Source organism: Triturus cristatus, chromosome 8 (assembly GCF_964204655.1).
Source record: "Triturus cristatus chromosome 8, aTriCri1.1, whole genome shotgun sequence".
Classification (NCBI taxonomy): Eukaryota; Metazoa; Chordata; class Amphibia; order Caudata; family Salamandridae; genus Triturus; species Triturus cristatus.
This window is the reverse complement of record NC_140591.1, coordinates 1,280,864,045-1,280,936,133: the sequence shown is the minus strand read 5'-3', so window position 1 is coordinate 1,280,936,133 and position 72,089 is coordinate 1,280,864,045.

Sequence of the window (72,089 nt, the reverse complement as noted above, 5' to 3'; positions counted from 1 at the left end):
GTACGGCATGTTGGAGTTGCGCTGCCATATAATAAAAGTCTAGACGTGGAACCTCCAGTCCTCCTGTTTCCCAAGTTCTCTGTAATGTCCGCAGCCCCACCCTCTTTCGTTTACTTCTCCGTAAGAGATCAATCAAGAGACGGTCCAGCTGGAGAAAATACTCCCGCGGTATCTGATAAAGCGAGTTCAGCATAATGTATAAACACCTTGGGAGGACCACCATTTTTATCAGAGCGATACGTCCCATCAGTGATAGGGGTAAAGTACGCCAGAACTCCACCGATTTGCGGATACCCTCTACACATCATCCTATATTATGCTCTAAGTAAGCCGCCTGTGTGTGTCAACCAGACTCCCAAGTATCATACAGAGTCGGTGGTCCAGCTCATCCCCACACTGGGCAACTCATCTGCTGCTATGTCCCATAAGTTTCCCATAGGGAAAAGCTTAGACTTCCCCGGGTTGAGGCAGAGGCCTGAAATTTCATCAAAAATAGTACACCCGCGAAGGAGTTCTGGGACCGCCACCTCAGGACGGTGGAGATATACCAGTGTATCGTTGGCATACATTGACACAACGTGCACCACGGGCCCCAGCTGAACACCCCACTGTGTCATCCTGTACTGTAACGCAGTCTCTAACGGCTCCATCGCCAGGGCGAAGAGGAGTAGCAACAGAGGGCAACCCTGTTGAGTACATCTCTGAAGTGTTAAACTGTCAGGCACTTGGTTGCACAAACGGATCCGAGTGGTCGGTCCAGTATGAAGAAGCTTCAACCAGTTCAAATATTTGTCCCCCAATTGCATTTTAGTAAGCTCTGCCCAGATATACCCCCATTCAACCGTGTCAAGGGCCTGCTTAATATTTAAAAAAACACAAGGCCCAATCCCTATCTTGCAGGTGCGGTGTGTGCCAGATATGTGCACCACGTCTCAAATTATATGTGGTGTTTCGACCAGGAATAAAGCCGGCGTGATCATGGTGGACCAGTCTGGTCATATATGGTTGGAGTCGTGCTGCCAGCGCACCACTAAGTATTTCCTCATCAACATTTAAAAGAGATATGGGCCTGTAAGATGCTGGGGACAAGGGATCTCTTGCCAGTTCTAGGAACCAGAGACACCAGAGCCATCATGGTTGGGGGAAGCGCCTTCCTCTCGAGAACCTCGTTGTGTACCTCCAGGAGATGATCCACCAACTGAGGAGCAAACTTTTTATAAAACTCAGTTGGGAGGCCATCACTACCAGGGCATGTCGCTGACTGCAGGCTGTTAATCTCAGTTAACACCTCCTCTCTAGTAAGTGGTGCTCCTAAGGTCGCAGCTTCTGTCTCCTCAAGGGTAGGAAGAGTCACTGCATCTAGATAGTATGACAGGGCGTGCGATTCGACCAGGGGGGCTGCCGTGCATATCTGCTGCAAGTGAGTCGCAAAGATTGCAAGAATCGCAGTTTGCGTTTGCTCCACTTCCCCTATATCAGTGCGAAGTCATAGTACTGGTGTCTGTTCAGTTTCGGTACGTCAAAACTTTGTTGCGAAACTTTGTACGAAAAAGTTTCGGTCGCGCTAAAAGTGCCCCTGACCTGTCAGCTTCCATATAAAGCCGCTGCCTATAAGTGGTGTATTTATGTTTTTCCAAATGGGACCTTGCTTCAAGTAATTCCCCTTTAACTCGTATTCACTCAGCCATATCTGTTGGGGTCTTATAGTGTGTGCTCTATGGTTTTTAATCGCGTTTCCAGGGAGTCAAAATCGGCATTGAGTTGATGTTGGACCCCATAAGTTGTCCTCATTCAGACTCCCCTGATCACAACCTTAAGTGCCTCTCATTCAATGGCCCTACTGGAGGTAGAACCCCAATTGTCAGAGAAATAGTGTTGAATGGCCTCCGATACTGAATGCACATGTGGGGGGTCTGTAAGAGCCTCCACCCGAAATCTCCAGAGTGGAATTAATGGGCGACCCGGTCTGCTGGAGATTGATAACAACAGCGGAGCGTGATCCGACATATAACGCGGCAAATAGGAAATGGCTTCTGTTGCAGCAGAAAGACCCACCAAAAGACAACAATGGTCAATACGGGAAACATATTAGCCGCTGGAGTAAAACAAGGCTCAGGACTGTCTTGGGTGCAGGTTGTGAACTGCCTTGCTTGAACAACACCAGTCAAAGGGCTGTGTCTTGGTGCGGTTTAATACCAACTTGGGTTGTACTTGGAAGGTTTGTGGACCCTTGGAAAAGACACACAGGCACGTGCATCAACCTTAAAAAAAATCACAAAAATAGCAAATCGCAAAAATAGCCCAATTGCGATTGCAAACTAACCTGCAGCAATGCATGAACGCAAATCTTGCAAAAACCAATGTTTTTGCAAAATTAGAGAATCGCAAAATATTCTGAGAATAAATTTGCAATTCTTTAATTGCGGCTACCAAATCGCGAATCACAATTAAAGAATCGCAAAGTAATGCATGAAAAATCGCAATTTCCGATTTTACTGAAAATCGCAATATTGCAAGTGCAAAATAAGAAGGATCACAACCAGGTGGTAATAATCAGTGCAAATCAGATACAGCTGAAAGTCAACAGAAACTTACTTAAACACACAAATATTGAGCCTGAACATCTCACAATGGCAGGGCTTTACCTGATGGCGAGGAGGATGAGGCTCCAGCAGCACACAGAAGGAGGAGAATCCTGGAGCGCATCTTCAGAGTCCGCATTATTTTGCTAGGAGAGACAGTAGATGAGATATAAGACAAGTATAGGCTCAGTGCAGCAATGATCCATGATTTAATCAATGAATTGGATTCCATTCTGCAGCGACAGACACGTAGGACCAATGCCATACCCACACATGTGCAGGTCCTATGATGCCTGCACATACTGGCATCAGGCAGTTTCCAGGGGGTCATAGCAGTAGCTGGAGGTGTGTCTCAAAGCGCACTTTCAAGAATCTTCAAAGCATTCCTTGATGCCATGATGTCCCGGATCAACTCACACATTAGCTTACCCACAACCGCACATGACCTCACCAAGACTAAACAGGAATTTTACCAGATAGCCTGCTTCCCACAAGTCTTAGGTTGCATTGATTGCACCCATGTGACAATATGCCCCCCTGCAGGAAATGAATACATATATAGGAATAGAAAACGTTATCATTCCCTTAACATACAGGTACTATGCAATGCCAAATACATAATTAACTTACATTGTGGCGCAATACCCAGGGCGTGCACATGATTCCTATATATTTCGCCAGAGTGGCATACACACTTGTCTTGTCAGGAGTGAATTTGGAGAGGCACATCTGCTAGGTAAACATGTGTTATTAATGCTCACTGTCATTGTACGTATGCAAATGTAATACTGCCACTGACCCTTTGCTCACTTCCAGACCTAGGGACCTGTTGCTCCTGAGGCGAAAAGCCGGGAGCCAGTTAGTTTAACTATTTTAATCTTGTATTTTTTTCTCTGTGTTTAAAATAAAATTGGACATTTTACTTACGGAGCACTTGGCACATCGTTCTGGGTGCGTGAAGGCTACCGCCTTACACCGCTGCTCCCTGCAGGCTTCCTGGTGACGCTGGGCACTCGGGACCAGAGGGGCCGACACACGATAGCGGCCATCTTGGGAGGAGGAGGAGATCACGGGCTAGTTGTTGGGAGGTAGGGCTACACGCGCTGCCACGAAAACGCATAAATTTAGCAGGACACAACACTCGTGTCAGACCTAGGGACCTGTTGCTCCTGAGGCAAAAAGCCGGGAGCCAGTTAGTTTAACTATTTTAATCTCGTATTTTTTTCTCTGTGTTTAAAATAAAATTGGACATTTTACTTACGGAGCACTTGGCACATCGTTCTGGGCGCGTGAAGGCTACTGCCTTACACCGCGGCTCCCTGCAGGCTTCCTGGTGACGCTGGGCACTCGGGACCAGAGGGGCCGACACACGATAGCGGCCATCTTGGGAGGAGGAGGAGATCACGGGCTAGTTGTTGGGAGGTAGGGCTACACGCGCTGCCACGAAAACGCATACATTTAGCAGGACACAACACTCGTGTCAGACCTAGGGACCTGTTGCTCCTGAGGCGAAAAGCCGGGAGCCAGTTAGTTTAACTATTTTAATCTCGTATTTTTTTCTCTGTGTTTAAAATAAAATTGGACATTTTACTTACGGAGCACTTGGCACATCGTTCTGGGCGCGTGAAGGCTACCGCCTTACACCACTGCTCCCTGCAGGCTTCCTGGTGACGCTGGGCACTCGGGACCAGAGGGGCCGACACACGATAGCGGCCATCTTGGGAGGAGGAGGAGATCACGGGTTAGTTGTTGGGAGGTAGGGCTACACGCGCTGCCACGAAAACGCATAAATTTAAACGTTCCCCTACGCGTTAGCGTACGCGTTGGCGGGAGCGCCTTGAGCGCCGAAGGAGCGCCTAAGGAAAGCCCGTCTGTGCCTGTCCGTGCCAGGACGGAGCAGGACGGAGCCTAGGACTGCAGTCATGGCAGCTCAACTCCCAATTAGACTTGTGTATAATGGTGAGTTTTTATTGACACTGAGAGATCACGCTAGATCACTCTGCCCCCCGGTGGCCATTTCAGAGAGCATATCCACCCATTGCCATCGCTGCACTACACTGCACTGCAATCCCCTTAATTCAGTGAAAACTACCAACACCCCTATTATTTTTGCCTTGTTAAATTGCAGATCCCTTCCGCAGCATTCAATAGAAATCAACCTGATTCTAGAGGAAAGAGCCCCAGACATACTCTTCCTAACCGAGACGTGGCTCACTGAATCATCTGACCCGGATATTGTTCAGGCCCTCCCCCCCCAATTACTCTATTATTAGACTAGATCGCCAGACAGGACGTGGAGGAGGTGTGGCAATTATCCATAAGAATATATTTAGCTGCAGAACTCAAGACAGCCCTCTCACAGACTGCGAGAGCCTCGGTTTTTCCATCTCCATTTCGCCCACGAGTACCTTCTCAGGGATCTTGGTCTATAGACCCCCGGGTGACCATCACAGCTTCTGTCATAATCTTCTTGATAAAATCTCCCTTTCTATTAGCAGCTCCTCTAATTTTTCCATTCTGGGCGATCTTAATATTCATCTGGATGAAACAGATACAGCTGCGACTCAATGCCTGCTGGATACCTTGGGATTAGTTCACCTTGATCAAATAGTGACCTCCCCTACTCATACAGCAGGTCATTTGTTGGACCACTGTTTCACTAACCTCAAGAATATAGTGTGTGAGCCACCCCACTTCATCCCCTGGTCAGATCACGCCCTACTTTCTTTTGCTTGGTCTCCTGACACGCAGAACCATAAAGTTAGACTCTCAAAGAAAGTAGGCCGAGTCTGGTCCAGACTATCGGTCAGCGACTGGGAAGTTGCCCTGAGGAGATGTCCACCATCCCTTTTTGAGGATCCTGTGGCTGCTAATGAAGCCTTTTGATCATTGGCTGAACCACACTCTAAATACCATCCTTCCAAAAAAAGAAATGCGACATCGTGAAGGCCATAGTAAACATCCATGGTATACTGATAATCTCAAACAACATAAACAGTCTTGCAAACGGGCAGAGAGGAAATGGAGGAAAGTCTTTTCTCCCGTTGCTAAAACGGAATATAAAACAGCCCTTAGGTCTTATAAAAAATTACTCAAACTCACTCAAGCAGATTACTATCAAATAAAAATTTCAGAGGCAGAGAATTCCACCAGAGAGATTTTCAAGGTCTTTCAATCACTGGTTGCTACTCCTAGGACCATCAACACGCCACCTGACTTGCAAAAACATTGCGAGGCATTAGCCAACTTTTTTGCGACAAAAGTGTCTAACATCTACACTAGTTTTCCAACAATCCCTCTTACGCCTGATAAATTGGATAATGTTACTCAAAGCTCGGAGTTAGTTGCTCCTAACTCAGGCGATGATCTCATGGCCTTCCCGCTATTAGATCTTGTTACGGTGGAACGTCTTCTTACCAACTTAAAATCGGGCTCGCCTCAGGACATCGCTCCACCGGCTGTACTCAAACTTGTCTCTAAAACGGTCTGCCCTATTATAATGCAGGTCATTAATTCATCTTTGACCTCAGGAGAGGTTCCCCCGAATTGGAAGAGAGCATAGGTACGCGCTTTATTAAAAAAACCTAAGCTGGACCCAGAAGACCTGACCAACTACAGACCTATTTCACTATTACCCAGTCTCAGCAAAATAGCTGAAAAGCACGTCAACCATGTCCTCTCTTCTTTTGTTGAATCCTCGGGTGCCCTTCACTCTTCTCAGAATGGTTTCAGACCTAAGCAAGGTACCGAAACAGCGCTGGTGGCGGTAGTCGAGGCTACCAGGAGGATTGTGGATGCTGGAGGCTGCGCTGCGGTGGTCCTATTGGACCTCAGCGCAGCTTTCGATACGGTAAATCACTCTCTCCTGCTACACCGGCTGCGTCATGCTGGGATATCAGGATTGGCTCTCAAATGGCTGCACTCCTTTTTATCCGACAGGTATTTCTCTGTCTTCGAGGACGAGGTGTCATCAAACCAGTTGCATCTGAGCCACGGCGTTCCCCAGGGATCATCACTCAGCCCTACACTCTTTAACATTTATATGAGACCGTTGGCTGATGTGGTGCTTCCTTGGGGAATTCAGCTTGTCACATACGCCGATGACACGCAGCTGGTGGTTTCTTTGGCAAGGGACAATAATTTACATCATGGGCTTAACAACCTCACCCCGTGTCTCACCAATGTCCTGGAATGGATGACTTCCTCCTGCCTAAAATTAAATGGAGCCAAAACTGACATCATGTTGTTGGGCTTTAAAGCTCCGATAAACCTTGATCTCTGGTGGCCCAGCTGTCTCGGAACCCCCCCTAAACCTAAGACCAAAATAAAAAGTTTAGGGGTTTGGATGGATGACACTCTAAACTTCCAACATCAGGCAAACAAGGTAGCGGCAACCTGTTATGGTCTCATGAGATCGCTAAAAAAAGTCCTTGACCTTCTTCCCTTTGAAGCAAGACGCATTTTGGTCCAGTCGTTAATTCTCTCAAGACTGGATTATGCTAATGCCATATACTTGGGGACATCAGCAGCCACTTTAAAAACTTTGCAAACTGTTCAGAACTGCGCAGCACGTCTGCTCATGAAGATCCCCAAACGCTGCTCAGCAAAAACCTCAATTCGTACTCTTCATTGGCTCCCAATTCAGGAGAGGATCACATTTAAGGCTCTGTGTTTGGCACATAAGTCCATTCATAATATGGGCCCCTCTATTCTGAACCCTTGGTTTAAGCGCCATAAATCAATAAGATCCCTCAGATCCAATCATCGTAATCTTCTCGTGGTGCCCAGGGTGAGGCTCGCCCGGATGGGCGGCCGGCTTCTCTCTGTACAAGCAGCTAACCTCTGGAATAAGCTCCCCGATAACATCAGGCATGAATCAAACCTTACCATCTTCAGGAAGCAACTAAAGACTTTCTTGTTTAAGTAGGTCTATTATCATCCTCTACGTCTTACAGCGCTGGGATGCCCATGGGTAGCCATGCGCTATATAAGAAAGTATATAAGAAAGTATTCATTCATTCATGTAGGTGACAGCACATACGCCTTGCGTATTTACATAATGACGCCGTAAATCAATCCTACAACTGCCAGTGAACAGAGGTATAATGCTGCGCATATATCGACTAGGAACATCATAGAGCGCACGTTTGGGCTGTTGAAGAGCCGCTTCAGATGCATCCATAAAACCGGTGGTGCCGTACAATACAACCCTGAACAATGCTGCAAGATAGTAGCAGCATGTGCCATGCTACACAATATTGCCACAAAGGGAGGCATAGCAATTGAGGTGTCTGAAAGCGACTCAGAGGACGACAACCAGCAAGGGCCACACCGCCATGCAGCACATGGGACAAGCGCAGCAGAAGGCCGCAGGAGACGCATGGAAATAACCCAGAATTATTTCTAAGGTGAGTAATGATGAGACAAAACATGGATAGTGGTGTCAAAGTATGTTTATCTTAAAAATAAATTACTTGAGTGTTGAAGCACACAGCTAATGTGCCCAGTAGCACAGGATTAGCAGTTATGTACATAAATGTCTTTAAATCAAATCATGACTTGGAAGTCAGTCAAAAGTGTTGTGTCTGTCAATGGTTACCTCACCATATCTGGATGTTAGTGTACATGGCAGTCCCAGACGCCTTTCAGATGCTGCCTCTTCATCCCCCATGTTGGCAGCGGAGAGGGTACTGCTGCGTGTCTTGCACCTTCCTGCAGTGGTAACAGGCATAGACAGACTGATCATGCTTGAGGCCTCCTCACTATCCTCTTCCAGCGTGACAGTATTTGACTCCATTGTGGCAGCTTGCATCATTTCCTCTACATTAGTCTCCTGGCCCAGTGCCTTTGCCACATCCCCACTCCAATGGGACATCTCAGTTTGCATGGTCACAGACCTGCGTGCCAGCAGTGCAGTGGATGTGGCCACCCTATTATTGGATTTTGCATACTGGTTCATGAGCTGCATCAGTTGGCGATGATGTCTTGCCTGTGACATTTGTCCCTCCTGCATCACCCTGGTCAGTTATTTCACGCAATCCGTCGGTACTGCTATATTGTCTGCCATCTTTCCTATTTGTGCCTGCACTAAACGTGTGTTTTTTGCCTGCAGGCGCTGCACCTGGAGCATCTGTCCCTCAAGACCACCCGAGGCATCATTAGGTCGGTCCTCCAGCTGGGTGATTAGGGACCTTGCTCTACGCCGCTGGCCTCGGGAGTGCTGCTGCGGAGCTGTGTTTGAGGAGTTGGCGTGGCCGTGGGTGTCTCTTGCGGCTGGCTGGGCACTGGTGTTACATGTGCCTCGTCCTCAGATTCCATCGTCACCGGTGGTGGGACAGTTGCCCTGCGCCTGGTAGGGGAACGTGACTGATTTTGTGGCACCACCGTAGTGTCCGTCGCTTCTAATCCTCTATTTTCCGGGGTGTCAATGAAATCACTGCCCTCTGCATCTTCACGTTCTGCATCTGTGAGTTAAACAGTGCAAAATAGCATTAATTTCTCTTTGTGATGTCATGTCACAGAACTCATGTTTTCACTATGAATAAATATTTTGCGATTACACTAATTTTGTGTCAGTTTATTCTTATTTGTGTGTTTGACATGGTACCTGCCTCACCTGCCTACATCTCCCATAATGCACTTTGAATTCTAAGTAAAATGTGTACTGGATTTTCATTATGGGCATGTGTGCTATACTGAGCTGATGTAATACCTATCAATTTAATGACATTTGGCCACATGCATGCATCTTACCTTCGGATGTGTTTGCCGCTCCAGAGGTGTCTAGCTGTGTCACCCCAACAACAGCTTCAGGCTGGAGTGTCGACTCCACCATGTCCTCCATGGGTGTGTTGGCAGTCTGTGTCGGGTTCCCCCTCCTGTCTCCCTGGATTCCTTGAGCCGGTCGGCAATGAGTTCCTTTGCACAACTGCGCAAGTTGTACCACCTTTTTTTAAATTTGTCGATGGTACGGTGTATGACCCCAACAGCGTTCACTTTATTTTGGATACGGATCCATATTTTGTGTTTCTCCTGCTCTGCAACTTTTAAGGACAATTTTCTAAACAGCTTGTCATGGCTGTTTACCACGCACTCGATTAGCGTGTCTATTTCCTTGTCAGAAAACGTATTTTTCCTCTTCCTGGCACCTTGGCTGTTCTCTCCTGCTGCTTTATCCATTTTGTGAAATGGCCAGGTGTTGTTCCAAAAGTTACTTTCACTCCTGTTCAGCTCCTGCAGTCAGCTCCCTCCGCTCACTGTGACTGTGCACTGAATGGGGCTTGGTCTGCTCACTTCCTGGTAGTGATGTCATCAAGATGCATCAAATATGTGACTCCGCTATTTGCGATTTTGCAATTAGCGAAATCGCTAATAGCGAGTTCGCAAATTGGGGGCACGCTATTTGCGATAGCGATTTCTTGCGATTCGCTAATTATTCACTATATTTTTGATGCATCGATTTTTGCGATTCCTTATTTGCGATTCCTTATTTCTTGCAAATAAGAAATAGCAAAAATTCACCTTGATGCATGTTCCCACACAGAGTGTTCATGAACAGCCTGCCAGGCCAACTGGAAATGTTGCCTTCACTCGAAAAGGTTTGGGACTGTTTGCAATCAATCTGCCAGGCCAACAGGAAATTTGGTCTATGCTTGCAAAAGGACTGAGGCTAGAGCCTGTCTTCTTGAACTTGGCACAGTCTTCGGTGCTGTCTACTTGTCTTGGTGCAGTCTTTGGACTGTTTTGTTCTCCGGGCTGACTTGTGGTTTGGTTGTGGTGTTTGGGTGCTATGAGGTGTGTGGACCGGCGTCGGTGGTGGTGCTTGTGAAATGCTTGTTTAAGTGAGAGGCGACTGTTCTCTTCATGTGGAGTTAAGGATGCCTTGCCTCAGCAAGCTGTGTTGTGTGGTTTTTTGTCTGACACGGTCTGAGGACCGACCTTCTTTGGGAAAAGTACTTGCAAATTCCTTTGCCAGGCAAAATGATGAATGTAGCTCCTTCTTGACAATGTCTGGAATGAGCTTAATTTGGTGTCTTGTTGTCATTGTGTTCTGCAGAAGCCCATTGGAGGATGACACTTTACATTTTGAAGAATAAAAAATAATAATACATAAATAGAAATATGGTTTGATCAGAAATACTAGCAAGAATGTACATTCGTTTTGACATAGGAAGAGAGCAACATGAGAAAAATGTAAGGAAGGGATGCACATTTAAATTTAAAAGAGCTTGGTGATCATTCAAGGTAATGTATCTTTGTGCTCAACAGACACGTATTCTAATGGTGCAGTAAGGAGAGGTGAAATACACGCTCGTAATTCAGCAGCGCTGAATGAGCTTTCTCTCTCTCTCTGAAAAAAAGGGGGGATGCAGGAGTTCTGGAAAGGGAGCACTGTGTTTGTATTTAGAGCTTTCCAGCTTCAGACAGGAACTGCTAAGTGGGTGTGTTTCATTTGGATTTGCCCACAATGGAACGTGTATTTAATTTGGGAAAAGTGTTTCAAGCACCGGGCTGTGAGTGTTTAGCTGAATAAAAAGTATTTTCAAAGTTGCGACATAGCATGTGAATTCAGTTTGTGACTGGCTTGCCATGACCTTTGGTGTGATAAGGGTGACATTCCCAAGGAGCAGGCTCATCCAGCAGGGAGACTCAGAGCAAAGCAGCAGACAAGAGAAGGTGGGGGCTATGGAGATCCTCGCACAGACAGGCAGAGATGCACAGAGTGGAGCTACTCGCTGTAAGGGCAGAGTGCCAGCAAAAGAATATTAATTGGGTACTGCTTGAAAGAACAACGCAAAAGTTGAAAGATTTGGTTCATGAGTTTTGTGAATTAGAGTGTCCACAACACAGTGAGATAGAATGTCCTGGAGCCAGTGGTATGAGATTCTTTGTGGATTGGATTAATGTTTTCTGATCAGATTAGTGTGCACGTACAGTAAATATTGGTTTGTTTTCAAGGAAATCTGATAGATGGTATTCTGAAGGATGAAAGGTACTATAGTGCTGGACAAGGACTGAAGCAGAAAAGAGTTTAAAGGAAACAAATATGATGGTATAGAGATGGTTTGCATAGAAAAGATTTCAGAATCAGTTGTTTGCAGAGAAAGAAAGTGAGTTACAAGGTGTTCTTTCACAGGATGGAAGTAAAGGTGTTTTGGTTTGTGCAAATTCAAGTATGGATGATGCACTGCTGGATAAAGTATCCCTTTGCCATTTTTATAACAAATTTAAGCATTGGAAGAAGAAATGTTAATTTAAACTTGATGCAGCAAATGGAAATGCGCAAACACAGAGAGAAATGCAGGTGCACAGTGTGCCAGTTCAGCAATATCAATTCAGAAACAGGTACCACTGACAGGAGTTTTTCAAGCCCTAATGCTCCCACAAAACATGGAAAATGCTAAAATTAATTTAAATCAGATCTCCAGAGCAAATCTGAATTATTCCCCCCACCCAAAAACATGAGAACTCATTTCAACAGGTTAATGTATTTGAAAATGGGAGTTTTAATGCTAACAATTCTGTATTTACCAAGTCCATTGTGAAAAAGTGGAAGGTCCAGACTTTGTTGTAGGAGTTTTAAAAAGAGAAATTACAAACCCAGTTTCAGAGAAGGTGGCAGCAGAAATAGGGCCCGTCAGGCCCATTTGAGAAAAGTTGCCAATTTGTTTTTTGCGATACAGGACTAGCAGGAAATTGATTGTTGTGCAAATTAAACAGTACAGATTACTGTACACCGGATGATGTTAATCATCTGATTCCTGATTAAGATGCCCATTTTAAAATGGGCCCACCGGAGACAGCTGTAGCATTGTTTTCAGAAAAGTCAATTTGCAAATGCTGTCCTTTTCTTTCTGCTGTTTTTATTCCTGCATTGACGTTCAGGCTGTTCTGGTTGTTGCTGTCAGTGGAAAAATGAGGAAGTGAAGGTGTCATTTAGATTTTAGTGGACAAGTTAAGAGGAATTTGATTGTTTATTTGCAGATCCATTTTTATTGTATTTTTGCACTAGTCACTTGGTTGTAGATATTGGGAAGTGATTGGTCTGTATTGTTTCCTTTTGTTATGTTTTAAAAATAGTACAGTGCTATGCGTGTATTGGTGGGTGTTTCAGACACATTAGTTTCGCACATGTTTTGTGCTCTCTTGCTCCGATCATTGGTCCTTTTTATTGTGAATTTTTCATTTCAGTTGAGGCCTAGTTGTGGTGAGCATGTGATAAGTTTAGTAATGTTTTTTAGTAGTGTTTGTTTCCCCCCGAGTTTTTGTGGATGTGCCCCCAACTTTGTGGGCAACAGGCGATGTAGAGCTGGTTTCCCTACAGATTCCATGTGCCCTGTTGTGTATGGTTCGGAATTTGATTGAGGTAGGTGCTGGTGAGGAGAAGGCTGGTACAGTGTAATAGTACCACTATTTCGATTGTGTTTACTATTTGTGACTGACCTGTGTGCAGTTCAAAGGGAAAATATACATGTGGCCCGTCAGTTGTCTGCTGCTCCGACTATTGCTACGTTTCTTCTGCTGCTCAATATTTTTCTGTCGATGATCTAAGGCGCATTCTTTGGCGGAATTGCTTCTAAGGTATATATAATAGATCTTTGCCTGGAGTAACATGACTTTGGCTGGTTAGAGTTTTAAGCTCTGCTGCACCTTTAGGGCAATGCAAGATGACAGGGCATCTATGAAAGCTTTTTAAAATACGAGGTAGTTGCTTTCTCATCGTTTCAGGCACATAGCAAAGTTATAGGGACAGCACAGTTAGAAAGTAGTAGACATTTTGTGCTTGGGGTGGTTTTACCTGACTTTTTGCCCTCTACCTCTTATGTTTTGATGCTGTGCTGGATTTCATTTTTGCTGGTTCAGATGCTGTGGGCTTCTCGCCACTGCTGCTCAGTGTCACAGTGCTAGTGTTTTCTGTGCAAATGGATATTGTGCTTAGCTCTCCCTGATTGGCATATTTGTTTTACTAGTAGACCCCTAGTGAAGTGCACACATGGTGCCAGGGCTGGTAAATAAATAGTTGTTAATCAAGGCCCCCGGGGTTGGGCGCGGTGTGTGTGAAGAGTGGGATATGTACTGATGTGTGCTAGTGTGTGTGTTGTGTCCTGGTGGTGAAAAGATATCATTTTCCTTTTTCAGTCTTGAAAGGCGGTCCTGCTTATAGGACAGAATGGAGAGTACGAGTATATCCTTCATAGGAATAAAATAGACAATAGGACTGAGCTCAGAATATGATAATATATCTCTTGGTAAGTATGGGTTTCAAAGTCTGTTTCTGCAACAAGCACTTTTAGAAAGTGGCTATTTTCTTGTCCAGTTTACTTGTGTGTTTCTGCCTGAATGTGGATAGGCTGTTTGGTCTCAATATGGTTGAGACTGAGAATGTGCATTTGGTATGGTGTATGTGTGTGGTGTTTTATTGTGTTATTGTGAGTGTTGCTGCGAATACTTGCTTCATTGCCTTTGGGATGAGTCTATCTGCTTGTACGAAATTCCAGAGGGGATGAGCAGGGGTTTTCTGAAGTGCGTAGTCCCCTTGCGTTGATTGTAGGGAAGGGTACCTCTTGCCTTTCCCAACTAAAGACACTAGTTTTTCTTTTAACAAATGGTTCTTATATCTACTTTTGACTGACCGGGGAGGTTCTTTTTCTGCAAAGAGGGGTAAGTCTTTTCGACATGAGGCCACCTGCTGAGGTCACCTACTGTTGAAGGGGAGAAGGAGACTAGCTCCTGGGCAAATTAAGTGCATTAACAATGCACAAGATGGACGACGTGCATGAAAAAGGCTTTTTGAGCGACTAACACAGTACGTTTTTCTTTGGCTTCTGTGCTTGGTACATGTATTGTTGTGTCCTGTTTTGTGTGGTGCGTACACAAGTCGGCTGTGCGTTTTACGGCTGTACGTTTTCCTTGACTTATGTGCTTATTATGTGTATTGTTGTGTGCTGTTTTGCGTAGTAAGTACGCAAGACAGCTTGTTGTTGTTAGCTTTCTCTGTCTTTTGAGCCTACACGAGCTGTCTAGGAATGGTCATGCTGGTGGCCATTTCCATAGGACAATCGGTTGGATTCGCTTTAGTCACTCATTTCACAGGATGCTGTGAACATGTCCTTGAAAAAACAGAGACACAGCACCTCACCAGTGCATGTCTAATTTGCTATAAACATTTTTTTTTAAAAACAATGTTTGCAAAATTGTCATGTCATTAGAAAAATGTGTCACCTTGAAATCGGCCATGTTACTGCCCCGCTCTTCTGTAAACTGATGAAATAGGTATTGAAGTGAAGATGAAAGGGCGGATAGACTAGACTGATGTTCCCTTATCTGACCCTTAAGGGGAACTATATGTTGGTGGCTTTCGTTTGAATACCCAGGTGGCACCACCACCATTGTTCATGTTACCACAACACTACGTACAGTTGTAGAGACATCACAAGTTCTTTATTAGTTAGTCAATCAATCAATCACTGCATTTGTAAAGCGCGCTACATACCCGAGAGGGTCTCAAGGCGCTGGGGAGGGGGGGTGCTACTGATCAAAGAGCCAGGTCTTGAGGAGTCTTCTGAAGGCCAGCAGGTCCTGGGTCTGTCGTAGGATGGTGGGGAGAGTGTTGCAGGTCTTGGTGGCGAGGTAGGAGAAGGAACTGCCGACGACGGTGGTTTTCCGGATGCGGGGGACTGTGGCGAGGGCGAGGTTGGCTGAGCGGACGCTTCGGGTGGGGGTGTGGTGTGGCTGCGGTGGGGGACGTCTGAGTAACTGGGTTGTAACAGATGATGTGGGATAAAATATAGAATAATGCTTGCAGAAAATGATTAAAATGAAATAAAAGAATGTTTGTAGTAGGCCATGCTGGGTGGGTACTGAAGTCAAGATGTCTAAGTTGAAAGTAAGGCACATTGTCAGGATGGGACATTGCTCAGCCCGTGTACTGCATGGTGCACATGATGCACAATACTAGGAAGGGTGCGTGTTTTCCTCGGTAATTGCGCACCACACATTTTAGTGGTGAACAGTTTGAAGAGCACATAGCCCTACAGGAGCTTGTTTGGAATAACAAGTTTTGCTGGAGAATTCATGTACTTGATAAATTATGCTTAATTTGTCAGTTACATAATTGGCAATTCTATATTTTCCTGCCACAACCATAACGTGAGAGCATGGTCACAAAATGCAATACTTATGTTGGCAAATTCTAGAGGAGTCTGCAGACCTGCACAGCAGCAAAGGTTCACTAAGTAGAAGATGTGTTGTGATATCTATGACTTATTGAACACAAGTTTGCTAAGACAAGAAACTCAAAAGGGCCGTTTCTTCGAAATTCCCTTTTTGAGGTTCTTCAGATGAATAATAGAAGGGTTTTACAGATGCAAGGATTCAGAGTATGTTCGTATTGTGTTTCTTTTTTCCCTCAGAGCTTAGTAAATGAATTAAGGCCTACCTGGCTGCTTGGTGTTGGGAGAGAAAATAAACATTTATTGTATGATGTTTTATCCTTGCCAGTTAATTAAAAATAGGTATTTCTCCAACTAATAGGTCCGTGATACCCTGCAGTCATAGAGAGAGGGGTTGGACGTGTCTGGCTGTTTGTTATGGAACATCCATGAATATGATTGGGGCAGAGCTGCAGAGCAAAGAAGTGCTGGTCGAGAACGCCGAGAGAGGGGTGATCCAGGAGCCCCAGCCTGTTGGTCCACATGTGCTTGAGTCCTAGCCCAGTGAGCGCAGCCTGTGGGCTCGCCTGTGTTTGAGTCTATGCCCCCTGGTCCCCTTGAGTCTGACCCCATTTCTTCTTGACCCCCTTGTGCCCAGTATATTGAAGCACCATTTGTGCCCCAACAGAAGGACAGTGCACCAGAGGGAAAGTTGTATTAGTAGGGATGGACTTCATGGATGAAGAATATGGTCCAGGTACCCTGTCTACTGTTCCAGCGATAGAGTTGGGGACAGAGATTGGTGCACTGCCCTGAACACTGGACAGGATTATTTGAGGGTGTACTCCACGGAGGGAGGGTGCCCTATCCTGAGTGAAGAGGATTTTTTCCGGAAAAGAGCTAGACGAGTAGCTCCACAGCCGGTGCTCAACAGCGCCTATGCCAGATGAACAAAAGGAGCCTACCAGTGATGGCTCACTGAAAGACACTGGAAAGAAGAGTTTTACCCATCCTGTTCCCTGGTCACCAATTTTCTCCCCCAATCACCATGTATTCGTTTGGTCACCTAACTGAAGTGCACGTTGCATCCCTAGTTGTTATTGTGCTAATAATAGTGTTAGGAACATCCTCCTCCCTGAATGAGAAGTATAATGTGCACTCTCAGGTTCATGCAGCACCTGCTTCTCTTGTGAACATGTATTTGTTACTTTGGCTCCTCAAACAGGGGAGCACAGGAGGACATAAAATGATGATATAAGTGTCTGGATTGGTGAACCTTTGATTCAGTTCTCCAGTTTCCATAATACATTAAGTGATTCTTGCTCTACAAAATAATGTGTATATTAGGCAGAGACCTTCCATGATAGTTACTATGACAGTCTGTTTTTGCATCCCCACTGTATTTGCCCATCTGCAGTTATAATATAAAATATGTGACACAACAAATAGACCCATGTATACACTGTATCCCAGTTTGTTGCACTTACTGCCTAAGTTCATTAATTGCTAAGGAAAGGACATCCCTACAGTACAAGTGTTGAGATCCTGTTTCAGAAGGAGATAGAGGGTTGTTGAGCATTGACGTAGATGTATCTTAGGTCAATATGTTTTTTATAGTTTCCCTGCTTCATAATAATGAACATTTGAATAGTTTGAAACAGCCTGACTATGACACAGTGTTGAAGAACATACTAGTACACCAAGGGTATATACCTAGATCAACCGAAAAGAAGGGTGCCTTACATCCAGAAGATTATATGCATGTTGATATACCTGTGCTGACTTGTTCCCCTTTGCGATTTGAGGGCCCATGCATTTTCTTTCTCCCACTTAGAATTGTAAAGACACTGCTGGATAGCAATAAAGCTTTTAGCCACTCATGCTAAAAGGAGAGTCTGTTAGATTTCCCATAATGCACTCGTTATGTTATATTAGGTTAGCATTGTGTGGCTAAAGTACATGCATTTGTACGCTATGTAACCCACCGAGTTACCCCTGCAGCATGCAGGCCTTCTATAAGCCAGTGTGACTCCATTTTGTATTTTGTAATCCTTATTAGACTGCTTGGGCTGTACTCGTATCACACCCCGTGTATTCAGAATTGATTGCCTCTGCAGAACACTGTACTTGGTTATTATTTTCTCTCCTGTTCAAGGCTGTAACTTAACTCACTAACAGACAATTATTCTGCTTCTGCATTCCATTGTATACATGTAGCTCTGCTCCCACGTTAGGAGACGCTGAGACTAGGCACAGTGGCCTTGGACAACTGATAGAGTGTACCCATCTGGCAGGTGTTAGTTCATCTCTCTGTAACTCCTTTATTCATGCCTGGCTCAGGCCGGTATTTTTCCATTAGGGGCGTGGCCGAAGTCTCTCAGAAGGGTTTATCTAATATTGCAGTTCCCTCGATAGACATCCCAGGGTGAAGGTCTGACTGGGCTCCTCTGCAAAGTATATACCTGAATAAATGTAAATTTTCATTCTCTACTGTCCGACCGACTCTTCATTCTTGGGAAGGCATAGCAGGTGGTTGCGTATAACCCGGGTGGCCATGTCCTTCAAGGTTACTGGTTAGGTTTAAGATCACCCGTATTGCACCAGGTTAATGATCAACTTTAGACTGGTTTTAAAATTTCAAAACAGTGCTTTTGTGATTATAAAATAATGTATGTTTTTATGAATTTAGAAGTTACTTATGTTATTTTGTACTTGGTGATTCAGTTTTTGAGGTTTCTTGGGTAGAATATTGAACTGTAGGATTAAAATGTTTAAATATGTTTGTAATTTTTACATTTAAATTTAACTTTTCTATGCTTTGATTGGATTTATTGATCGCTGTTTTATTGACTTATTAATTAGTTGTGTGGGTGTAGGGAAGGTGTTGCACTGTGTTATTGATATAGTTTTTTGGATGCCAGTTTGGATGTTGCACCAGGTTACTCTTTTGTTTTAGGGTGCAGGAATAGGTTTGTTAGGGCGCATGGTTTGGTGTTGTACAGTGTTAGTGATGAGTTTTTAGGGCACAGGCATTGGTGTTGCATCAGGTTACTGATTAGTTTTGAATGTGCCAGAGTGGGTGTTGCCATGGGTTACTAATTAGCTTTACGGGTGCAGTGAGAGGTGTTTTAGGAACTTAAGGATTCGGTTTAAGGGTGCCAGTGTGGGTATTGCACTTGGTTACCAATTCGTTTTTTGGGCATGAGGAAGGGTAATGCATCAGGTTACTGATTAGTTGTTAGAGAGCCAGTGGGGCAACTACACCTGATTACTGATTAGTTTGATGGGCACCAAGATTGGTGTTGCACTGGGTTACTTTTTAACTTATAGGGCAAAAGGATTGATGCTGCATCTGTTTACAAATTAGTTTTGAGTAGTATTGCACTGATTTACGGATTAGTTTCTAGGGCTCTGATGTGCGTTTTGCCCAGGGTTACTGAATAGTTTTTAGGGCACAGAGTTGAGTAGTGCATCAGGTCACTGACACATTTTAATTGCACTGGTGTGGGAGTTGCAACAGCTTACTGATTTGTTTTTAAGGTGCAGGGATGTGTGTAGTACCGGATTACTGATTACTTTTTAGGGTGTCTTTGGGGGTACTGCATTGGTTTACTGATTAGTTTTTACGCACTGGTGTGGCTGTTACACCACTTTATGGTTTAGTTGTTAGGGCGGAGGTTTATGTGTTGTACCAGATTACTGATTAGTGTTTAGGCAGCTTGGATTGGTGTTGCACCAGGTTACTGATTAGTTGTCCTTAGGGCACAGGAATTGGCATTGCAATGGATTACTGACTTGTTTTTAAGACGCTGTTGTGGGTGTTCCACTGGGTTCCTGATTGCCTTTTAAGGTGCAGTGATGGGTGGTGCACCAGGTTACTGATTAGTTTGTTGGGCGCATGGATGTTTTTTTTAGTGAGCTGGGATGAGTTACTGGTAACTTTTTAAGGCACAGGCGTGGGTGGTTACTGATTAATTTTAAGGGCACCAGTATGGTTGTTGCACCGTCCCACTGATTTGTTTTTAGGGTGCCAGTATGGGTATTGCACTGAGTTACTAATTTGTTTTTAGTCCTTAGGAAAGGGTATTGCACCTTGTTACTGATTTGCTTTAGGGCGCAGTTTAGGTGATGTGCAGGATTACTAGTTTATTTTTAATGTGCCATGCTGGGTTTTGTACTGGGTTACTGGTTAATTTTTAGGGCGCAGGTATATGTGTTCCATTGGGTTACTGACTCATTTTTAGGGCACAGGTAAGGGTTTTACACTGGTTTTGCGAAGTGTTGCACCGATTTACCGATTAGTTTCTAGGGCTCTGATGTGCGTTTTGCACAGGTTTACTGAATAGTTTTTAGGGCACAGAGTTGAGTAGTGCATCAGGTTATTGACACGTTTTAATTGCACTGGTGTGGGAGTTGCAACAGCTTACTGATTTGTTTTTAAGGTGCAGGGATGTGTGTAGTACCGGATTACTGATTACTTTTTAGGGTGTCTTTGGGGGTACTGCATTGGTTTACTGATTAGTTTTTACGCACTGGTGTGGCTGTTACACCACTTTATGGTTTAGTTGTTAGGGCGGAGGTTTATGTGTTGTTCAAGATTACTGACTAGTGTTTAGGCAGCTTGGATTGGTGTTGCACCAGGTTACTGATTAGTTGTCCTTAGGGACAGGAATTGGCATTGCAATGGATTAGTGACTTGTTTTTAAGACGCTGTTGTGGGTGTTCCACTTGGTTCCTGATTGCCTTTTAGGGTGCAGTGATGGGTGGTACACCAGATTACTGATTAGTTTGTTGGGCGCATGGATGTTTTTTTTAGTGAGCTGGGATGAGTTACTGGTAACTTTTTAAGGCACCGGCGTGGGTGGTTACTGATTAATTTTAATGGCACCAGTATGGGTGTTGCACCGTCTTACTGATTTGCAGTTAGGGTGCCAGCATGGGTATTGCACTGAGTTACAAATTTGTTTTTAGTCCTCAGGAAAGGGTATTGCACCTTGCTACTGATTTGCTTTAGGGCGCAGTTTAGGTGATGTGCAGGATTACTAGTTTATTTTTAATGTGGCGTGTTGGGTTTTGTACTGGGTTACTGGTTCATTTTTAGGGCGCAGGTATATGTGTTCCATTGGGTTACTGACTCATTTTTAGGGCACAGGTAAGGGTTTTACACTGGTTTTGCCTTTTTACACTTTGTTTATGCGATTCTAAATTCATGTATGTTTTTATTAATTTTGATAATATTTATGCTACTTTTCAATTGGGTTGTTTAGTTTTAAAGTGGTGTTGCTGATAAGGAATTTAGGTGCATTATTAAAATGTTTAAATATATATTTTATTATTTTGAAAAACTATAAATATAATTGGGGATTAACAACGGGTGTTGTATTATTTATCAAATACATTTTTAGGTTGCAGGGATGGGTGTTGCACCTTATTACTGGTTATTTTTCATGGCAAAGGAATGGCTGTTGTATGGATTTACTGATTAAATGTTTAATGCATGACATATGTGTTAAAACAAGGTTAATGAATAGTTTTTAGGGTGCTGGTGTGGATGCTCCACTGGGCTACTGATTATTTTTTAGGATTACAGTCTTGGTGTTGCACAAGTTTACTGATTGTTTTTCAGATTACAGGTATGGGTGATGCACTGGGTTACTGATTACTTTTTAGAGTGCTAGTGTGGGTACTCTTCCAGAATATTGATTCATTTTTGAGGCACAGGGTTGGGTTTGCACCAGTTTACTGATTTATTTTCTGGGTACCGGTGTGTGTTCTTCACAGGTTTTTTAGGGTGCCGTTTTGGGTGTTGCACCGGATTACTGATTAGTTTTTAGGGTGCAGGGATGGGTGTTGCACCAGGTTACTGATTCGTTTTTAGGGAGTCAGTGGGGTTACTGCACCGGGTTACTTATTTGTTTATTGAGTGCAGAAATGGATGTTACACCAGTTTCCTAATGAGTTTTTTGTGTGCCTTGATGGGTGTTGCACTGGGTTACTGAAAGGTTTTTAGAGCGCTAGTGTGGCTGTTGCGTTGGGTCACTGGTCAATTTTAGGGCACAGGGTTGGGTGGTTCATCGGGTGGCTAATTAGTTTTTAATTTGCAGGAATGGGTTTTGCTAATTTTTACTGATTCGTTTTTAGGGTGCAGCGATACATGTTGCACCAGTTTATCAATTAGTTTTCAAAGTGCCGGTTTGACTTTCGTCCCAAGTTACTGATTAGTTCTTAAGGCACGTGAGTGGGTGTTACACTCGGTTACTGATTAATTTTTTGGGTGCTGGCGTGGGTATTGCACTTAGTCAATAACTAGTTTTTATGTTGCGTTTTTAGGGTCCAGGGATGTGTTTTTTCCGCCAATTTGCTAGTTAGTTTTTAGGGTACAGGGTTGGGTGTTGCAGCAGTTTAGTTCACCAGGATGGGTGTTTAACTGGGGTATGAGTTAGTTTCTAAGACACAGGGATAGGTGTCGTATCGGGTTACTGACTATTTTTCATGGCACAGGGAGGTGTTTTCCACTGGTCTTCACATGTTTGCTGTTTTTTAGTGATTCTAATGTACTGTATGTTTTCATTTATTTTGAAGTTATTTATGCTATTTTTTCTTAGAGGTTTTTTGGGTAGAGTATTGACGTGCACAATTAAAAATGTTTAAATACATATTTGTAATTTAAATGCCATTTTGTTAATCTTTGTTTTGGGATTTACTGATGGATGTATTTGGAATTTTTTTTTAGGGTGCAGGGATGAGTGTTTCACTGGGTCGCTGAGTAGTTTTTAGGTTACAGGGATGTGTGTTGCACTGTGTTACTGATTAGTTTTTAGGGCACCAGTGTGGGTATTGCATTATGTCAAGAATTAGTTTTTAGGGTTCAGGGAAGGATATTATACTAGGTTACTAATTAGATTTTAAGGTGCACAAACTGGTGATATGCTGGGTTTCTAATTCATTTTTAGGGCACAGAGTAGGGTAGAGCACTGGGTTACTGGTTAATTTTCAGAGAGTAGGGAGGTGTTTTGCATTGCACTAAGTTTAACATTTTTAAATGTAGTTTTTTTTAAATGTAATTTTTTTTATTCTAATGTTAGAATGGGTGAATACGATGTCAATGAATGTCATGATGTGTGCAGGCTTGACAACGGCAATATCAGTGAATACAATGTGCCATCGCCTGGGCCCACAAAACCTCGTCAATGCAAACTGTGTGCCCTCACAGCAACCCCGACATCAGCAATAATGATACCAATGTATGTCATAATCCATGCTCATATGATAATATTATTGTTGCCAAAAATGAACAATGGCAATTTACTTTCAGACCAAAACTATAACTTTGCCATCACCATCAAGAACAATTTTACGTACAAGATGAAAACTGTATGTGAAATGATGATTAAAAATTATACCAGTGGCTGCCGTATTATTTTTAAAAGTTCCAGTGAACTAACATCATTGCTGTTGGATTCAGCCCAGGTGATCTTCCCATCAACCCCCGAATCAGAGATATGTGGTCAAGCAGGTAGGTAGGACCTGCAACCCATGCCCACGCCTTTTGAGTGACCAGTAGGGTCCCCCATAAACTAAAGGCAAACACGCACCCAGGGAAGACCCTGACTGATTCCACAGATAGATAGTTGTACAACAAACAAGTCTGAGGTAATTGGCCCCAATAACATACCTTTGGCCAAAGGCTTGTGTGCCCCAGAAATACCATAAAGCTAGATACCACATGGAGATAGGTACACTCAACCAATCAGGAGACGACATGCAACCACACATAGTGATCACATGCTCCTCATGTCGGACATCTAGACATAAACACACTGGCTCACATTCTTGTTCCCCGAGGTCAAGAGCCATCTGTGTCCTTCACAGATGCACACATTTACAACTAAGATGCTCTTTAGGAATGTAGAGAACTATTTATTGTACCTCATGAACTGTAAAAAATTGATGGCCAAAACTTTGTGCATCGAGACATTTGGAGCAGACGCATTCTGGCCAGGCTCTCCCGGCCACAGCTTTTAATTAAACCAATGTGTTACTGTTTTACCAAATGCTTCCTGTCTTTTCATTTATTTAAAGTAAATTTATATCCGAGCAACCTTTTGGTGAGCCAGCCAGGAGAGATTGGTTCATCGATCCCGACTGCTGTCGACGGAAGGACCTCAGCCCAAACTGATTCATCTGCGCAACAAAGATCAGCGAGCAGACGCCATAATTGACAAGAAGTTCTGCTGAATCAACGGGGCAGTGGTCCGTCCTGAGACAGCCATCATATGGTAAGAGACTTCATCTGATCCTTAGTCTCAACCTGTGTCTTATGTCAAGCTAGGACAAGCGAGTAGACTGATTTTGTTTTTTTCCCTGGTCAGCACTCTAGAAGAAGGCAAAGGTAGCTATCTGACCTTGGGTGTAGAGCACAAGGTATGCCTCATTCTCAGGTGTTATCAAGGGATAGCCTGAACTTGGTCTTAGGACAGGGTCCACCTCATCCCCGGATGTTAGCAAGGGATAGCCTTCCCTTGGTCGTGGAACAGGGTCTGCCTCGTCCCTGGGTGTTAGCAAGGTATAGCCTGACCTTGGGCATGGAACAGTGTTTGCCCCATCCCTTGGTGTCACTAAGGGATAGCTTGGACCACTGGGTATGGTGGCAAGTTGGTTCACATAGGCTCTGGGTGTGATAAAGAGCCAACATCTCAAACTTGATTTTTTTTGTTACAAAAGTTCTTAGGGCTATTGATTCCAACACTGATAGCACCTTAAAGAAGTAAGTGCTGTTCCCTTTTTTCTCTCAGCTTGGACTGCTGGGCATTAGGCAGTGATATGCACAGCCCTTGGGTGTAATAAATGGTGTAATTCGTAAGTTAGGGAAAAAAGATTCAGACCTGGATGAATCAGGTATAGCTTGTGCTGGCTGAAGAGGGACTATAGTTTCGGGTTTTTCCTTTTTCTTTGATCAAATCGTTGCTATTTTTGTCCTCCGAGTCAATAGTGACTGATTATCAGGCTCACCTAGCTCCATGCATGTGCAGAGCATCCCCTCACCATGGGTGATAGACAATAGGAGAGGACTCCGTTTTTGGACAAAATAATTGTTTCTATCAATCTTTTTAGTCTATTTTAGATCTTATAAATTTTTTCCATTTATTGATGTTGTGGTGCGGTTGAAATTTTGCAACTCATGCAGCGTGATTACATTTTATGTCTCGTTAATAAGTCTATACTTTTAGGTGATATAACCGTCTTTTCCAAATCAGAAGTTCATAATTGCTAGTTTTCAACTGCAAAACAATACTCACGGCCCTAAGCTAACAATTGCACAATTGTTACTAGTTGTTATTGCTCACTGCATTATTTTCTCTATTTTAATGTTAACCAATTTTGTGTTGATGCATGAGGATATTTTTTGAGCTTGTAACCAGTAAATGTCGTTTTGGTTACAGGGATGGATTTTGCACCATGTTACTGATTATGGGTACCCCCGTATACACAGCTTCCCCAAATAAGAGTAGAATTGGTAACTAATTTTAAGAAAATCTCAACAACCAAAATTTTGCAAACCCTTAAAACAAATAAACTTTCCAGTCTGTTATGGAGACTCTGCTAGACCATATGAAAGCAAGGTTCCCCACCCGGCGAGGAAAATGGAGAAACACTGGTGCAAATGGCATGCCCACACCAAGGCACATGAATTTCCCTGACTTGAAGGGGGCATGTTTAACACCAACACCATAGAACACGCAAAAACTGACATACAGATATGGTATACAGGACATAAAAGGCTAAGAGGGAGCCCCCCTAGAACTATGGGCCATCTTTGAGGTGGCCCCAGCCTACAAAACAATCCTGGAACCTATGAGTAAGGCATTCACACCTTCCCTATCATACACTGGCAGGTATGTGTGCCCACAAATGCCAGCCACCCTAGTTGCTGCCGCACTCGGTTACACCAATCCACTGGTCGAGGAGCATGCTGGACCAAAGATGATCCCAGGTCTCGCCAGCCCGGGCACCATCAGCCCCAGCTCAGCCCCGTACCAGGCCCCCTTGGGTTTAACGCCTCACCCATCGGCCAGTCTGGACCGAACAAGGAGCACATACTCCTGAGCACCCCACCAGGTACCATAAGGACAGAGAGAGGTTTGTAGTCTTCTTAGAAGGTGATTCCACCATTGGAGGGTAATAAAGGAGAACCAGCCCTGAAAGATCCAACTCTGAAGGGGAAGCCATGGGCTACACTCCACCCGGGCAACCCGATGGCACAGAGGAAGCATCAGGGAGTGAGATCAAGGCCAAAACATTGCCTAGAAAAACAGCACCTAACACAGAGAGAAGGAAGCAACCCAGGTGGGAGGTAGAGGAAAGGTGAGAATTAAGGATGGAAAGAGAGAGGTCTCTTGCCTGGGAACCCCAGTAGGAAGGAGGAATAATGGTCCCTCCCCCAGAGGGAATAGGAGCTCGATCTCGGGTCCCCCGTAGCGATGAGCCTAGGGCAGACCCCTAACTGAATCACACATATCACCTGGCCATCGGCGTAAGCGATAGACAGCCCAGGAAATAAGTAGTCAGTAGAGCCTGACAGGGACACAATTGAGACACAGATGGTGGAACATTGCACCTTTACGAATGCACGAGGGGAATGATGAGGGAAACGTCTACCACTGCCCCCGAACTTGCTGTTCAGACAGACCGACCCCTAGTGAAATAATGTCCAGAGCAGAGGGCAAGATCTTCATGCCTTTTTGCCACCTGCTGGACCAAAAGCAAAGGCCAACAGTATGATCTCTCTTGGCCAGAGGAGGGATCCTTTGAGCCTGAGTACATGGCCACTACAGAGGATTCCATTCGGCATGGATGGGGTATTCTGAAATGGAACTGCCCCTACATGCAGGAATGCCTGAGGTGTTGGGAGTGCTATGTCGGGGAGAAACCGATTGAGCAGCCCCAAGCCAGGCTCTTGCTCCAAAAAGGGGCAGCAGGAACAATATATGTGCCTTAGGCACAGATGGACAAAGAAATGCTCAGGAATAAACTGCCCTAATTGATGGACAGAGCAGGAAAATGGATCTACTGTATTGAAAAGAACACTGCAGGTATAAACTTAGCTAAAGGTAACGTCAAAAGTTTGCTCAGTAGCCTCATTGGGGAGCAGACCGACAAGGTGTTCTCCTAAGCCTGCATGTCTGCAGCCATGCTCACCAACACCAAGCATGACGGGCTGTATTTATGTAATTTAGACTCCTGATCTGGACAGCCCTGAGGGAGCTGTTCCTTGACTGCCTAGATGTAGAAGGACTGATGGCAGAAAGCATGAAGCCTGGAGAGACTGTGACCAAATTCCTAGGCAGAATCAGAGAACGATGGGGGCAGAAGACAGGCCACCCCTGGATAGACACGGGTTCCCAGGTTGCATTCTTCTACAACATCCTCAAGAGGTGATTGGCCACGGAGATCCAGACCATAATATATTGTGTACTCGGTTAGACACTAAACCTTGGCGGGGAATGCAAGCCCACATTCTACACTATTACCTGAAGAGACAGGAAAAGGACAGTGAAAAGCAGGAGTAGGCACAGAGAAACGCTGCCAAATTGGTCAAACATAAGTTAAAAAGGACTGACCTTGAAGAGGCTGCGCTAGCTGAAAGTGTCCAGATGGTCCCTTTCTGAAGGGGAGCTCCTCTCATGGGCCCCCAGAGGGTATCTGCCCAGTCTTAGTGGCCGAAGCCAATGAGGCTGGGCCCCAAACCGGCCCAATAGAATGCAACAACTGTCACAGAACGGGCCACATGGCCAACCAATTCTGCCAAAAACTATACCATGATCAAACTGGAATAGCTCAGGGAAAGCCCCTAGAGTGCATCCACCCCCAAAATCAAGCACAAGACAACACACACACATCACACGTCTAGCTCCAAGGAAGTCAGCCTGCACCCGCCTCACTGGGTGGATGGTCGAACACACAACAATCACTTTACAAATTAGGAAACTCAGTTTAGCTGGGACTGGATCCACTGTCATGGAAAGGTGGGGTGACTGTCTGGTGTGCAATGCCCTAATGCAATCCCAGAATACAAATGTGCCATGTTCTAAAATCATTCCTAGAGACAATCCACCCCTTCATGCCTATCCTAGTCAAACTCCCCGGCCTGTCCCCATAACCAATCTTCAGGACAACCATGCTATGTCGATCGGGAATCCATGCTAGAATACACCATCCGGGTGCCTGCAGGGTGCCATGGGCCCCCTCTGCTGATGGTCCCCTATGAGGGGTTGGCTGACCATGCCCTTGGGGTAGGACAGTTTGACGAGGGATAAGGGCGGGCCCCCACCGGTGCATAAAAACAGGCAGCCAGGTCCCTTCATCCAAAGTCAATAGGGTGCGCCCCAGATCGAAATTACCCCATAGTCCAACATTATTCGGGCCTACTTCAAATGGAAGCCCTCCTATTGTTCCAAAAGAAGGCAACTGCTCCAGTGTTGGTTGGTAGTCTCCCCCATACATTTGGGGAAGGGAGCTTTTAAGAAAAAACACAGTTCATGGGCCCCAATCCATTGGAAAGTCCCAACAAGTCCATTCATGCCACCTCCATCAGGCCAGACACCTAAAGTCTCAATGGGACCCTTGACTCTTGCTGACAAAACATTGCAAGAAAACATAGTCCAAGCCATTTTCCCACTGCAGGGCCCCAACAAGGGGTCCACACATGACCTTCCAACTACCTCCAGTATCTTTTGTTAGAAGTGATAATGCCCAAGAACAGGGAACAGCACACCGGGAACCACACAATTTAGCCTAAATTAGAGGAACCTTATTCCACGACATGTGCAAAGACCCAAGGAGCATGCATGTGTCAAACGAAACCTAAACATAAATATTAAACATTCGCCTCTCCTCACAAATGCATGCAGCCCAGATAGGTCAAAATGACACATCAGCACCTTTTAAAACTTTGCACTCTGAACAGAATAGCTTGCAGAGAAAATACTGTCCCTGCTGTAGCAAGGAAAGGGGGAAAAAAGCGTTAATTCAAATCAAATTAAAATGAGTTTACAAATCCCCAGTCATCTCCACAATTCCAATGCTCACTGACCTGTCAGCGGCATTTGACACTGTTAATCATGATGCCCTTTTGAATCTTCTAGGATGGGTCTATCCCGTACCATGCTAAAATGGTTTAGTTTAAAAAACTCACCAATGCCATGAAAAAGTCTTTCACCTCTGTCCAATCCCAATATGAAAATTTGCTACCCAGTAAAACCATATAGCCCCCAGCAAAACCATATAGCAGGATGATTTTATAGATGAAACAGGAATGTTCCAATAAATTGCCTAACAAATGTAACCTACAACACACAGCTCTTAACCTACAGGTCACTGATCGAACTGTAAGTGCACCAACGTTGCCTTTATTTTTAAGAGATATTCTTTCTGCCCTGCACCAAGATGAAAACTCCCCTGGGCCCCCAGAGAACAGATACCAGACACTAGAGCACAGACCACAGCCTCCAGACACCCAAGCACAGACAACAGCCACCCAGCACCAGACCGCAAACATCGAATAACAAAAGACAAGCCCAGACAATAGACATCTCTCCCAAAGACGATCCTACAAATGCTTTTATACACACTCCTTAGCCGGGGTGCTTTTGAGCCCCTCCGTAACCAAAAATGTACATGATTTTGTAAACTGCACTTCCACATTCTTGTGACGCATGCACAGCGACCTCTCTCTCCTCACATACATCTGCACTAAACAAATGTTAGTATTCCTCACGCTCTTCATAGCGAACTCCTACACAACATCTGGTACCAACATATGTCCGATGTAGGTACACAAACTACAAACAAATCAAGTTACATCTGTTCATTGATACCTCATACGCACAGACAGACTTTATTTAGCGCAAAGGATAGCCCCTGAAAAAGCTAAATGCCTCGTCCATATGTACCTCTGTAGGATCAAGGCAAAAACCCAACCCAATGGAGTAGAACCCTGTAGGACATTGGTAAACATCACCCGGTATGAAACCAACTCCACTGCACTATATCTCTTCACTGAGCCAAGTGATATCCAATCTGAAGTAAACAGCATACGCAGAAAGGGCACCATAGGGAAGGACACTATTTGGCCCCGGACATTGTAGAAAAGAGGTTCCTAAAGGTAGCAAGACCACTGCACCAGTGCACAAACACATCTGTTCCCTCCTCTGTCTGCAGTCCCTGGTCGGCCCTTGGGGCCACCTTTGTTAACTACAAATGGGCACCAGGCATTAAATTCCAGTGCAGGGATGCTCATCTCCATCATGAAGGGGGAAATGAGTCCCATGGGAGGGGGTCCAGATGCCAGCAAAGACACCCTGTGCCAGGAAATCTGGGATAGCGAGATCAATAAGTTCCCCTGTTTGAAAGGGAAGTGGCAATCCCTAATTGTATAGAAACGTAAGCTATACTCTTTATGTTTCAGAGGCAAAGGAACCATACCATTGGGCTGCAATGATAATTGTGGCACGATACTGCATGTACCAGACCTGCAATGGGGCACCTCCATGTTGATGGATTTCTACTGCCATTGAAGACCTTGCCTACACCTAGCTTGGCCCTGGATGGCGGGGCCTCTGTGCCCTCATAACCATATGCACTCTAACCCTGGTCATCCCTGGACAAGATGTGTCTGAGTTGTCTCAACATCTGTTACAGAATGAAACAACTCTATTGAATCAGGCTCGAAGGAGAAGAACTGATTATTAGTTTGGCTGGGCTCAGTAAAAGGACATTCAGAAGAATTCAGAATGTTCACAGAAGCTCAAGCAACCACTAGAGGGTCAATACCCTTCTTCACCCTGCAAACAAAATCCAAACCCTGCTGGTTACAAATAACTAGATGGGAGCTGATGCAAATGATCAACAATACTGAGCTTGGCCTAAATCTAGGATGAACTGCGAGCCATCTGCCTTATTTGATGCAACATTGGTACCTGTTGGACTTGATGACCGTGATAGAGGGTGGGGTGTGCACCAAGATTGGTGCTTCCTTTTGTACTTTTATCCCTGGAACTGTTATTAACAAAGGGAAATTAGCCCGTCCAATCCAAGATCTGCACAATCTACAAGCCAATTTGAAGAAGGAGGGAAGTGCCTCACAGAGGTATCCTTTTGTGGATCCCCTTTATGGGTGCCTAAGTTACTGAGATCTGGGATGCCTACTCTCCTTGCTGTACTTCTGTTATGTAGTGTCCTACAAGTGGGGAGTTCTTGCTGTAAAAAAGCCATCCTCTAATTAGGTATTATGCACTTAGCTAGGGAAAAAGCAACCAAAACTACATACACACACACACTTTCAAATAACATATCTTTCATGATATACGAGGAACATAGAGTAGTTGAGGAATCAACTAGAGGGGGGAATGTTGGAATGGGTGAATACGATGTCAGTGAATGTCATGAGATATGCAGGCTCGATAACATCAATATCAGTAAATGCAATGTGAACGTATGTCATAGCCTGTGCCCACATAACCTCGTCAATGCTCATCAATGCAATGTAAATGTATACAATACCATGTGCCCGCATAGCAGATTCGACATCAGCTGTAATACCAATGTATGTCATAACTATGCTCGTACGATAATATCATTGTTGCCAATAAGAATAATATCAATGTCCGTTCAGACCAAAGCAAACATAACTTTGTCAACACCAGCAAGAATGATGTCAATGTACAAGATGACAACTGTATGCGCAATGTTGATACTGGTAATAAAAATGACACTAGTGGCTGCCCTATTATTTTTGGGAGATCCAATTAACTCACATCATTGCTGTCGGATTCACCCAAGGTGACCTCGACATCAACACCGAGACAGAGATAAGTGCACAAGCACCTCCTGCGATCCACGCCCATGGTATGTATGACGTTACAACGCATACTTTTACAACGCATGCACTTACAACGCAATTTTTACAACGCAACATCCACTACAACGCATTCCATTACATCGCATGACACTACAACGCATTTTTAAAAACTACCTTTACAACGCATTCCATTACATCGCATACTACCTTTACAACGCATACCATTACAACGCATAATATTACATTGCATTTAAGGTAAGTGTTGGATAGTATAGGGGTAAAAATTACTATTCTAACTCCAGGGGGTGCAACAGTGGGGTAAGTGTTGGATAGTATAGGGGTAAAAATTACTATTCTAACTCCAGGGGGTGCAACAGTAGGGTAAGTGTTGGATAGTGTAGGGGTAAATATTACTATTCTAACTCCAGGGGGTGCAGCAGTAGTGTAAGTGTTGGATAGTGTAGGGGTAAAAATTACTATTCTAACTCCAGGGGGTGCAACAGTAGGGTAAGTGTTGGATAGTGTAGGGGTAAAAATTACTATTCTAACTCCAAGGGGTGCAACAGTAGGGTAAGTGTTGGATAGTATAGGGGTAAAAATTACTATTCTAACTCCAGGGGGTGCAACAGTAGGGTAAGTGTTGGATAGTGTAGGGGTAAAAATTACTATTCTAACTCCAGGGGGTGCAACAGCAGGGTAAGTGTTGGATAGTATAGGGGTAAAAATTACTATTCTAACTCCAGGGGGTGCAACAGTAGGGTAAGTGTTGGATAGTGTAGGGGTAAAAATTACTATTCTAACTCCAGGGGGTGCAGCAGTAGTGTAAGTGTTGGATAGTGTAGGGGTAAACATTACTATTCTAACTCCAGGGGGTGCAACAGTAGGGTAAGTGTTGAATAGTGTAGGGGTAAAAATTACTATTCTAACTCCAAGGGGTGCAACAGTAGGGTAAGTGTTGGATAGTGTAGGGGTTTTACCCCTATACTATCCAATACTTACCTTAAATGCAATGTAATATTATGCGATGTAATGGTATGCGTTGTAAAGGTAGTATGCGATGTAATGGAATGCGTTGTAAAGGTAGTTTTTAAAAATGCGTTGTAGTGTCATGCGATGTAATGGAATGCGTTGTAGTGGATGTTGCGTTGTAAAAATTGTGTTGTAAGTGTAGTGCGTTGTAATAGTTGCGTTGTAAAGGTTGTTCCCCATGCCCATGCCTATTGAATAACAGGTCACAGACGGGACCCCATAAACTAAAGGCTAACACACACCCAGGGAAAACCCTGATCGATTTCACAGATAGATACTTACATCACATGGAGATAGGTACACTCAAACAATCAGGTCACGAAATGCACACCACACAGAGTGATCACGTGCTCCTCATGCCAGACATCTGAACAAATACACCCTGGCCCACATTAGCTCTCTCCAAGGTCGAGAGCCATCTGTGTTCTTGTCAGATGCACACATGTGATTGATTTCCAACTAAACTGATCTTTAGGATTGTAGTGAGAACATTTTATTGTACCTCACGAACTGTATAAATTGACAGCCAAAACGTTGTACATCAAGAGACTTGGAGCATACTCATGTCTAGGCTTTCCCGTTTGCAGTGTTTAATTAAGCCAACTTGTTCCTGTCTTACCCAACGCCTCTTTGCTTTTCATTTATTGAAGGTAAATTCATATACGAGCAACACTAATTTAATGTATCTCATTATTAATTTGTGCATTACCTATGTTATTTTTTACTTGTGTTTTTCAGTTTTAGAGGAATTTTTGGGTAGTGTTTTGAAGTGCATGATTAAAATGTTTAAATATATATTTATAATTTTTCAAGTTTAAATGTAATTTATGTTTTATTGAGGTTTATTAATCAGTGTTATTTTTTAAATAATTTTTAGGGTGTTGGAATGGGTGTTCTGCTGGGTTACGGATTAATTTTTGCTATGCCAGTATTTGTGCTGTACCAGCCTACTGATTAGTTTTCTAGGAAGTAGGGCTGTGTGCTGCACAAGGATACTGATTAGGTTTATGGCACATGGATGGTTGCTGCACTAGTTTACTGATTAGTAATTAGGGAGCTGGGATGGGTGATCACTGGATTACTGATTACATTTTAGGGTGCCAGTGATGGATATTGCATTGGTTTATTGATTTGTTTTTAGGTCACACTTTTAGGGATTACACTGGATTATTGATTAGTATTTAGGGCTCAGGGATGGGTTTTGCAACGACTTACGGATTCGTTATTAGGGCACATGGGTCAGTGTTGCACTAGGTGACTGATTCGATTTTCAGGTACGTGAATTGTGTTGCACTGGGTTACTGCTTAGTTTTTAGGGCGCTGGTGTGGATGTTGCACTGGGTTACTGCTACGTTCTTTACAGCACATTGATGGATGTTGCACCGGGTTACTGATTTGCTTTTAGTGTGGGTATTGCCTAGGATAACAATACATTTTTAGGGAAGGGAATTGCACTGGGTTACTGATAGGTTTTTTGGAAGCCAATGGGGCTACTGTACCAGGTTACTAAATAATTTTTGGGACACATGGGTGGGTGTTACACTGGTTTAATAATTAGTTTTGAGGGTGCCACTGTGTTACTGATAGGTTTCTATGGTGCTAGTGTTGCACTGAGTTGCTGGTTAGGTTTTAGGACACGGGTTTGGGAGGTGCATTGGGTTACTGATTAGTTCTAAGGGCACCAGTATGGGAGCTGCACCAGCTTATTGATTAGCTGTTAGACCCCAGGGATGGGTGTTGCACAGGATTCTTAATTAGTTTTTAGGGCACAGGCATAGTTGTTTTACCAAGTTACTGATTAATTTTGGGTATGCTGGTGTGGGTGTGGGTGTTGCACTGGGTTACTAAACACTTTTTAGAGTGCAGGTGGGATACTGGTGTACTGGGTTACTGATTTGTTTTTAGGGTGCAGTGATATATTTTATACCGAGCTACTACTTAGGGTGGGGTGTTGAACCTGGTCAATGATTTGTTTATGGTATGGATGTGACTTGCAGCAGCTTGCTGATTCACTTTTAGGGCACAGAAAAGGGTATTGCACCTGGTTACTGATTAGTTTTTAGGGTACAGAAATTGGTGTTGCATCAGGTTACTGATTTATTTTTTAGGACAATGGGTTACGGATTCATTTTAACAGCACAGGTAGGAGTTTTGCTCTGGTATTTACATTTATGCATTTTGTTTTTCTGATTCTAAATTCATGTTTATTTTTCTAAATTTTGAAATTATTTAAGTTGATTTTTATTTGGGATATTCAGTTTCAGAGAGGTTGTTTGGTAGTGTATTTAGTGCATGATTAGGATGTTTAAAGATATATTTGCGATTTTAAAATTTGAAATACATTTTTAATGCTTTATTGGGGTTTTCTAATGGTGTTGTATTGTTTTAATAATTTTTAGGGTGCAGGGATGGGTATTGCACCAATTACTGATTATTTTTGGAGATGTCTGTTTAGGTGCTGCAACAGTTTACTGATTCGTTTTTAGTGTACCGTTTGCCAGCTACACTGGGGTACTTATGGCACCAGTTTGGGTGTTGCATCAAGTTACTGATTATTTTTCAGGGTGTGAGGATGGGTGTTGCACCAGGGTACTGATTAGTTTTTAGGTAGCTAGCAGAGCTACTGCACAGAATTACTGATTAGGTTAATGAGAGTAATGATGGGTATTACACTGTTTTACTCACAATTTTAATTTGCCATGATGAGTGTTGCATCAAGTTACAGAAATTTTTTGATGGTGCTGGTGTGGATGTAGCACCAGACCATGTATTTGCTTTTAGGGAGCACATTTGGGTGTTGCACCAAGATAGTAGTTCGGTTTTAGGACAGAGGATTGAGTGGTGTTGATTAGTTTTAAGGATACCGGTGTGGGTGTTGCAACAGCTTAATGATTATTTTTTACGGCACAGGGATGAGTGTTGCACCGAGTTACTGATTTGCTTTTAAGATTGCAGCTTGGTTACTAAAAAGTTTTTGGGGCATAAAGAAGAGTAATGTATTGATTTACTTATTCATTTTTATTGCTCATGGAGGAGTTATCCACTGGTTAACTAATACATTTTTAGGGTACAGGGATGCATTTTGCAATGGGTTACTAATTCTTTTTCAGGGCTCAGGGTTGAGTGTTGTTTTGGGTTAGTGATTTGGTGTCAGGGCTCAGGAATGAATTTTAGGACCCTGGAATCAGTGAGGCACCAGATTACTGATTAGTTTATGGAATGCCAATGGAGGCACTTCACCTGCTTACTAATTCATTTTAAGGCGCACTCATACGTGTTGCACTGGATTACTGATTTGTTTTTAGGGTGCATGGTATGGTGTTGCATCAGGTTACTGATTGGTTGTTAGGGCAAAGGGATTGTTGTTCCACTGGGTTAATGATGAATTCTTAGGGCTCTGATGTAGGTGTTGCACTGGGTTACTGAATAGTTTTTAGGGTGCAGGATGGGTGTAGCACCAGGTTACTGATTAGTTTATTGAGTGCATGGATGGTTTTTACAGTGGTTTACTAATTAGCTTTTTAGTGTGCCAGGATGGGTGTTGCACCATGTTACTGGTTAGTTTTTTTGGGTACAGGATTGGGTGGTGCATCTGGTTCCTGATTAGTTTTAAGGACACCAGTGTGGGTGTTGCACCGGCTTACTGATTCCTTTTTAGGGTGCAGAGATGGATGCTGCACTGATTATTTTTTAGGGCAAAGGGATAGGTGTTGTATGGATTTACAGATTAGATATTAAATGCATGACAGTGTTGCTCCAGTTTACTGACTAGTTTTATCAAGTGCTGGTGTGGGAATTCCATCGAGTTACTGATTAGTTTTTAAGGTGCCAGCGTGGGTATTGCAGTGGGCTACTAATTAGTTATTAGGGTGCAGGAAATGGTAATGCACTGGGTTACTGAATAATTTTCAGGGCAAAGTGATGGGTAATTTTTTAGGGTGCAGGGCAAGTTGTTGCACTGGATACTGATTACTTTTTAGATTGCAACTGTGGGTATTGCACTGATTTACTGAATATATTTTTAGTACATAGGTGTGGGTATTCCACTGGGTTAGTGATTTGTTTTTTGTGTGCAGGGATGGGTGATGCTCCGGGTTACTGGCTACTTTTTAGTACAGCATTTTGGGTAGTGCACCAGTTTACTGATTAATTTTTGGGTGCTCAGGGATAGGATTTGGAGATATCTGTTTAGGTGCTGCAACAGTTTACTGATTAGTTTTTAGTGTACCATTTGCCAGCTACACTGGGGTACTTATGGCACCAGTTTGGGTGTTGCATCAAGTTACTGATTATTTTTCAGGGTGTGAGGATGGGTGTTGCACCAGGGTACTGATTAGTTTTTAGGTAGCTAGGAGAGCTACTGCACAGAATTACTGATTAGGTTAATGAGAGTAATGATGGGTATTACACTGTTTTACTCACAATTTTAATTTGCCATGATGAGTGTTGCATCAAGTTACAGAAATTTTTTGATGGTGCTGGTTCGGATGTAGCACCAGACCATGTATTTGCTTTTAGGGAGCACATTTGGGTGTTGCACCAAGATAGTAGTTCGGTTTTAGGACAGAGGATTGAGTGGTGTTGATTAGTTTTAAGGATACCGGTGTGGGTGTTGCAACAGCTTAATGATTATTTTTTACGGCACAGGGATGAGTGTTGCACCGAGTTACTGATTTGCTTTTAAGATTGCAGCTTGGTTAAAAAAAAGTTTTTGGGGCATAAAGAAGAGTAATGTATTGATTTACTTATTCATTTTTATTGCTCATGGAGGAGTTATCCACTGGTTAACTAATAAATTTTTAGGGTACAGGGATGCATTTTGCAATGGGTTACTAATTCTTTTTCAGGGCTCAGGGTTGAGTGTTGTTTTGGGTTAGTGATTTGGTGTCAGGGCTCAGGAATGAATTTTTAGGACCCTGGAATCAGTGAGGCACCAGATTACTGATTAGTTTATGGAATGCCAATGGAGGCACTTCACCTGCTTACTAATTCATTTTAAGGCGCACTCATATGTGTTGCACTGGATTACTGATTTGTTTTTAGGGTGCATGGTATGGTGTTGCATCAGGTTACTGATTGGTTGTTAGGGCAAAGGGATTGTTGTTCCACTGGGTTAATGATGAATTCTTAGGGCTCTGATGTAGGTGTTGCACTGGGTTACTGAATAGTTTTTAGGGTGCAGGATGGGTGTAGCACCAGGTTACTGATTAGTTTATTGAGTGCATGGATGGTTTTTACAGTGGTTTACTAATTAGCTTTTTAGTGTGCCAGGATGGGTGTTGCACCATGTTACTGGTTAGTTGTTTTGGGTACAGGATTGGGTGGTGCATCTGGTTCCTGATTAGTTTTAAGGACACCAGTGTGGGTGTTGCACCGGCTTACTGATTCCTTTTTAGGGTGCAGAGATGGATGCTGCACTGATTATTTTTTTAGGGCAAAGGGATAGGTGTTGTATGGATTTACAGATTAGATATTAAATGCATGACAGTGTTGCTCCAGTTTACTGACTAGTTTTATCAAGTGCTGGTGTGGGAATTCCATCGAGTTACTGATTAGTTTTTAAGGTGCCAGCGTGGGTATTGCAGTGGGCTACTAATTAGTTATTAGGGTGCAGGCAATGGTAATGCACTGGGTTACTGAATAATTTTCAGGGCAAAGTGATGGGTAATTTTTTAGGGTGCAGGGCAAGTTGTTGCACTGGATACTGATTACTTTTTAGATTGCAACTGTGGGTATTGCACTGATTTACTGAATATATTTTTAGTACATAGGTGTGGGTATTCCACTGGGTTAGTGATTTGTTTTTTGTGTGCAGGGATGGGTGATGCTCCGGGTTACTGGCTACTTTTTAGTACAGCATTTTGGGTAGTGCACCAGTTTACTGATTAATTTTTGGGTGCTCAGGGATAGGATTTGGAGATATCTGTTTAGGTGCTGCAACAGTTTACTGATTAGTTTTTAGTGTACCATTTGCCAGCTACACTGGGGTACTTATGGCACCAGTTTGGGTGTTGCATCAAGTTACTGATTATTTTTCAGGGTGTGAGGATGGGTGTTGCACCAGGGTACTGATTAGTTTTTAGGTAGCTAGCAGAGCTACTGCACAGAATTACTGATTAGGTTAATGAGAGTAATGATGGGTATTACACTGTTTTACTCACAATTTTAATTTGCCATGATGAGTGTTGCATCAAGTTACAGAAATGTTTTGATGGTGCTGGTGTGGATGTAGCACCAGACCATGTATTTGCTTTTAGGGAGCACATTTGGGTGTTGCACCAAGATAGTAGTTCGGTTTTAGGACAGAGGTTTGAGTGGTGTTGATTAGTTTTAAGGATACCGGTGTGGGTGTTGCAACAGCTTAATGATTATTTTTTACGGCACAGGGATGAGTGTTGCACCGAGTTACTGATTTGCTTTTAAGATTGCAGCTTGGTTAAAAAAAAGTTTTTGGGGCATAAAGAAGAGTAATGTATTGATTTACTTATTCATTTTTATTGCTCATGGAGGAGTTATCCACTGGTTAACTAATACATTTTTAGGGTACAGGGATGCATTTTGCAATGGGTTACTAATTCTTTTTCAGGGCTCAGGGTTGAGTGTTGTTTTGGGTTAGTGATTTGGTGTCAGGGCTCAGGAATGAATTTTTAGGACCCTGGAATCAGTGAGGCACCAGATTACTGATTAGTTTATGGAATGCCAATGGAGGCACTTCACCTGCTTACTAATTCATTTTAAGGCACACTCATATGTGTTGCACTGGATTACTGATTTGTTTTTAGGGTGCATGGTATGGTGTTGCATCAGGTTACTGATTGGTTGTTAGGGCAAAGGGTTTGTTGTTCCACTGGGTTAATGATGAATTCTTAGGGCTCTGATGTAGGTGTTGCACTGGGTTACTGAATAGTTTTTAGGGTGCAGGATGGGTGTAGCACCAGGTTACTGATTAGTTTATTGAGTGCATGGATGGTTTTTACAGTGGTTTACTAATTAGCTTTTTAGTGTGCCAGGATGGGTGTTGCACCATGTTACTGGTTAGTTTTTTTGGGTACAGGATTGGGTGGTGCATCTGGTTCCTGATTAGTTTTAAGGACACCAGTGTGGGTGTTGCACCGGCTTACTGATTCCTTTTTAGGGTGCAGAGATGGATGCTGCACTGATTATTTTTTAGGGCAAAGGGATAGGTGTTGTATGGATTTACAGATTAGATATTAAATGCATGACAGTGTTGCTCCAGTTTACTGACTAGTTTTATCAAGTGCTGGTGTGGGAATTCCATTGAGTTACTGATTAGTTTTTAAGGTGCCAGCGTGGGTATTGCAGTGGGCTACTAATTAGTTATTAGGGTGCAGGCAATGGTAATGCACTGGGTTACTGAATAATTTTCAGGGCAAAGTGATGGGTAAATTTTTTAGGGTGCAGGGCAAGTTGTTGCACTGGATACTGATTACTTTTTAGATTGCAACTGTGGGTATTGCACTGATTTACTGAATATATTTTTAGTACATAGGTGTGGGTATTCCACTGGGTTAGTGATTTGTTTTTTGTGTGCAGGGATGGGTGATGCTCCGGGTTACTGGCTACTTTTTAGTACGGCATTTTGGGTAGTGCACCAGTTTACTGATTAATTTTTGGGTGCTCAGGGATAGGTGTTACTGATTAGTTTTAGGGGGCCTGTGGGATTACTGCACCGGGTTACTGATTAGTTTTAGGTTGCCAGTATGCGTGTTATACTGGGCAACTGGTTAGTTCTTAGGGCTCATGATGGGTGTTGCACCAGGTTACTGATTTGTATTTAGGGTGCAGACATGGTTGTTGTATCAGCTTTACGATTTTGTTTTTAAGGTACCGGGATGGATGCTGTGCTGCATTAATGATTAGCTTTTAGGAAGCTAGTGTGAATGTTGCACTAGGTTACTGATTATTTTTTAAGGTACAGGTGTGGGTGTTGCATTGGGTTACTCAGTTTGTATGGCAAAGGGTGGAATGGTGCATTGGGTTGCTGAATAGTTTTAAAAGCTCCTTTGTGTCGGCTGTATTGGCTTACTGATTCGTTTTTAGGTTGTAGCGATGGGTGTTACACTATGTTATGGATTATTTTGTATGGCACAGGCATAGGTGTAGCACTTTACTGATGAATTTTTGGGGGTCCTGAGTCGTGTTACACTGGGCTACTGATTAGTTCTTAGGACACAGAGATGGGTGGTGCACTGTATTGCACTTGGTTACCAATAATTTTTTAGGCTGCGGGGAAGGGTATTGTACCGGGTTAGTGTTAAGTTTGTAGGGGACAGAGATGGTTTGTTTTTGGGGTGCAAGGAAAGGTTTTGCACCGAATTACTTACCAGTTTTTAGGAAGCAATGATTGATGTTGAACCAGGTTAGTGGTTAGTTTTTTGGCAAAGGATTTGTAATTGCACTGGCTTGGTGATTATTTTTTAGGGCGCAGGTATGGGTGCTGCACCAGCTTGCTGATTTCTTTTTTTGAGTTCACGGATGAGTGTTATGCCGGGTTACTGATTAGTTTCTAGGACACTGGTGTTGGTGTTGCACTCTGTTACTGATTCATTTTTAGGGTGCCAGTGTGGGTACTGCACTGGGCTACTAATTAGTTTTTAGGGTGCATGGAAGGGTATTACACAGGGTTAGTGATTTGTTTTTAGGACTTCGGGATGAATGTTGCACCCTTACTGGTTAACTTTTTAGTGCCCAAGGTTAGGTGTTGCACCAGGTTATTTATTAGTTTTAGTTTGCTGGGATGGGTGTTACACTGGGTAACTTATTATGTTTTATAGTGCAGGGATTGGTGTTGCACCAGGCTACTGATTCGCAGTTAGAGTGCCACTGTATGCAGTGTACTGGGTTACTGATTAAGTGTTTATTGTGTGTGTGTGGGTGTTCTATTGAGTTTCTGAGTGCAGTGATGGTTTATAGAATTGCTTTTAGGATGCAGGGTTGGATGTTACATCAGACTACTGATCAGTTTTTAGTGTGCAATGATCAGTGTTGCACTGCAATAGTAATTGTATTTTAGGACGCAGAGATTGGTGTTGCACCAGGTAACTGATTTAAAGAGCACCAATGTGGATATTGTATTGAGATTGATCAGTTTTAGGGGGCAGGAATGAGTGCTGCACCACAAAATTAATTTGTTTTTAGGGTGAAAGTGTGAGTATTGCACGAGGCTACTAATTTTAGGTTGCAGGGTAGGGTATTGCACCTAGTTACTGATTCATTTTTAGGGCACACAGACGGTTGACACAACGGGTTACTAATTATTTTTTAGACTACAATGATGGGTTTTGCACTAGATTGTTGATTAGATTTTAGGGCATAGGGATGGGTGGTACACTCGATTGATGATTACTTTTTACAGTGCTTATGTGGGTATTGCACTGTGTTGCTGTTTGGTTTTTAGGCACAGAAAAGGATATTGCAGCCGTTACTGATTAATTTTTAAAGCACATGGATGGTTGATGCACTGGGTTACTGTTTGTTTTTAGGGTTACAAGTATAAGTTTCACACCAATCTGCTGATTTATTTTTAGGATGCAGGGATGGGTGTTCCAGCAAATTAATGATTCTTTTTTAGGACACAAGGATTTATGTAGAACGAGGCTATTGATTCATTTTAAGGGAGAGAGCGGGATTACTGCATTTGCTCGCTGATTAATTTAATGGGAGCAGCAATGAGTGTTACAATTGTTTACTGATTTGTTTTGACTGTACAGGAATGAGTTTTATATAGAGTTACTGGTTCATTTTTAGAACGTAGTAATTGGTATTGCAACGGGTTACTGGTTAGTTTTTAGAACACAGGGTTGGGTGTTGAACCTGCTTAATTATTAGTTTTTTAGTCCTGCACTGTGTTACTGATTAGTTTTTTGGTGCATGGATGGGTTTTAGGGCACAGAGATGTGTGGTTCACCTGGTTACTGATTTGTTTTTTGGTGCGGTTTAGGATACTGCACCTTGTTAATGATTAGGTTTTAGGGCACACAGATGGGTGATGCACCAGGTTACTAATTAGTTTTAGGTTACAGTGATGGGTTTTCCACTGGGTTACTGATGAGGTATTGGGGCACAGGGAAGGGTGGTACACTGGGTTGATGATTAGTTTTTACTTTCTGTCTGTGGCTATTGCACTATGTTAATATTTATTGTTTAGGTTCAGAGAAGGATATTGTACCCGTTACAGATTCGTTTTGGGGCACAGGGATGGTTGATGCACTGGGTTACTTATTTATGTTTAGGGTGCAAGGATAAGTTTCGCACTAAGTTACTGATTAGTTTTCAGGAATGGGTGTTCCACCAGGTTACTGATTACTTGTTAGGCTGCAGGGAGTGGTGTTTCACCAAATTACTGATTTGTTTTAAGGGCACATGGATTGGTGTTGCACCAGTCGTTTTTAGGAAGACAGTGGGATAACTGTTTTATAGTGTGTTACTGATTTGTTTTTAGGATGCAATGATTGCTGTTGTAAATGGATATTTGTTAGTTTTTAGAACACAGGGTCGGGTGTTAAACCTGGTTAATGGTTAGTTTATAGCTCACTGTGATCAGCTTACTGATTAGTTTTCAGGACTTTGAAGTAAATGAAAAAGGTATCCTTTGGACCGTGTAATTAAATGCAAACGAAAGTTCTTCCACAAGTAACCTCATTCAGACCCTATAATCACATTCATTCGTCCATGCCGAGGAAGATTGGAATACATATAATCAGAGAATACACAATACAAGATTATAAACTTATAAAAATCTGACTTTACAGGTTAATTTATTAGTTGTTCAACATATAATAAAAACAAAGAAGTTATTTCATACACACAATAATTCGACATAAGTACCCTATAGTTTTAAATAAAAACAAAAGACCTAAGTTCATAGAAATACAAATTCACAGTCACTAAAAACCATAAAAAATGAGAGTCACTAATACAGACAAATACAATATGTCATAAGGAATATTACACATCTGTGATAACAATATATAGGACGTAGAACCAGGTACTTTCGTGCTTAGTACTCGTTAACTGTTGCCCATGTAAACAGATTTGTGTAGAAGGATAGGCGTCGACGCGTTTCGATGGCTAAATTATATCTCCATCTTTTTCAAGACCAAACTCTTGACTCTCATTTAATGATTATAAAGAACGAGGGACTTGCGCAATAGCTAAGTCTGTACCTATGTATTGAAACATAAAAAACAATCAATAGTCTCAAGTCAACAGGCGAATACACCAAATTTCTATTATCAGATACTCAAAATGATTCGATTCTTAATGTCTCTTCTAACATTCATCTAACATTCATCTAATACAGGAGTGCTTTTCCAATTTTTTATTAGAGCATAAACAAGTATCCTCGATATTTGGGTAAAACTCCTATTGAAATGTATCTGGTAAATTATCTCACCCGGCTCTTAACTTACCCAATTATACAACATCAAAGGCTAGGACATACATAAAAAAAATTCCCTCAGCATTAAAACAAATTTTGTTGAAACAAATAACTTGAGTGTGAAGAAACTTATTAAAGTGTGCTTTGGTGTTGGAATATACATTGAGAGGATAGATTGTTACATAAATCAGAATATAACAGTGAGATGCACTCTACTTTGATGTTTTGAAACAATGTGTAAGTTATTTGTTTATCGAGGATACTTGTTTACGCTCTAATAAAAAATTGGAAAAGCACTCCTGTATTAGATGAATGTTAGATGAATGTTAGAAGAATCATTTTGAGTGTCTGATAATAGAAATTTGGTGTATTCGCCTGTTGACTTGAGACTATTGATTGTTTTTTATGTTTCAATACATAGGTACAGACTTAGCTATTGTGCAAGTCCCTCGTTCTTTTTAATCATTACATGAGAGTCAAGAGTTTGGTCTTGAAAAAGATGGAGATATAATTTAGCCATCGAAACGCGTCGACGCCTATCCTTCTACACAAATCTGTTTACATGGGCGACAGTTAACGAGTACTAAGCACGAAAGTACCTGGTTCTACGTCCTATATATTGTTATCACAGATGTGTAATATTCCTTATGACATATTGTATTTGTCTGTATTAGTGACTCTCATTTTTTATGGTTTTTAGTGACTGTGAATTTGTATTTTTATGAACTTAGGTCTTTTGTTTTTATTTAAAACTATAGGGTACTTATGTCGAATTATTGTGGGTATGAAATAACTTCTTTGTTTTTATTATATGTTGAACAACTAATAAATTAATCTGTGAAGTCAGATTTTTATAAGTTTATAATCTTGTATTGTGTATTCTCTGATTATATGTATTCCAATCTTCCTCGGCATGGACGAATGAATGTGATTATAGGGTCTGAATGAGGTTACTTGTGGAAGAACTTTCGTTTGCATTTAATTACCCGGTCCAAAGGGTACCTTTTTCATTTACTTCACAGTGCCCTATTCCTTTGGTATAGAAGGGGCCCCTCTTTTCTTAGATAAGTAGTTGTCAGGACCCCAGGGTTTGTATTGTGCTCTGTTACTAATTAGTTTTTAGGGCACATGTAAGGGTATTTTACCAGATTACTGCTTAATTTTTAGGGCACGGGAATGTGTGCTTTACTGGGTGACTTTTAGTTTTTAAGGAGCCAGTGTGGGTATCGTACTGAGTTGAGGAATAGCTTTTAGGGCTCTGGGAAGGGTATGGCACAGAATTACTCATTAGATTTTAGGATGCACAGATGGGTGATAAACCATGTTACTAGTTAGTTTTTAGCTAACGGGGTTGGGTGTTGCACCGTGATATTGATTTGTTATTAGTTTGCTCAGATGAATGTTGCACCAGCTCATTAATTAGTTTCTAGGGTGCATAATTGGGTGGCTCACCAGACTACTGATCAGTTTATAGGTGCAAGGATTGGTCTTGCACTGCGTTATTGATTACGTTTTAGGGCACATAAATTGGTGTTGCACCAGGTTACTGAAAGGTGTTTAGGGCACAAATGTGGATGCTGCATTTGGTTACTGATGAGTTTTTAGGGTACAGGGAGGGATATGCACCAGGTAGCTGATTTGTTTTTAGGGCACCAGTGTGAGTGTTGCTCTGCGATACTAATTTGTTTTTAGGGTGCAGGTTAGGGTATTACACCTCGTTATTGATGAGTTTTTAGGGCATAGGGATGTGTGGCACACCGTGTTGATGATTAGTTTTTACAGTATGTGTGTGGGTATTACATCAGGTTACTGATTAGTGTTTAGGGTGCCAGTGTGGGTATTGCACTGGGTTACTAATTAGTTTTCAGGGCACAGAGAAGGGTATTGCAGTGGGTTACTGATTGTTAGGTCAAAGCGGTGGGTGATACACTAGGTTGCAGAAATTATTTTTGCACTTTGTTATTGATTTGTTTTAAGGACTCAGGGATGGATGTTGCACTGGGTTAATGGTTTCTTTTTAGCATTCAGGGTTGGGTGTTTCACCGGTTATTGATGTGTTTTTACTTCACCAGGATGTATGTGTCCCTGGATTACTGATTCATTTTTAGAGTGCTGGCCTGGGTGTTGCACTGGGATACTGATTAGGTATTAGGGTGCCACGTTGGGTATTGCACTGGTTTGTGCAGGTGTGGGTGTTCTGCCAGGTTACTGATTCATTTTTAGAGTGCAAGCATAGATGTTGCTCCAGGTTACTGTTTAGCTTTTAACATGGTAGTTTGGGATTTCCATGTGTCGATATTGCACTCTGTTACTAATTAGTTTTTAGGTGAAGAGAAGGATATTGCACCCATTACTGATTAGTTTTTAGGACACAGGGATGGTGATGCACCAGGTTACTGATTTTGTTTTTTGGTTGCAAGGATAAGTTTCGTACCAAGTTTCTGATTCGTTTTTAGGATGCAGGGATGGGTGTTGCACTGGGTTACTGATTTGTTTTTAATGTGCAGGGAACTGGAAAGAGTATTACACCTGGTTACTGATAAAATTTTGAGGAGCAAGGATGGATGATGCCCCAGGTTGTTAATGTGTTTTTAGGACTCAGGAAAGAGTGTAGCACCGGGTTCCTGTTGGGCACAGTGAAGGGTGTAGCACTGGGTTACTGTTTAGCTTTTAGGGTGCTAGCAGATATTTTTACTGATTTTTAGATTGTTAAATTTCATTTTTTGCTTTTAATTTAAAGTACGTTGTTATTAGTTCTTGTATTATTTATGCTATTTTTTACTTGGGATTTTCAGTTTTAGTGTGTTGTTTAGTAGTGTTATGAAGTACATGATTAACATGTTTATATAGTTATAAGTTTAAATGTATTTTTTATATATATATTTTTCAGGGTTTATTGATCAGTATTATGATGTTTTAATAATTAATTTTTAGGGTGCAGAGATATTTGGATGCCAGTTTGGTTCTTAGGGCATATGATTCTTAGATTTTTAGGGCATATGGATAGGTGATTTACCAGGTTATCATTTTGTTTTTTAGGGTGCCAGGGGGGTAGAGCACCGAGTTACTGATTACTTCCTAGCAGGCAGGGTTCTGTGTTGCAAAAGGTTATCAATTAGGCTTGACAGCAATGGTGTGGGTCTTACATCAGTTCACTGATTAGTTTTAGGAAGCAGGGATGGGTTACCAGATTGCTGATCAGTTTTTAGGGCACATGGAATGGTGCCGCACTAGGTTATTGATTACATTTTAGGGCACAGGGGTTGTTGTTCCATCGGGTTACTGATTAGATTTTAGGGCACAGTGATGGGTTACTGATTAGTTTGTTGCTCACTAGTGTGAGCATTGCACTGGTATAAAAAGTTTTTAGGAAAGATCATTGCACTGGGTTACTGACACATTTTTAGGTAGCCAGTGGAGCTACTGCACCATGTTACTTATTTGTTTAATGGGCACAGCGATGGGTGTTACACCAGTTTAATAATACGTTTTTATGGTGCCAAAATGGAAGTCACAACGTGTTACTGTTTTTAGGGCTCAAATGGGTGTTACAAAGAGTTACTATTGGTTAGTTTTTAGGACAACAGTGTGGGTATTGCACTGAATAATTGATTCGTTTTTAGAGCAGAGGGCTGGGTGTTGCACCTTATTACTGATTAGTTTCTTGGAAACCGGCATTGGTGTTGCTCAGAATTCTTGATCAGTTTTTAAAGCACGGGCATAGGTGTTTTATCAGGTTACCGATTCGTTTTTGTCACAGCGGTATGGGTTTTGCCCTGGGTTACTGACTACTTTTGAGGGTGGAGGGGAAGGTATTGGACCAGGTTACTGATGATGAATTTTTATGGAACAGGGTTGGGTGATGCACTGGGTTGCAGATTAGTTTTTAGGGTGCATTTGAGGGTTTTATACCGAGGTACTGATTAGTTTTTAGGACACAGTCTTGGATGTTGAACCTGGTTAATAATTAGTTTTTAGTTTGTGGGAATGGCGTTTGTACCAGCTTACTGAATCGTTTTTGTGGCACCAGTGTGGGTATTTCAGTGATTTACTAATTTTTTTTAGGGCAAATCGAAGGGTATTGCACCTTGTTATTGATTCATTTTTAGGGCACAGAGATAGGTGATGTACGTAGTTTTTAAGTAGTTTTTAATGTGCAGGGTTTGGTTTTACACTGGGATTAGTTATTAGTGTGCAGGTATAGGTGTTGCATTGGGTTACTGATTAGTTTTTCCAGGTTACTGATTTGTTTTTTGGCACAGGTAGGGGTTTTGCACTGATTTTACATTTTGAATTTTGTTTTGTGATTCTAAATTCATGTATATTTTTTATTAGTTTTGACATTTTTTATGCTATTTTTATTAACTAGGTTGTTCAGTTTTAGACTTTTTTGTGATGTATTAATGTGCAAGATTAAAATATTTAAATATATATTTGCAATTTTTAAAATGTAAATGTTATTTTTTATGCTTTGTTGGTTTTTAATAGTGGGTGTTGCACTGTTGTAATAATTATTTTTTAGTGTGTAGGGATGGGTGTTGCAACTGGTTAGTGATTGTTGTAGGATGCCATTTTGGTTATAGCAACAGTTTACTGATCTATTTTTAGGGTGCCGTTTTGGGTGTTGCACCGGGTTACTGACTAGTTTAATGGGTGAAGAGATGGGTTTCATACCATATTACTGATTTGCTTTTAGGGTTCCTGGATGATGTTACACCAGGTTACTGGATTGTTTTTAGGGTGCTAGTGTGGGTGTTGCTCCATGTTATTTATTCATTTTGAGTTAGCCAGTGTGGGTGTTGCAATGGGTCACTAGTCAGTTTAAGGACACAGTGTTGAGTGGTGCACTGGGTTTCTGATTATTTTTTAGTTCTCAGGGATGGATGTTATTACTTATAACTGATTATTTTTAGGGTGCAGGTGTAAAGAAACAGGCTTTTTGCAGGTTCCCCTACTCTTTGTTCTCCAGAGATTATGTTTTTTGGCTATGAAAGTGCACTGCAGCTTCTACCCAGGACCCATTGCCACTGTCCTTTTCTTAAAATGTAATGCATGTGGATTGGTAACCCCAATTGGTAAGGCCTTTAACTCCCTTAGACGTCCTTGGTAAATGGTACCAGTGGTACCCATGGCATGCAGCAATGATTGTGCCACCCTGAGTGACCCAAGTAAAAAGATTCCAGAAGGCCTACCATTGCAGACTCCAGAAGCAGTGGAAACTGTTCAAACTCAACTTTGTCCTCACTATGAGTGACAAGGGCACAGCACTATTTTTAATATATGTTAGTCACCCCTAAGGTAGGCGCCACCTGAGACCTGGAGGCAGGGTGCATTATATTAAAGGTGTGGATATATAAGTGAAAGATTATGTATCCCTGTTGGTAGCCTCCTTCCGTTAGGGGCTACTATAGTTCTTCAACGGATCATAGGATAACATGGGCTTGCATATTGCTATTCCCAGGTTGCCAGCTCCAACATGGTCCCACTGAGAGGTGTCATGTTTGGTATCAAACAAATTGTCTCATTAAAGCCAACTTCTTCCCAAAGTTGGATTTAATGGTGTCATGCACCCAGGTAGCTAGCTTAGAGGTTGTCCCCCTGGTTGCCCCAGCCTATCCTCTTTCCTGAATGACAGCCTGCATCTGCAGTGACCAAGACAGGAACCTGACTCCCTGCCAGGAGATTTGAACACTTTCAATAAACAGAAACAAAGGCCTGCCTGGGAGGGAGATGTCACCTCCTCCCTTACAGGATGGTTAGTGAAGTGCCACATCAAGGCAGTGAGCTTCAAAGCTCCCACCACCTTGATATGGAACCAGGGGCCATATTATCAAGGAACGGCGATAATGGGCTTGATAATATGCCCTTGTGAATTCCCATAGAAGCCCAGGTTCTGGTGTGAACCTGGGCTTCTATGGGAATTCACAAGGGCATATTATCAAGCTCATTATCTCCGCTTTAGCAGCAGTTTCCTGCCGCTAAAGCGGTGATAATGTTATCGCCGTTCCTTGATAATATGGGCTCAGGTTTCCTCCCAGCATTGGAAAAAGCCAACCCCTTTCCTCAGGCACATCTACGATCCAGGCAGGTGGGAAAATTAGATAGTCAGGAGGCATATACTCCTAGAAGGCTAGCCACATCCCTAAGGTGGGCTACCTGGTCTGCACAGATGAAGAAAGGTTCTGCCGTTTTTAATGTGGCAGAAATAGGCTTCTGGGTAGAAAAGGTGCCATACTCCCAAGGAAGTGATCTCCTCAGGGGTGTATTAGCTCTTGGTGCTAATAGTCCACTGGCTACTACCACTCACACCCCTAATGCCCCTAAATCTAGGATTTAAGGGGCTCCTCTGGCACCTGAATCTCAGATCTGATCAGCTTGTAACTAAAGAACAAAGAAGAGACCAGAGTCTGCGTCTTCCGAACCTGCACAAACAAAAGGCGCTAAGGACTGCATCTGCGGCATCCACTCAACAACTGCACGACTGAGACTCGCCCTGGACCAGAGACTGATTCCAAAGGAAAGAAGAACCCCCTTGCAAGTGTAGTGTAGGGTAGTGTTTTGAAGTGGACAATTAAAATGTTCAATCTAAATTTGCAATTTTCAAACTTTGTGTTTATTGGATGTTTATTGATTTTTTAAATTGTTTTTGTAATTACTTTTCAGGATGCAGGGATGGGTGTTTCACCAGGTTAGTGGTTCATTTTTAGAATGCCATTTTTGTGTGTTGTACCAGGTTACTGATTAGTTTTTTAGGATGCATGGATAGATAATTCACTGTGTTAACATCGGGGTATTGATTACTTTTTTGGGCACCTGTGTTGGTTTGCACTTGCTTCCTTATTCATTTTTAGGGCACAGGGATGGGTGATATACCAGATTACTGATTAATTTTAAGGGTACATGAATTAGTGTTGCACCACATTACTGCTCAGTTTTTAGGGCACAGACATTGATGTTGCATCAGGTTACTGATTCGTTTTTAGGGCTCTGGAGTACTAATTACTTTTCAGGGTGAAGCGAGGGGCATTTTACCTGGTTACAGATACGTTTTTAGGGCTCTGGAGTACTAATTACTTTTCAGGGTGAAGTGATGGGCATTTTACCTGGTTACAGATACGTTTTTAGGGTGCGGTGTGAGTAATGCACTTAGTTACCAATTAGATTTTAGGTCACAGGTAAGGGTATTGCACCAGGTTACTGATTAGTTTTAAGACAGCGAATGGGGCTATTGCACCAGATTATAAATTAGTTGAACGGGCACAGAGATTGGTGTTACTCTGGGTTACTGATTAGTTCTTAGGGCACTGGGATTGGTGCTGCACCTGTTTATTAATACAAATTTGGGGTGCTGGACATGTTTTGATAGATGTTACTGATTAGTTTTTAGGGAGCCAGAGTGGGTGTTGCACTGGGTTACTAGATAGTTTTTAGGGCACAGGGTTGAGTAGTGCATCAGGTTACTGATATGTTTTAAGGTCTGTTGATGCAACAGCTTACTGATTAGTTTTTAGGGTACTAGATGGGTGTTGCATCTTACTACTGATTATTGACTGATATTGACTGATTATAAACACAAGTGTGGGTATTACGCTGAGTTTTTAATAGCTTATAGGGTGCAGGGAAGAGCATTACTTTGCATTATTGATCCATTTTTTTGGGAGCTGGGAAGGGTGATGTAATGGGTCACTAATTTATTTTCAATGTGAAAGATGGATTTTTCACTGAATTACTGATTTATTTTTAAGACTCAGGGATGGGAGTTGCTCTGGGTAACTGGTTAGTTTTTACGGTGCAGGGTTGGGTGTTGCACCAGGTAATTGATTATTTTTCCATTCGCTAGGATGAGTGTTGCACTAGGTTATTGAATTTGTTTTTAGTTTGTTAGGATTAGTGTTGCCCTGGTTTACTGATGAGTATTTATTTTGGAGAGACTGGTGTTGCACAGGCTTCCTGATTACTGTTTAGGGTGCCGGTGCGGGTGTTGCGCTGCGTTTCTGATTTGTTTTTAGATCGCAGGGATGGGTGTTCCACAAGGTTTCTGATTCGCTTTTTAGGTTGCAGTGTGAGTATTACATTGGGTACTAGTTTGTTTTTAGTGAGGTGATGGGGGTATTATACTGGATTATTGATTCGTTTTTAAGGCTCAGGGAAGGGTGCTGAAGCAGGTTACTGATTAGTTTTTAGGGTGTAGGAATGTGTTTTTTATGCCAGTTTGAGTGCTGCACTTGGGTACTGATTAGTTGCTTTAGGATCCAGAATTAGGTGATTCACCTGGTTATTGATTCGTTTTTAGTGCACATGTGTGGGTGTTGCACTGGGTTACTGGTTAGTTTTTAGGGCACAGGGTTGAGTGCAGCATCTGCTTACTGATTAGTTTTAAGGGTACCAGAATAGCACCTGGTTACTCATCATTTTTGCAGTTTGTTTAGAATTTTTTAATATCGTTTTTGTGATTATTCATCAAAAGTTATTTATGTTAATTTTTACTTTGGTTTTTCAGTTTTAGAGGTTTTTCGGGTAGTGTATTGAAGTGCATGATTCAAATGTTAAAAATATTTGTTTTCAAATTTAAATGGAATTTTTTTATGTATAATTGGGGTTTATTGATTGGTGTTTTATTGTTTTATTAATTACTTTTTTGGGTGTCTGGAAGGGTATTGATTCGATTTTAGTTTCTTGTGATGGGTGTTCCAATTGCTTTACTGATTGCTTTTTAGGGGACCGGTATTGGTAATGCACCTGCTTCCTGTATAGTTTTTAGGGATCAGGGATGGATACTGCATGGATTACTGATCAGGTTACTGATTAGTATTGAAGGTGCCGGTATGGGTGTTGCATTGGGTTATTAATTAGATTTCTGGGTGCAGGGATGGGTATTGAATCAGGATACTGATTTGTTTTTAGGGTCATCGTGTGGGTATAGCATTTGATTACAAATTTCATTTTAGGGCACAGGAAAGGGTATTGCTCCAGGTTACCGATTCGCTCATACGGCACTTGAGTGGCTGTTATACCAGCTTACTGATTAGTTGTTAGGGTGCATGCATAGGTGGTGCACCAGATTACTGATTCATTTTTAGGGAGCATGGACTGCTGTTGCACTGGGTTACTGATTACCTTGTAGGGCACAGGGATTAATATTGCATTGGATTCATGATTAGTTTTTAGGTTACTGGTGTGGGTGTTACACTGGGTTACTCACTCATTCTAAGACACAGGGTTGGGTATTGCACCGAGTGGCTGAATACCTTTTGGTGCACCAGTGTGGGTACTGCATTTCGTTACTAAATAGTTTTGAAAGGGTATTGCATTGATTTACTTATTAGTTTTAGGGCTCACAGATGGGTTATCCACTGGTTCACTAATACGTTTTTCATGTACTGGGATGGGTTTTGAACTGGGTTACTGATCTGATTTTAGGGCTCAGGGCTGAATGTTACACCGGGTTAGTGATTCGATTTTTGGGCACAAGGATGTGTGTTGCAACTTCTTACTGATTCGTTTTTGTTGCACCAGATTACCTAATATTTTTAAGGCATAAGTGTTGCACTGGGTTACTGATCAGTTTTTAGGATGCCAGTTTGGGTGTTGCACTGGGGTAATGATTAGTTGATTTAGGGCCCCGAATTAGGTGATTCACAATGTTACTGCTTAGGTTTTTAGGGTGCCAATGTGAGTGTTGCACTGAGTTACTAATTTGATTGTAGAGCACAGATTTAAGTGGTACATCGGGTTAGTAATTAGCTTTAAGTGCACCGATGTGGGTGTTGCACTGCTTGTTAATTTGTCTTTAGAGTGCACCTTATTACTGATTATGTTTTCGGGCACAGGGATGGGTGTTGCACAGTGTCCTTGAATATTTTAAGGATACAGGCATAGGTGTTGTAACGGGTTACTGATTAGTTTTGGGGAACCAGCGTGGGTGTGCCACTGGGTTACTAATTACTATTTAGGATGCAGGGAAGGGTATTATTACACAGGGTTACTGATAAATGTTAAGGGGGAGGGATGGGTGATGAACTGGGCTACTGATTTGTTTTTAGGGTACAGGAATGGATTCTATGCTGAGTTGCTGATTCGGTGGGTGAAATATTCCGTTCAGCTGGCAGAATTGGTGGAATTCTGGCAAATTATAATGCAGTTCCAACCTAATTCCTCCAATCACCTTGCAGCTCCAGAAACTGTCTGTAAGTTGACAAGTGATATTTGGCATACCCTCGCATGATTTCTGGTCATCAGGATGACATCTGGCAAGATTTTTCTAACAGGGGCATTCGCAAGCGATTGCGAACATTCACAGTCACAAGGCTGCCACTTGAGTAGAAAATCTACTTGAGCTGCAGCAAAATCAGCTCGAGTAGCTGCGCCCTCTGGCAAGCCGTGTGGCACATTCACACAATTGTTTCAGTGTGGAACGCACTCCAGCCTCTAAATCACAGCGCAAACAGCGCAATGTGCCTATTTCCACCCATTGGCGGAAGTCTGTGTAATCTTGCTGATCTTTTATGGAACATTGCTGATATCTGTGGAGTCCAATTCTTCAAGTTGGTTGCTTTGGATGCCTGAATAGTTTTTTTAGTCAAAGGGAAGTGTCTTTTACCAGGTAAGTGATCAGTTTTTAATGACCATATCGTGGTTTTGCACTTGTTTTTGCATTTTTAAATTAATATTTTGTTATTCTAAATTCACGTATGTTTCTATTAATTTTGAAATTATTTATGCTATTTTTTAATTAGGTTGTTGTCTTTAAGTGCCTGATTAAAATGCTTAAATATTTGTAATTTTAAATATGTAATTTTTTTGGTGCTTCATTTAGGATTAATAATGGGTCTTGTTTTAATAATTATTTTTTAGGGTGCGGATATGGGTGTTGCACCAGTTTCCTGATTAGCTTTTAAAGAGCCAGTGGGGCAAATGCACCAGGTTACAGATTCGTTTTTAGGGTGCAGAGATGGGTGTTTCACCAGTTTCCTAATAAGTTTTAAAAGTGCCGGGATGGGTGTTGCACATGGTTACTGAAAAGATTGTAGGGGACTGGCGTGGGTGTTTCACCAAGTTACTTCTTCATTTTTAGTGTATCAGTGTGGGTGTTGCACCGGGCCACTGGTCAATTTTAGGGCACAGTGTTGTGGCTGCACCAGCTTGCTGATTAGTTTTTAGTTCGCAGGGATAGGTGTGTCACCATGTTACTGATCAGTTTTTAGGGTGCCAGTGTGGGTGTTGCACCAAGTTACTGATTCGTTTTAGGTACACCGGTGCACCGGGTTATGGATTACATTTTGGGGTGGTAGTGTAAGTATTGCACTGGGTTAGTAATACGTTTGTAGATCTCAGGGTAGGGTATTGCATTTGGTTACTTAATACTGATTAGATTTTAGGTTGCACAGATAGGTGATGCACTGGGTTGCTTATTAAATTTTAGGGCACAGAAAAGGATATAGCAGTGGGTTAATATTTAGTTTTTAGAACCCAGGGAGGTGTTTTGTAATGATTTCCACATTTCAAAATTTGGGCTTTTGATTCTAATTTAAATGTAAGTTGTTATTAATTTTAATTTTATTTCTGCTCTTTTTTACGTTGGGTTGTCAGTTTTAGTGTAGGAAGAAAATGTTTGAATACATATTTGTAATTTTTTTAATCAAAATGGTAATTTTAAATGTTTTATTAGGGTTTTTTGATATGTTTTTTGTTGTTTTATTGATTAACTTTTAGAGTTCAGGGATGGGTATGCTGCTGGGTTACTGATTCGGTTTTAGGATTCCAGTTTTGGTCTTGCACCATGTTACTGATTAGATTTTTAGGACCAGGTTCCTAATTCGTTTTTAGAGTGCCAGTGAAGGTAAAGCACTGGGTTACTGATTACATTTTAGGATGCAAGGTTGTGTTTTGCACAAGGTTACAGTTTAGGTTTTAGGGCACTGGGATGGGTGCTGCACTGGTTTACTGACCTGTATTTAGGACGCTGGGATGGGGATCACCAGGTTACTGATTAAATTTTAAGGATGCCAGGGGGCTATATCACACCGGGTTACTGATAAGGTTTTAGGACAGTGATGTTGGTATTACATTGGCTTACAGATTCGTTTTTAAGGCACAGGGATTGGTGTTGCACCATGTTACCAATTAGTTATTAAGGTGCTGGTGTGGGTGTTTTACTGGGTTACTGATTCGTTTTTAGGTTACAGTGACCTATTTTTATGGGTCATGGAGAGGTGTTGCACCGCATTACTGTTTGCATTTTTAGTGTGCAGGGATGGTTGTTGCTCCAAGTTCCTGATTAGTTTTTGAGGCACAAGAATCAGTGATCCACCAGGTTACTGATTAGCTTTTATGATGCAGGGATGGGTGTTGCACCCAGTTATTGGTTAGTTTTTTTGGTTCACACAGCTGGGTATTAATTAGCTACTACTTTGCGAAGGATGAGTGTTGCAACAGGTTACTGATTCGTTTTAAGGGCAATGGTGAGCTTGTTGCAGAGGTTTATTGATTAGTGTTTAGGGTTCAGGGATGGATATTGCACCGGATTTTTGATCGGTTTTTAGGGCCCAGCAATTGAGGTTGCACTTGGTTGCTGATTAGTTTTAAGTGCACTGTGTGGGTGTTGCACTTGGTTACTGATTACTTTTTTGGGACAGGGAAGGGTACTGAACCGGGTCACTGATTAGTTTTTAGGGAGGAAGTGGGTCTACTGCACCAGGTTGCTGATTAGTTAAATGGGCGCAGGTGTTGGTGTTTTGATGTAGTTTTCTGATTAATGTTTAGTGTGCCAGTGTGGGGTTTGCATGTGGTTACTGTTTCATTTTTAGGGAGCCAATGGGACTACTGCACCAGGTTACTGAGTAGTTTAATTGGCAACCAGAATGAGTGTTACTCCTCTTTACAAATTTGCTTTTAGGGTGCCAGGATGGGCTTTGCACTGTGTCGGTGAATAATTTTTAGGGCACAGGGATGATGATGACCTGGGTTAATGAGTCGTTTTTAGGGTGCACAGATGGGTTTTGCACCAGGTTACTGATTAATTTTTATGACGTAGGGACGGGTGTTTCAACAGGTCACTGATTTGTTTTTAGATTACCTGGATGGTAGCTGCACTGGATTACTGATTAGTTTTTAGGGAACTGGTTTGGGTGTTGTATCAAGTTGGAGATATTTTTTTAGGGTGGAGGAATAGGTGTTACACTGGTTTACTAATTAATTTTTTTGTGTGCCACTATGGGTGGTGCAGACTGTTACTTATTAGTTTTAAGAGCATCGGTGTGAGTGTTGCACTTACTGACTAGATTTTAGGGAACACGTATGGGTGTTGCACCAGATTACTGCCTCCGTTTTTTGGTGTGTGGCGATGGGTGTTGCATTGTTTTACTGATTCGTTTTTCAGGCACAGGGATGAGTTTTGCACCAGTTTACTGATTCATTATAAGGGCATAAGTGGGGTATTACATTGGTTTACCAACTACTTTTTCAGGTTGAGCAAAGGGTATTGTACTAGATCACTGATTAGTTTTTGGGTCACAAAGAAGGGTGATCCACCTGGTTAGTGATTCGTTTTAAGGATGCCTTGAAGGGGGATTGCCCTTGTTTACTGGTTAGCTTTTAGTGTACATGGTTGAAGATTGATTACTTTTTAGTTCAACTGAATGGGTGATGCAATGGATTACTGAATAGCTTTTAGATCAACGTTGCACTGGGTTAATAATTACATTTAGGGCACAGGGATGGTTGTTACTCCAATTTACTGATTAGATTTTAGTTCACCAGGCTGTGTGGTGTACCCTGTTACTGATTAGTGTTAAGGTCACTAGTGTTAGTGTTGCACTGTGAAACTGACTTGTTTTTAGAGTGCATGGATGAGAGTTAAACCGGTTTACCTTTTTAGCTTTTCAGTGTGCATGGATGGATTCCATTAGTTTACTTGAGCACAAGCATAGGTGTTTCATTTGGTTACTGATTAATTTTTATGGTGGTGCATTGAGTGTTGTGCTATGTTACTGACTAGTTTTCATGGCACAGGGATGGGTGTTGCACCGCGGTACTGATTGATTTTTAGGGTGTATGGTTGGAGATTTATTAGTTTTTAGTTTTGCCAGGATGGGTGTTGCAATAAGTTGCTGATTAATTTTTAGGACAAAGTAGCGGGTGCTACACTGGCTTGCTGATTTGTTTTCAGGGTGCAGAGATGGGTGTTCCACTGGTTTATTGATTAATTGTTTGGGAGACAGTGTGGGTAAGGCACTAGGTGTTAGGAATGGGTCGTTTTTAGGGTGTCATAAATGCCTGTTGCACCGGGTTACTGATTAGTTTTTAGGACGCTGGTGTGGTTGTTTTCATTCCAGTTACTGATTAGTTTTTACTGCACTGTGTGGGTATTTTATCAGGTTACTGGTTAGTTTTTAGGGCAGAGGCATAGGTGTTCTACTGCGTTACTGATTAACTGATTAGTCTTTAGGGCGATAGTGTTTTTTTTTACTAGGTTACTGATTAAATTAAGGGCATAGGGATGGGTGTTACACAGGGTTACAGATTAGTTTTTTGGGTGCCAGTGTTGGTATTGCACTGGGTTGCTAATTAGTTTTTATGGAATAAAGAAGTGTATTGCATGGGTTACTGACTAGTTATTAGGACACAGGGATGGGTGATGTACTGGGTTAGTGATTAGTCTTTAGAGTGCAGGCACGGAGTTTGAACTGACTACGGGGTTAGTGATTTGTTATTAGGCAGAGGAATGGGTATTGCACCTTATCATTGATTAGGTTTTATGCACAGCAATGGGTTTTGTTTTGGGTTACTGATTCGTTTTTGCATGCCAGTGTTGGTATTGCACTGGGTTGCTAATTAATTTTTAGGGTGTTGTTAAGGGAATTTTACTGGGTTACTGATTAGTTTTTAGGGCGAATGGATGGGTGAAGCAGAGGGTTACAGTTTAGTTTTTCGGGCACTGTCCTGAGTTACTGATTTCTTTTAGGGAAACAGGGTTGGGTGCTGCACCGGTTTATTGATTAGTTTTTAGTTTGCCCGAAAGAGTGTTTTACCAGGTTAGTGATTATTTTTAGGGCACAGGAATTGGTGTTACACTGAGTTACTGATTTGTTTTTAGGGTGCCAGTGTCGGTATTGCATCGAGATGCTAATTAGTTTTTAGGGCACATGGAAGGGTATTGCATTGGATTAATAATTCACTTTTTAGGTGCACAGATGGGGGATACACTGTGTTTTTAGGGTGCAGGGATGGGTGTTGCACCAGGTTACTGATTAGTTTCAAGCGCACCAGTTTGGGTGATGTACCTGATTATTGACAATATTTTTAGGGCAGAGAATGAGTTTTGCACTTTGGTACTTTATAGTGTTAAGGAAGCAAGTAAGGCTACTGCTCCTGCTTACTGATTAGTTTAATGGTTTCAGGGATGGGTGTTTCCACCTATTTACTGATTCATTTTTAGTTCGCTGATCAGTTATTAGGGCAATACTGAGCATGTTGCAGAGGCTTAATGATTACATTTTAGGGTGCAGGGAATGGTGTTGCACCAGATTAATGACCAGCTATTAGGGTGCAGTTCCCGAGGTTACACTGGGTTACTGATTAGTTTTTAGCATGTTGTGTGGGTGTTGCACTTGGTTACTGATTAGTTTTAGGGCATGGGGATGGGTTTTCCACCAGATTACTGATTAGTTTTAAGGGCACCAGTATAGGTATTGTGCTGCGTTACTAATTGGTTTTTGGGGCACAAAGATACGGATTTGTTTTAAGGGAACAAGCAGCACTGGGTTACTGATAAGTTAAAAGGGTACAGGGATGGGTGTTACTTCAGTTTACTAATTTGTTTTTAGGGTGCCAGGATGGGTTTTCCATCAGGTTACTGAGTCATTATTAGGGTGCATATGTGGGTATTTTGATGCTGGTTAATGATTAGTTTTTACTGTGCTGGTGTGAGTGTTGCACCGCTACTGTATTTAGTGAGCCAGAGAGACTACTACACAAGGATAATGATTAGTTTGATGGGCGGAGGGATGAATGTTACTTTGGTTTGCTAATTTGTTTTAGGGTGCAAGGATTGGTTTTCCACCAGGTTACTGTTTAGTTTTTAGGGTACTGGGTGGGGTGTTTCCATCTAGGTTACTGAGTAGTTTTTAAGGCGCAGGGATGGATATTGCCCCAGGGTGACTGATTAATTTATAGAGCACAGACATAGGTGTTGCACCCAGTAACGATTTTGTTTTTTGCCCACAGGGATGAGCTCTGCACTGGGTTACTGATTAAGTTTAGGGTGCCAGTGTGAAAATTGCACTTGGCAACTAATTTGTGTTTCTTGGGTGCAGGAAATCATATTGCACAAAGTTACTGACAGGATTTTAGGGCACATAGTTCGGTGATGGACTGGGTTATTAATTCTTTTCACAAGCCTTCACAAGCCAAAAGGATGACTCGCTATCATCTACAAGGAATCCACCGAATGAACAACATCCACAGATAATGCCACCCCATTCATGGAACACCTGCACTTCAAGCGGCAAAACTCTGAAAACTTCACACTGAATGGAACCCTCACCTATGGACCACCTGACCTCGAGCCACCTTTAGCAACCTCATTACCCAACTTTGTCGCTCCGCTCACTATTGACTCCAGAGCCTACATCCTCCTCAGTGTCCTCAAATTTCATCTGGGAGACTGAAATGACCCCTGATCCACAGCACTCCACAAATGTTTGAGCAACATTGGACACACCCAGCTCGTCTCAGAAGCAACACACACCACAGGACAGACACTGGGCTCCATATTCACCACAAGCAGCAGCATCAAATACATCTCCACCACACCAGTCAATTGGACCGACCACTCCACCATCCACTTCCGAATCAACACACCTCAAGTCAACATCCTTATCAGGTTACCCATAACAAAATGGGGCAAAATCACAGAAGCAGACTAGCTCAGCACCCTCAGCACAGTTCAACCTAGCCCCACAGAAACCCTCGACAAGGACATCAACACCGTCAGCATCTGGATCAAGAACTGCACGGATTGTCTCGCATCCATCAAACTTAACAGGCATAATAGATGATACAAGAAGGTCAGGTGGTACACAGAAGACCTCAGAGACACAAAATGACACTGTAATCATCTAGATAGGAAATGGAGAGCCATCCATGACACAACAATGAGAACTGCCTACAAGGCTGCACTCCGATGCTATCCCCAGAAAATAAGAGACACCAAGAAAAAAGCACTAGTGGACCGCGTCAAAGGAAGCTTCAACAGCTGCAAAGAGATCTTTTCGATCATTAAGGTTTTCATCTAGCCCTCAGCCACTGTCAAAAACAACACTGCCTCTAATAACTCTGCAACAACCAACCCAACTTCTTCCACAGTAAATTTACAAACATCTATAGCAACTTCCTAAACCAATCCAACCCCAGAGAATTTGTTGTTAACCTTCATACCATCAACCAAGATGGCCATCTGACTGAATGGACAACACTACCAGAAAAGCACAGTGGCAATCATGCGGACCATCCACTCAGGGCCCCAATGGACCCATATGTCCACTACATCTGAAATCTGGATTCATCACCAATCAGCATCACCCAGACCCACATTATCAACACCTCCATCACATACACCACTTTCCTGGATGAATGGAAACTTGCAGAAATCAATGCCCTCCTCAAGAAGCCAACAGCCAACCAAAATCAACTGAGCAACTTCTGACCCATCTCCTTGCTCCCCAATTCATGCCAAAATTAATGAGAAGGCCATCAATAGGCAACTCACAACCCACCTCGAACTTCACCATCTTCTAGACAACACTCAATCAGGATTCAGAAACAACCACAACTCTGAAAGAGCACTCAATACGGACACTGATGACATTCAAATCCTCCTGGACCAAGGAGAAACAACAGCCCTCATCCTGCTCAACTTCTCTGCGGCCATCAACACTATCTCCCATAATACCCTCTTCAGAAGAATCCACAAGACTGGCATAAAAGGATCCTCTCTCAAATGGATCTGTTTCTTCCTGTTGGGAAGAACCCAAAGGGTCAGACTGCCACCCTTCACGTCAGAGACAAAGAATTGATATGCAGAGTCTCACAGGGATCATCACTTAGCCCCACCCTTTTCAACATATACATGACACCGCTCACCGACATCATGCAATCACAAAACATCACCGTCATCTCCTACACCGATGATACCCAACTCATCCTCTCTCTGATAGACAAGACAATCCCCACCAGAACCAGCTTCAACAACTGCATGACCATGGTAAGAGACAGGATGCAGACCAACTGCCTGCCACGCAATTCCGATAAGTTGGAAGAACTGGTCTTCAGCAACAAGACCTCCACATGGGACTCCACCTGGCGGCCATTGGAGCTAGGACCAACATCCACAGACCACGCAAGAAATCTATGCATCATCCTAAATGACAAATTCAACATGATGGCTGAACGCAGTGTGCGCCTTCTGCTTCCACATCCAACACATGCTGCAAAAAATATTCAAATGGTGCCTCAAAACACCCAACAGACCGTCACTCAAGGACTCATAATTATCAGCAGGCTGGACTACAGCAACACTCTCTATGCCAGAATGTCCAAACAACTCTTACACAGACTCCAGACCATCCAGAACACAGCTGCAAGACTCATACTTGACCTCCCATGATGCACCCACATCACACCACACTTCAGGAAGCTATACTGGCACCTCATTTACAAGCGCAGCCAAAACTTCTCATTCACACATACAAAGCTCTCCAGAACAAAGGACCAGAATACCTTAACACCCATATACACTTTCAAAAACCCACCAGACACCTATGCTCTGCCTCACTCTCACTTGCACACATTCCCTACATCTGCCAAAGCAAAACTGGAGGTGATCTTTCTCCTACATCACACCTAGGACATAGAACAACCTCCCTCAGAGCCTGCTCCTCACTTCTTGAGCTCTGCAAGAAGCTGTAGATCTCGTTTTGTATAAGCACCTTGGGGAAAACATACCTACACACCTGCCCAAGCACCTGGATACCCACTTAGGTGATCACTGTCCTATACAAATCAATATAACATAGATTAACATAACATATAGAGCAGGGATGGGTGTCACATCTTACTACTGATTAGTTTTAATGGTGTGGGTGCTACACCGATTTACTGATTCGTTTTTAGGGTGTAGGGATGGGTTTTGCACTGATTTACTAATTTGTTTTAGGACGCAGGGATGGGTGTTGCACCGGGGTAGTGATTCGTTTTTAGTGTGCAGGGATGGATTTTGCTCCTAGTTAGTGAATAGTTTTTAAGATGCAGGGATTGGTCTTCCATAGGGTGACTTGTTAGTTTTTCAGGTGAAAATGTTGCTTGGGTATGAGCTTACCTTAAATAAATGAAAAGACCCAAGGTGTTTGGCAACAACTAGAAGCTGGTTTAATTAAATGTTGGGCCAGGAGAGCCTCGATCGAGTGCATGTGCTTAAAGTCCTCCGATGCACAAAGTTTTGGCCACTGTTAGATACAGTTCATGATGTACAAAAAAACTATTTTCTACATCTCAGTTGTAAATCTACAATCACAGGCATCTGATGGCTCTCGATGTCGGGGAGAGCTAGTGTGGACCAGTGTGTGTGTGTCTAGATGTCTGGCATGAGGAGCGCATGATCACTACATATGGTGTACATGTCGTGTCCTTATTGGTTGAGTGTTTCTATCTACATTTGGTATTTAGTTTTGTGGTATTTTGGGGGAATGCAAGTCCTTGGCCAAATGTGTTTGTTGGGGCCAATTTCCTTGGACCTGTTTGTCGTGCAACTATCTATCTGTGGGATCAATCGTGGTTTTCCCTGGGTGCATGTTTGTCTTTAGGTTAAGAGAGACCCCCTTGTTACCTGGACATCAATAGGCATGGGTGTGGTTCGTAGGACTTGTCTAACCACGTTTCTCTCAGACGTGGGGTTGATGTGGAGGTCATTTTGGGTGAATCCGACAGCAATCTTACAAGCTCATTGGAACTCCTAAAAAGAAAATGGCACTCATTGGTATAATGTCTATTGACATCCTTAACACTGTGTATACAGTTGTCATAGCATACATTGACATTACTCTTAATGCTATTGACATGGTTAAATTTGATCAAGTCTTACCGTACATCGTTTTTACTAGCAACAGGATCGTTGTTGGAAAGTGGATTATTAGTATATCCAATATAGGGCTCAGAATAGGTCTCCAAAAATTATTCCCATGCTCAACCTTTGGTAGCTTCTCTGCCAGCAGGAAGGCTTAACATCGAAGACAGGTATGTAAAGCCTTTAAAACACTGATTCAGAAACTAATTAAGACACAATACCCAATAAAAATCCAAAACCAATGTATAAAAATAGGAAATATTTTTCTCTTTAAAATAACACCAAATGAAAAACATTCAATGTAGGGAAACGGAGATATGCATTTTTTAATGTGTAGCACTATGTAGCCCATAAAAACCTATAGCGCCTATTGGGACATCTGGTTGCTGTAGAAAAAGTCAATATTTCAGGCTGACCGCGATGGAGGCCTGCGTGGTTACCCCTTGTGGTAGGTCTCAGTCAAACCTTTTACCTTCTAACTTAGACACATTTTGGGAGCTTCTCTTCCCAGGGTCACTTGAAACTCTCAGCCAGTCCGGATTCGGTGAGGGTTCGCCAGCTTGCCTTTCAACAAGCTCCTGGTCAAACTTATAGAAGTTATCACCCCATCAAAACAGCCTGGCTAATCCACTTAACTCTGACCAATCAGGGCTGATCACTGGAAGGCTGAATTGTTGCATATAGTTAGATTTATTAATACCATTCTAGTGAGGCCTTGAATTTTATTTTTCGGGTTTTCGTGGAGGGAATCATTAATTAATAACTTCTTGCCATGTTAGCCTATGTCGCTGGGGATCTGCAATGAGGAAAATGAACTGGGCAATTTCTCCAACACCAGGGCTGATGAAAAATTGGGGTATATGTACAAAGAAGTGGCGGAGCGTGTCGTTAGCCTCTTTGGCTTAACAACACACTCTTCCACTTCTAAAATGCAGGGCTGCACCATATTTACAAGAATATGGTGCAGCCCTGAGTTTCCTCCTGTGCTGACGCTAAGTTTAGCAGCCTAGCGCCATCACAGGCACCCTTGCACCAAAGTGCAAGGGTGTCTGCGTTCAGGGGTAGATTGTTAAAGGTACAGGAAGGTACCCCAAATGCTGCTTTGTAACTTCTATGTGTGCTGCTTAATGCAGCACACACAGAAGTTGACAAACTGATTTTTTTTAAAATGATTGTTTATGTGCAGGAGGGGGGACTATCCTGTACACAAACAGTCATTGGCCTTTTGCTGTTTTCATTGTGTGCTGCACAATGTAGCACACTCAAAAAGAGCAAAAACACGGAGAAATAAAACATTTCTCCTCATTGTGCCAGGGTAAGACCAGGTATTCCCAGGTCTTAACAATGGTGCTGTCTCCTATTTACGCCTCCCTTGTAAATAGGAGGCAGCGGCAGAATCAATGGGTGTTGTGGTCGAACACTCACAGCAGCACCCATTGCCCTCCCCTTTCACGCTAAGCATAACGTAAAAGGGGGCCTTATTTAAAAGGCAGCGTTGAGCCACTTTAAGTGGCTGAAACCTGCCTTGTAAATAGGGCACAGCCCCTATCACCACAGGAATGGTCTAAAAAGTGATGTTCTTGTGGCGATAGGGGTTTTTACATATACCCTATATTTTATAAGCAACCTGCCTATATCTACAGGACCCCTCGTGCCTGGGAGACCTAGGGGAGACTTTAAATGTTCTGAATACGTAAAAATATTGCAGATCCTCACTTCACAGTGCTCCTAGCACAAAAGTTGATTTTGCGAAGCACTTTACTACAATGTGGGAAGGAAAATGTGCAATTTCACTAAACTCAAGGCATGTAAAACCCATTTTATAAGGGTCCTCCCTCTAAATACTGCCCCTCATCACTGGGAGACTTAGGGTGGACCCTCGGGGTACCTAATAATAATATGCCAACATATTGTAGTTTATTAATTGTTAAGTGCCTCAAACACCAAAGTGGAGTTTGGGCACAATTTACATGTTAAAAGCGGTCCTGCAACACAGGGCTGCTTTTGAACTGACCTCAGTCCTCAGCAGTGCACACACGCAAGTGCAGGAATGGATGCTAGCCTCTAAACTGTCATGCACTATTTTATACTAGGAACTTAAAGGTAGTTTTAATCCACCTGCCCTATTATGTACTAGGGCCTTATCGGGGAGGTCATGCCAATCATATGGCCACCCTAACCAATAGTGTACCCTAGGGTACGTCTGTGTTTCCACTGTATTCTAATTGTTTTTTCAGCATATCAGTAGCCCTGTTCCTGGTTAGGCAGAGCCCAAGGGCAATCAGAGTCAGTTACCACCGGTACCAGCAAGCAAATAGAAATGGGGAGGACCCAGGGTACAGAATGACTTTGGAACATAGCCACCCCCCAAACAAAAGGTGATCAGCTATTAACTTACACCCTTGTAGTCCTCATCAGCTAAGTGGAAAAACCTGAGAAGTCCATCAGCATTTGCATGGGCAACCCCAGGTCTGTGTTCCGCTGTAAAGTCCATTCTCTGTAGGGAACTGAACTTCCTTAGCAGCTTGGTATTCTCCCCCCACCCCTCTCCCTGGGAATCGGCCCGAGCCATCTGAGAGACTTGTGGTCTGTTTGAACACTACAGTGAGTCCCAAACAAATATAGTCTCCAGGACTTGCTTGCAGTCTCTATTCTGCTGGTCTGTCAATTTGGGAGAGAGTACAAGCTCCTCCACTGACCCATCTTGCAGATTGTTGCAAAGGAGGTAAGGCACTGGTTCAGTTTCCTCCTCGACTCCCTCATCAGTGACCAGTAACATGGTCATATCTGCCCTGCCATGGTAGGGTTTCAATCTGTTCACTTGAATGGCCTTATGAGGGTTCCTGGGGGTGCCTAAGTCAACCAGTAGGCAACCTCACCCATCTTTTCTAGGCTTGGATAGGGTGCATTCCATTTGTCATGGAGGGCTCTGGGAACCACAGGTTCCAACACCCACACCAACTGTCCTGGAGTATGCTGAGGCATGGTAGTCTCCTGATCACACCAGTCCTTCATAAGCTGCTGGCTGGACTCCAGTTTTCTGCTTGCCTTGTACATGTAGTCAGCCATTCTAGATCTCAGGCCTAGCACATAGACAAGCACATTAAGAGCTTGCCTATGTGCTTCTCCGAAGACCCTCTCAGCAGGCCCCAAGGCACCCTCACAGGGTGTCCAAATACCCACTCGAAGGGACTGAAACCAACCCCTTTCTGTGGAACTTCCCTGCATGCAATCAGTAGGAATGGGAAGAGAACATCCCATATCTTCCTGAATGTCTTGTTGAACCTCTCCACCAAACCATTCGTCTGCAGGTGATAGGTCGTGGTGAACTTGTAGTTGGCACCACACGTATCCCACATCAGTCAGATAGCAGGACAAAATGTCTGTGCCCCTATCTGACACCACCTCTTTGGGAAACCCCACTCTGGTGAACACACCAAGCAGTGCTCTAGCCACTGTAGGAGCATCTATGGTTTTAAGAAGTGTTGCTTCAGGGTACCTAGTGGCATGATCCACTACCATGAAGATGTACCTATTCCCGATGAAGTAGGTAGGTCCAGGGGACCAACAATGTCCAACCTCATCCAAAGTGTGGCACAGTTGTCATCTAGAAAGCATTATTTCCCCAAAATTCAATATGGCAGAAGTCTCAACAGTGAGGAGCCGGCTAAACCAACCTCCAGGATGGCTCATTTCCATTAACTCCCTCACCCTGGCATATGCTCATTCCTCTTTAAGCCTACCATCTGGCTGGTTTCAGAGGGTAGGGGCATAAATGAAACTGGTTTCTCCTACCTTTCTCCTCCTTAATTTGAAGGTCATTATTTACTAACCCTCCCCCTTGCTCTGGCATTCCTATGCAGCAGAACTCTATCCTCCCAGAATGTCTTTTTCACCCCAGGGGCTACTTATCACCTCATCAAAGCAGCCTGGCTAATCCACTTAAATTCTGGAAGGCTGAATTTTGGCTCACAGACAAGAAAATCTTATACTTATGTTCTGTATATTTTAGAATAAATTCAACAATACCATATTGTTGGATTTATCAATACCATTCTAGTTAGTCCTTGAATAATATTGTTCGGTTTTTCCTGGTGTGGATCTGCAACGGGGATAATGAACTGGGCAATATCTCAAACAAGACAGCTTATAAAACATCTTTAATAAGGACCCTGTCTATATCCAGAGGATCCCCCCCCCCCGACCACCTAGTGGAGACTTTAGGGGTTCTGAATATGTAAAAATATTGCAGATCCTCAATACACAGAGCTCCTAGCACAAAAGTCGATTTTGGAAAGAACTTTACTACAATGTGTGAAGTGAAGTGTGCTATTTGACTAAGCCCAAGGCATAGAAAACCCATTTTATAAGGGTCCTCCTTATAAATACCTTTATTAATTCTTAAGTACCCCAAACACCAAAGTGGAGTTTGGGCACAATTTACATTTTAAAAGCAGTCCTGAAACACAAGTCTGCTTTTAAACTGACCTCAGGTCTCAGCAGTGCTAAAAGGGCTGCTGGCCTCTAAACTGTGATGCCCTATATTAAACTTGAGACTTAAAGTTAGTTTTAAACCCCCTACCCTATTATGACTAGGGCCTTATAGGGGAGGTTATGCCAATCATAGGGGTAGCCTAACCCATAGTGCACCCTACTGTATGTAGGTGTTTTCACTGTGTTTTAAATATTTTTCAGTTTAGCACTGACCCTGGTTAAGCAGAGCCCAGGGACATTTGAGTCAGTTATCATCATTACCAGTCAGCAAAGAAAATGGGAGTGCCCAGCGCACAGGATGGCTTTGCAACAAACGCCACTTGTGCATTTATTATGACATAAATTTGTCTTCTTGTTGCCGACGTTGGCACCAATGTGTAGGTACAGGTTATGGCATGCATTGATATTATATTGACATGTATTGGCATGGTCCTGCGGGCAGAGTTTATGGAAAATATTGATATTGCCTTTATTGGTATTGCCATTGTTGGGCCTGCACATATCGTGGTATTCATTGACATTGGATTCACCCACTCAAACACTCCCCCTCTAGGTTGATTCTTCAACTACTCTAGCCTCCTCATATGTCATGCCTTTTAAGTAATTAGAAAGCGTGTGTGCAGGTTATGACATACATTGATATTATATTGATGGGTATTGGCATTGGGATAGGGGTTTCATCAGATTACTGATTATTTTTTAGGGCATTTTTGTGGTGTAGGTGTTACTCCGCTTACTATTAGTTTTTAGGGTACAGGGATTAGTGATGCACCAGGTTATTGATTCATTTTTAGACAACAGAGATTGCAATTGCACTGGATTACTGATTAGTTGTTAGGGTGCAGGGATGGGTGTTGCACCAGGTTACAGATTAGGTTATAGGGCTAAGGGATGAGTGCTGCACAAGATAACTGAATAGTTTTTAGGGCACAGGGACGGGTGTTATACCTGGTTTCTGATTAGTTTTGAGGATGCTAGTTAAGGTATTGCAGAGAATTACTCATTTGGTTTTAGGGTGTGGTAAGGGTTTTTCACTGTATTGTATTAATTTATTTGCATAAGTTAATTAAAACCATTGCATAACAGATAAAATAGTAAAAGAAATGATACTAAACCACAAAAATGGGTACATTAGCTAAAAATCTCCAATTGCTCTCATGACCAGTTAAAAGGTTTTTACATAGAATGTTGCGACGGGCCCTTGTGTCAAAGTACAAGAAAGGTAGGGTGGTTTCAAGTAATGTACAAGAAGACACACGCTTCCGGGGAGCTGACCCATGCAAACAGTATCCCCAGAGTTCTATCCCTTAAGTTCTCCGGCTCTGTAGCCCTCACCCTTTGGCAGCTTGTAATTAGTCCGAGGGCCAGTTCTCTAATAAAGTGCAAGTGCTCTGTGCAAATAAATAGCCTGAAGCTTATAATTCATGTTACTAGCGTACCTTTACACAGTAAGTCAAACCCCAGAGGCAGTCCACCTTCCGGTTTTCTTCCGTTTCCCTTTGGCAGTGCCTATAATTGCCCTTGATCCTTGTTCTTTATTTTGAAGTGCTTGTGCTTTGTCCCACCGTGGGACTTGAGACTGGCTGTTGTAGAGTTTGGTCCTTAGTGAGCCCCAAACACTGAGGTTCCCAACCCAGCGATAAATAGATCTTGTTGGAGTGCTGTAGGTTCCCAATCCAAAAGAAATATAGATCTTGTCGGAGTGCTGTGGGCTCCATCCATGGCGTGCCTTTGCTGATGTAAGGACGTGTTCTCGTAATTTCCTTTTAGTTAAGGGTTTTTCACTGGGTTACTGATTACTTGTTAGGATGCAGGGATGCATGTTGCACCGGGTTACTGGCTAGTTTTTAGGGTGCAGGGTTACCTGTTGCACCAGGTTATTGATTCGTTTTTAACTCACCAAGATTGGTGTTGACTTGGGCTTACCGATTAGTTTTTGGAGTGCAGGAATGGGTGTTGCACCTTATTGGTAATTAGATTTAAGGGCACCGGTGTGGATATTGCCCCAGTTTACTGATTAGCTTTTGGGATCAGAGATGGGAGTTGCATGATAATACTGAATAGTTTTTAGGACACAGGGGTGTGTGTTACACCTGATTGCTAATTAGTTTTTAGGGCATAGGCATAGGAGTTGCACCAGGTTACTGATGAGTATTAAGGACACAGGGATGGGTCTTGCACTTGGTTACTGATTAGTTTTTAGGGCGCTGGGATTGGTGTTGCACTGGGCTACTGATTAGGCTTTAGGTCACTGGGACTGGTGTTGCACTGGAATACTGATTAGGCTTTAAGGTTCACAGATTAGTGTGGAACCAGGTTACTGATTACTTTTTAGGGCACATGGATTGGTGCTGCACCAGGTTACTGATTAGCTTTTAGTTAGTTACACGGGCCTACTGATTCAGGTGCAGGGATGGGTAGCACAAGGTTACTTCTTAGTTTTAGAGTTAAGGGATAGGTTTGACACCAGGTTACTAATTAGTTTCTAGGGTACAGTGATGGGCGTTGCATCAGGTTACTGTTTAGCTTATAGTGTACACTGTTTCTAGTTCACCCGGATCTGTTTTTTTACCTGCTCACTGATTAGCTGTTAGAGAGCAGTGATGGGTGTTACATCAAATTACTGATTCATTTTTATGGCGTAGAGAATGGTGTTGCACAGCGTTACTCATTAGCTTTTAGGAGGCAGGGATTGGTGTTGCACCGGGTTACTGATTCGTTTTTAGGGCACCGACGTTGGCGATGATCCGATTTATTAACTCGTTCTCAGGGTGTAGGGATGACTTTTGCACCGAGTTACTGATTCGTTTTTAGGAGGCAGTGATGGGTATTGCACAGGACTACTGCTTTGTTTTTAGGGCGCAGGGATTGATGTTGTACCAGGTTACTGATTTGTTTTTAGGGTGCAGGGGCTGGTTTTTCACCAGGTTACTCATTATTTTTAGAGCACCGGTGTGGGGTTTCACCGAATTACTGATTAGATTTTAGGAGACAGGGATTGGTACTTCACTGGGTTTCTGAATAGTTTTTAGGGTGCAGGTATTGGTATTGCACCAGATTACTGCGTGTCAGCGTGAGTGATGCTCCGAAATATTAATTGTTAGGGTTCACCGAGGTTTTTCGCACTGGTTTTTACATTTTATTAATTTTGTTTTTGTTTTCAATTTAATGTATGTTTTTATTAATTTTCAAGATATTTATGCTATTTTTTTTCATTGGGTTGTTTAAATTTAGAATTTGTTTTGGCTACTGTACTGAAGTGCATGTTTAAAATGTTGAAATATATCTTTAATTATATTATTTATTTTTTTAACCTTTTACCTGGGTTATAGATGGATGTATTGTTTGAAAAATAATTTTAAGGTGCAGGGATAGGCATTGCATCGGATTACTGATTTGTTTTAGGGTACCAGCATGGGTATTGTTTAGGGTAACTAATTAGCCAGTGTGGTTA